The following is a 72,089-nucleotide window of genomic DNA, read 5'->3' on the forward strand; positions in this document are numbered from 1 at the left end:
TTGTCGCTCATTAGTGACGGTTAATATGCCGACCGTCGCTAATGTAACTGACCGCTATATAAAAATCATCGCCGGTTTTTTTAAAAAACCGTTGCTTAATATAGCGACGGTGTATATAAACACTGTCATAAAATTCACAAATAAATTACTACGCAAAAATTAAAATCACGTATTAAATTTTCTGTAAAAAAAAAAAATTAAAAACCTGATTTGCGTGAAGATATGCAGTTCCACGTAACGCTGGAAGATCGCAGCGACTAGCAAATCTACGAAATAAATACGAAAAATGTTAGTACAAAATAAAAAATCGAAACTTCGAAAAATTTATAGAGTTTCGCTACTACAGAGATGGGCGAAAATCGAAAAATGTTCTCGAACCGCGGTATATATATAGAATCATATTCGCGACGGAAAGGTAAATAACCGTTGCGAATAGCGACGGCTTTTTCAAAAACTGTCGCCGATCTGATCAGCGACAGTTTTTGAGAAAGCCGTCGCTAGAAGCGACGGTTTGTGAAAACCCTCGTTAAAAGCGACGGTCAAGCGTCGATTTATAACCGTCGCCGTATATAGCGACGGGCTTGTATTGTACCGTCGCACATGGCGACTGGTACAAACCCGTCGCCAAAGACGACGGTTAAAAATCTCGTCTCCCAAAATGGCGACGGTTTTGTCAATACCCAGCTATCGCATCGGATTTGGAAAACATGACTTGACAAAGGTTGCTTTCAGAGACAAACCTTAGAAATTTCAACCGAAAACCCATTAATTGGTCCCATACGAATTCTGATCCCTTATTTCTTTCAAATTACATATCTAAACATTCAATTTTGGTTCAGTTTCCTCTAATTCATCATCAAGTTACAATCCACACCCAAGAAAACCGAAAAAAATTCGCACTAGAGTGACGTATGCCACAAAAAGAAAAATAGAAAACGATGAACAAAACCTAAGAAATTGAGACTAACTTGAATAGAATTTAGAAGAGAGAACGCACCTGGTACGAGAAACGCGGACAGCCAGGGTTTATGTTAGAAATTAAGATCAACAAATGGGAAAATAGGGGTGTCATCTTTATCAATCAAATAACCAAAATATTCTTACGTCGCACTTGACCTGTAGAGCGCATAATAATATTTTATTTTTTTAATTCGTCATATCGAATCGGATTTAATGAAAAAAAAGCATAATAATAATATTTTATTTTTTTATGTGTTAGATCGGGTCGGATTTAATGGAAAAAAAATACAATTGGGGATTGAAATGGTTTTTATTATTTAGATTTTCATCTTATAACGTATTAATTTGTGTAAAAGTTGAGACAAAAATTAAAAATGATATGTCTATTGTTTATATCGGTGAAATGAGTCAACTCGAATAAAAAATAATATTTTTTATGAATCGAATAAAAAGTAATATCAATCGAATCAAACAAAATTGATGTCTCATGATAGTTTTTGTGAATTCGATTTCCAACTCAATCGAATACACAAAACAAAAAATTGACGTCTCATGGTAGCATATATATGATTAGCTAAATCAGTGCATGCTTGAAGTTGATGAATGCAGGCAATAAATTAAGATTAGAGTAGGTTTCTTGTGAGACCGTCTAACACAATTTTTGTCTTAACATTACTCTCTTTTCTTTTGTAACTAACCCACCTTCAATGTTTCTTACAAATTCAAATTTCTAAATCCATCTGACAATTTTAAAAGATAATGCTAAATTTTACCAATTTGCAGACAAATAAATAAAAAAAATTAAAATTTGAAATTATAACGATCCTACTAATAATTAATGGCAAACACTTGTACATTCCCTCGTTTCCCTTCAACTTCCACATGAGTGATCCGGGCCCACCTCCCTGTAAAAAAAAAAAAAAATTGGCTCGAAAAAATCCGAGCCGTTGGATCGACACCGAACCCTTCATCCCCTCATCCATCTTCCTCCCATTCAATTTAAATTCCATTTTCCATGTCCCATCAACACCAAGAAGAAGCATAAAAAAACCTTTATGAACCAAGATTCAGATAAAGAAAAATTAAATAAAGAAACCCCTAGATGTTTTTGCTTCTTTCATAATTGCCGGTTTCAAGAAAAGACTAAATTATGGAGCAACAGCAAGACTCGCAGCAGCAGACTTCAAGAAAACATTCTTCTTCTATGTCAAGGAAGCACCCGGTACGAGTACAAGGAGAAATTAACTGGCCGTGACCGCTGCCACCCTCATATGTAAGTCTTTAGTTCTTCTGAACTATTGTTTGTGTTTGGTGCAAGCATGGTCGTAGGAAGAAAAGTGATTAATTGATTGGTTTCTTGGTTTGTGTCCTCTTGAATTTTATGAATTACGCATCGCCAAGTGAAGCTTATATGGAGTATGGACAATTCGGTATTTGTGATTGTTGAAATGTGATGAAGTGCAATCTTGAGAATTGCTGTGAATTGAACTGTTACATTCGTACACCATTATATTTGGGATTTGATCATTCTCATTTTACATGCATGTTTCCTTGCATATGCTCACACACTGAATTCTTGGAGCATGTTATTCTTTGTAATAACATGTAATAACACTAAAAAAACGAATGGATTAGCGACGATTTTACTAAATCCGTCGCTGTATAGCGACGGTTTTTAATAAAACCGTCGCTAATCAAAATAAGCGACAGTTTACTAAAAACCGTCGCCTTTTTAGCAACTGTTTATTGTCAACCGTCGTTATTGCAGCGACGATTTTTAATAAACTGTCGCTAATATTTCGACGGTTTGACGACAAAACAGTCGCCATTTTGTGCGACGAGATTTTTAACCGTCGTCTTTGGCGACGGGTTTGTACCAGTCGCGTTTGTACCAGTCGCCATGTGCGACGGTACAATACAAGCCCGTCGCTATATACGACGACGGTTTTCCTTCAACCTTCGCTTATTTTGTTTAGCGACGGTTTTATATAACGACGATTTTACAGTTTTTGAAAAAGCCGTCGCTATTGGCGACGGTTAATTACCTTTCCGTCGGGAATAGCAACGGTTTTTTCAAAGACCGTCGCTATGATTCTATATATACCGAGGTTCGAGAACATTTTTCTTAAGCGATTTTCGCCTATCTCTGGTAGTAGTGAACTCTATAAATTTTTCGAAGTTTCGGTTTTTTATTTTGTACTAACATTTTTCGTATTTATTTCGTAGATTTGCTAGTCGGTGCGATCTTCCAGCGTTACGTGGAACTGCATATCTTCGCGCAAATCAGGTTTTTAAATGTTTTTTTTTACAGAAAATTTAATACGTGATTTTAATTTTTGCGTGGTAGTTTATTTGTGAATTTTATGGCAGTGTTTATATACACACCGTCGCTATATTAAGCAACGGTTTTTTAAAAAAACCGGCGATTAATATAGCGACGGTTTTTATATAGCGATGGTGTGCATATTACCGTCGCTTACATTAGCGACGGTCGGCATATTAACCGTCACTAATGAGCGACAGCTTCTTCAACAAAACCGTCGCTACGTGCGACGGAAGTTGAGAAACCGTCGCTTTCTCAAAGCGACGCTAACTCCAGTTACGAACCGCCAAACCGTCGTTAAAACCGTCGCTTTAACCTTTTCGCGACGGTTTGACCGTCGCTAATTTTTTTTTTTTTGTAGTGTGAGTTTTCTTGTTCCAGAGAAATGGAGGAAAGGTTAACGAACCTGCATGAAAATGAAAACAATCAAAGAGAATAAATCGACTCGATTTCATCCAGATACCAAAAATTTCATTGAATCTTTTCCAGTCGGCTTCATGTTACTCGAGAAGACATCATAAACTTACCTTGCTTCCAGGTACCGATGTGCCAATTGACTTGCTTAATTTGATAGGTGATAAATTTTGAAACCATGGGCATTTTTTGCTACAGAATGAAACTCTTATGGTCATTAAAGCTCCTCAAGACGTACTTATACCTGTCATCTTTCTCTGTGCAGCTAGAAACTTGTAGTTCGAACTAGTTTTAAGGTACAGGGATCAGGTATACTACCTAGTTCCTTGGATATTTGGCAATCTAATGTACGTTCTAAAGCGGGTATTTTTGGTAGCCGTACACTTTGTGTGAACGGTTCAAATTAGCCCATACGAGGAAAATCTAGAGACTACGAATCCAGATGGCGAGGCTCAACCCAGCATACCCGAAACATCTATGAGTAAATGAGAATGCATTGGCATCCCCACTGACGGAGGAGATTAGAGAAAGAACTGGTGAAGCAGATGCAAGTCCTCAACGGGACTGCCGGACTGAACTCTTCAACATTAGGACAATGATGTGAGTCACGAGCAAGAATGGTCGAATAATACTTTAGAAGATGCGGATTTTTATGTTCCCTCAATATTTACGAAAGTCCCACTTTATGATTTGCAGAATGCTGATGGTTACATGCCAGCTCCAGTTAGGGAGGGATACAAACATCGAAGCCATCCAAGACTTGTGGAGGAAACGTGTCCTAAATTTCCTTTCCTTCCAATTTATTCATAACATGCTATTGTAAATGTGTTATTTGGCTCCATGACTATGTACCTGCCACAGATGAACGTGACTTCGACTTCGTGAATGATATATGACTCAATACCTTGCTGGATTTCAGCACACCACCTGCCCAACCTCCACAGAGTGCAACTTTGATGTTTTCCAAATCCGATGCGATAGCTGGGTATTGCAGGGAATCAATGCATTATGACTATACCACCGCTAGTACCAGTACACTACAAGACCGGACCCTGCCACCAATTAGTAATGCAAAGCCATCTGTATTGAACAAGATAGCTGGTACTGACAGGTGTAACTTGGAAATGATAGACAGAGACAATGTTGAGAAGTAATTCTAACTTGACCAAGTCATTTATCAATTTTATTTGTTTCTAGATAATTGGCTAGTGCCATAATAATCTCCTTGTTAGTTGAGATTTCTTAGGGAGTAGTTTGTTTTGTAAGCCTATATACGGGCACTTCATTTCTTTTTGAATTTGCAATAATAAAACAAGTGTAAATAAAACGTCTTTACTTTTATTTTTATTCTCAATTCCTATCAAAGTGGTATCAGAGCCAAGTTGGATTGTAACCGGGCGTGCTTATGGCAAACAACAATGTTGTGAGCGTTCGATTCAGACGATAGAAAATGAAAATATCTCGTGTCTCTCTCAAGATTATCGAATACGAAATGATAAGAAAGAAGAAAAGAACTTAATCTTCTCATCACCGCTTCGGCGCTCGGGCGATAGAATTCTCGCGCCCGAGCGCGAGACATTCTGTCCTCAAGTTTCAAATACACCGCGCTCGGGCGGTCACAAATTACCGCTCGGGCGCGGAGTGTTCTGTCCGCCTAACATTTACATCGCGCTCGGGCGGTCACAAACTACCGCTCAGGCGCGAAGTGTTTTGCCCGAATACACATTTCATATACTCTGGCGCTCGGGCGGTCATTTTCTACCGCCTGGGCGCCACATGTTCTGTACAAATATTGACTTTTGTACTATATTGGCGTCCGGCTTCTCCACTCGAGCTCTTACAACGTCAATTCATATTCAATATTCATTTTCTCAATTCCATTGTCAGGATATACATCAAATACATAATCACATGACAATTTCATATATTATCGATAATCACATAGGATTTACGATAATACGATACACGGTCCTTACATTTCTCCCCCACTTAAAAGATTTCGTCCTCGAAATCTCAAACATCTCTATACATAACATGGGTACACATATATATGTCATCAGTTATAGTACATATCAAAACTAAAATCAGAAAATGGATCAGAATACATCGAATACAATGGAATAGATGTCATAGAATCAAATAAATGCGGATACGAATCTCGCATTTTGCTCTCCAATTCCCACGTTGATTCTTCAACACCATGTCGTGTCCATTGCACTCGAACTAGAGGAATCGATTTATTTCGCAATATCTTTTCCTTTCGATCCATAATGCGAACATGTTGTTCAACATAGGAAAAAGAAGGATCAAGTTCAACCTCATCAGGTGCAAGTACATGTGATGGATCCGATTCATATTTCCTCAGCATAGAAACATGAAACACATCGTGGATAGCAGATAGAGCTGGTGGCAATGCCAATCGATACGCAAGATCACCAACTCGATCCAAAATCTCGTATGGACCAACATAACGAGGAGATAATTTCCCTCGCATGCCAAATCGAACAGTGCCTCTAAAGGGAAATATTTTCAAAAACACTCTGTCACCTTTCTGGAATTCCAAGGGTCGTCTTCGTTTATTCGCATAACTCGTTTGACGATCCTGAGCAGCTTTCATCCGCTGCTGAATTAACTGAACCTTATCGTTCATTTCTTGTATCATTTCAGGTCCAGTCAATTGTCTTTCACCAATCTCATCCCAGAATAACGGTGATCTACATCGTCTCCCATATAGAGCTTCAAACGGTGCCATACCGATACTCGTCTGAAAGCTATTATTATAAGAAAATTCAACCAATGGTAAGGCATCTTGCCATCTCATTCTGAAGTCCATCACAACAGCACGCAACATATCCTCTAAAGTTTGAATCGTACGCTCAGTTTGGCCATCAGTTTGAGGATGATAAGCAGTACTCATAGCCAAACGCGTACCCATCGCTTCCTGAAAACTACCCCAGAATTTAGAAGCAAACCTGAGATCACGATTAGATACAATTGAGACTGGCACACCGTGCAGTCTTACTACATTCTCAATGTATAAACGAGTCATTCTCTTATAAGGATAAGTCCGTTCATACGGAATAAAATGCGCAGATTTCGAAAGCCGATCAATAATGACCCAAATAGCATCACACTCCTTGGGCGAACGAGGTAAATGAGTCACAAAATCCATAGCAATATGTTTCCAATTCCATTTCGGGATTTCGAGACTATTGAGCAATCCTCCAGGTTTCATTCTCTCGGCTTTCACTTGCTGGCAGACAAGACATTTAGAAATTGAGGTCTCAATGTCAAATACATCTTTCGACCTCCAGGGTGAATACTGTATTGCTACAATGTGCTTCTCGAAGAAGGGCAGACTTCAAATCAGAATCATCAGGAACTACCAGCCGACCATTAAGTCGTAAAAAACCATCAGTAGAAATCTGGAATCCAGACTGATGTCCTGCAGATACAAGTTCTTTCGACTTTTGGATCTGAGCATCACTTCGTTGGGCCTTTCGTATTTTCAATATCAAGTTCGGCTCAATTTTCAATGCTGAGACAGTGACAGAATTCTAATTCGAGTGAAAAGTCCAACCAGAAGTACATATATCCTCGTGTACTTTGGCGACACTGACAGAAGCTAAAACAGAATCATAAACTTTCCGACTAAGGGCATCCGCAGTAACATTCACCGATCCAGGGTGGTATTGGATCTCACAATCAAAATCCTTCAGGAGATCCATCCACCTGCGTTGCCTCATATTCAGATCAAATTGAGAAAAGAGATATTTCAGTCTCTTATGGTCCGAATAGATAACAAACTTTTCTCCGTACAAGTAATGGCGCCAAATCTTCAAAGCAAACACAATGGCAACCAATTCAAGATCATGAACAGGATAACGAGTTTCGTGAGATTTCAATTGACGAGACGCATAAGCAACCACTTTGCCATGTTGCATCAGAACACAGCCCAAACCTTTACCAGACGCATCTGTACACACCACAAATCCTCCGGTACATGAGGGAATAGTAAGCACAGGTGCTGTGGTCAATCTCGTCTTCAATTCAAGAAAACTAGCTTCACATTCATCTGACCAAGTGAATCGCTGATTCTTCTGTGTCAGTTGAGTAATAGGTTTAGCTATCTTCGAAAATCCTTCAATAAAACAACGATAATATCCAGCTAAACCCATGAAGCTCCGGATCTCAGGAACATTCGTAGGTCTCGGCCAATTCAATACCGCTTCGACCTTCGTAGGATCAACAGATATGCCATGTCTCGAAATGACGTGGCCCAAAAATACCACTTTGTCCATCCAAAATTCACATTTGGACAATTTGGCATATAAATGACTAGTACGAAGAGTTTGAAGTACCAGTCTCAGATGTTCAGTATGCTCCTTTTTCGATTTCGAATAGACAATAATGTCGTCGATAAATACAATAACGAATCGGTCCAGATAATCTCGAAAGACACGATTCATTAAATCCATAAAAACAGCAGGAGCATTCGTGAGACCGAAAGGCATAACCAAAAATTCATAATGGCCATACCTCGTACGAAAAGCAGTTTTAGGCACATCTTCCTCTCGAACACGTACTTGATGATATTCAGAACGAAAATCAATCTTCGAGTATACAGAAGTACCCTGAAGCTGATCAAATAAGTCATCAATACGAGTAAGTGGGTACTTATTTTTCACAGTAGCACGATTCAGTTGCCTATAATCAATACACATTCGCATAGTACCATCTTTCTTTCGAACAAATAAAACTGGAGCTCCCCAAGGTGATACACTCGGTCGAATATATCACTTATCGAGAAGATCCTGTAATTGTTCTTTCAATTCTTTCAATTCCAACGGTGCCATGCGATAGGGAGCTTTAGATATGGGAGCAGTTCCCGGCACAAGATCAATACTAAACTCAACTTCTCGATGAGGAGAAAAATCAGGAATCTCATCGGGAAATACATCCGGGAATTCTTTCGCAACAGGAATCTCCAATAAAGAAGGCTCCTTCTTAGAGACATCAATAGCGTAGATAAGATAACCCTCATATCCGCTAGACAACAATCGGGACATTTCCAAGGAAGATACCAATGGAATTTTGGCTTGAGAACCTTTGCCATAAAAATTTCACTTGGGTCCATCAATCGGTCTAAATCGAACTACTCCATGACAACAATCAACAGTAGCTCGATTTGTCATCAAGATATCCATGCCAACAATACAATCAAATTCGTGCATTGGGAGGACAATCAAATTCAGAAATACCACATTATCCTCATATATCAATACACAATTATGCACAACTTGCTCGGACAAAATAATCTTCCCTGCTGGCGTGGCTATCGACAAAGTATCATACAACGGGGTACACTCAATATCGTGAGATGCAACAAATGCAAGACATATGAATGAATGAGATGCTCCTGTATCAAATAAAACACGTGCAGGATAATCGTAGAGCGTGCAAATACCTGCAATCACGCCACCAGGAGCATCTCTCGCCTGATCCTCAGTCATGGCATACACTCTCACTTGAGGAGGAACTTGGGCACTCTGACCACCCGATCTTTGATATCATGGGATTCTCGACTGCTGGAAAGATGGAACAGGAACATCAGGTCTCATCATACCAGGGCCACCTCTAAATCCTGGCTGGGGTTGAGAAGAAGTCGTACCCCTGTTTGGACATACTCGAGAGAAATGGCCTTCCTGCCCACACTGATAACAAGTACCAAACATACCTCGACACTGCTCGATAGTATGTTTACCTCCACAATGGCTACAATAAGGAGCAATCACAGGACTCCCTCTCTGTGATCCACTCAAACTCGAAGAAGACGAAGAAACAGAACCAGTCTTCTTAAACTTCTTACCTCTCGGTCGCAAAGCAGGCTGCTGAGCTGACACTGGTGGAGGAGGAGTATACTGTGGACCTCCTCGCCTGTGTCCAGCCTCGGCTGCCTTGGCTCGTTCAACTGCCTCTGCGTAGCTGGTAGGCAATCCAGAAACAACATAAGTATATAAAGCAGGATGTAATCCATTTACAAATCTGTTATATTTTGCCCTCGCATTCCCAGCTACGTGAGGTGCATACTTCAACAAGGTAGAAAATTTCGAAGCATACTCTGCAACAGACATCGTTTCCTGCTGCAGATTATTGAATTCATTCTCCTGAGCAGTATAATAGGAAGGAGGGGAATACTGCTCCAAAAACTGGGTCTTGAAAACATCCCAAGTGACTTCAATCCCGGCCTCTTTCAATTCAATCTCAGCGACTTCCCACCAAGATTTAGCTCGGTCTTTCAACTGATATAGAGCGAGCTTCAGTCTCCGAGCCTTGGAATATTCAACGATATTAAACAAGTGCTCGATATCTTTTAACAGGCTTCAGCTCTTTCAGCACTCTCAGTGCCAAAGAACCTCGGTGGTTTCAGATCCTGGAATCGATCCATCACCACATCCATGGACAATCCTTCAAATTGCCCAACAATCCTCTCAGTACTGGTACTCGTAGTTTCATTTGTGGGATCCATCTACAAATCACATGATGAATATCACAATTCAATATCAATTTCATAATCTCATCATCTCATATCATCAATCTCATCAGATACTTACTCGAATCAAATCAAGTAGGAGCAAGTAATACAAATAAATCAAACACATACGCACAATTCATTTGTGCCTATTCAAGTGTACACAAGACTCAATCGAGCATTCCCAGCTATGCTCTGATATCACTCTGTGTGGGGCCCTTAGCTCCTAATCGTTATTACAATGCACTTTGATTAGGGTTAACTAATTACAGCGAAAAACGAGTTTAAAATTTCTTTACAATGAGCCCAAATCATTTTATTTGAATACTAAAAATAGTATTTCATCTCACATCATAAACATGCCCACACGTAATCAAAACCAATCACATACAAACATCTCATATCCTCGGGACATGCCCCGGTATATAGATACATATACATATATACTGGGAACAAGACATAAACATAAAACCTCAGCCCAAGCTGTGACTCCCTCCAGAAGTACCATCTCCGGTCTCCTGATATCCTGGAGTACCTGCCATTGTCCACACACAAAGACAACAACAGCCCCCCTTGGGGGTGAGCAAAGCTCCGTATGGAACAACCAATCATATATACCACAGATATCTAAACAATGATATATGGTATGCAATTCATGTATGATGTGGAGGTATCAGGTCAAATGCCCATCCACTGAGCACATGTCAGAATCAAACGAATCGCTATCAAATCAATGCTCGAGCTGGCACACCGGCCTCAATAAGGGATACTCGTATGATAGCGTCGACGAAGCGCCATCAAATCCCAAATCTCATATCCAATCATCGGGGCCACAAATGTCTATGCTTTACGGGTCATATAATACCAACATAACAATTGTGTTCACAAACCCCAGAATCCAATCAAATCATATCAAGGTATCCAAGGATCATAGCTCAACGTGCATGTCATGTATCGATGTATGCATCAAACGATGTGTGTTCACAAAATATTTATTTTATACATCGATATCTCAATCTCAATGTCATGTATGCCACATCAATCAACAAATAAGGCATATAGACATATAATCTCATTCCAATCAATCAAATCAATCCGACATATATCATAAATACAGATACCTGTCGTATGTTACCCGGTCGCAACATACCTCAATTCTTCGTTCCAATTGATGTAGCCTGAAGATATCAGTATAATAATCTATCTACATCAATAACATATTCATTCCAATCAATAACATACTCCAAAATCATTAATATGAGTTTCAAATATCATTTGAAACTTCAAAAATTCATATCAAATCATAATCATATCATAATTCAATCCCGACTTTGAATATGAGTTTCTTGTCGGTTATTCTACTACATATAAGAAATTCAACTTCAAATACATGCTATTCCAGCACTTTGATATTTAGAGCTGCTGGAACCAGAAGAAACTTACCTCAGTCAGAAGCCCTCGACGCGAAGATCACAAATATATAATTTGTTTCGCGTTTAGATTTCGAAGTCGATTCAGACGATAGAAAATGAAAATCTCTCGTGTCTCTCTCAAGATTATCGAATACGAAATGATGAGAAAGAAGAAAAGAACTTAATCTTATCATCACCGCTTCGGCGCTCGGGCGGTAGAATTCTCGCGCCCGAGCGCGAGACATTCTGTCCCCGAGTTTCAAATACACCGCGCTCGGGCGGTCACAAACTACCGCTCGGGCGCGAAGTGGTCTGCCCGAATACACATTTCATATACCCTGGCGCTCGGGCGGTCATTTTCTACCGCCCGGGCGCCACATGTTCTGTACAAATATTGACTTTTGTACTATATTGGCGTCCGACTTCTCCACTCGAGCTCTTACAACGTCAATTCATATTTAATATTCATTTTCTCAATTCCATTGTCAGGATATACATCAAATACATAATCACATGACAATTTCATACATATCGATAATCACATAGGATTTACGATAATATGATACACGGTCCTTATATATATTTAACTCACACCAGACCAGATATTGCTTATTCGGTTGGGGTAATTTCAAGATTTATGCATTCTCCCTCAAATCATCATCTTGGAGCAGCCAAAAGAGTATTGCATTACATTGTTGGAACAATTGATTTTGGTCTATGGTACAGTCAAGTTGATAAATTTAAATTAATTGGCTTTACTGACAGCGATTGGGCCGAGTGCTTGGATGATCGATAGAGTACAACAGGTTATACATTCAATCTTGGTTCAGGTGCCATCTCTTGGAGCTCAAAAAAGTAAGCAACAACAGCTTTGTCATCTTCAGAAGGTGAATACGTAGCTGCAACTTCAGCATCATGTCAGGCAGTATGGATGCGAAGAATTCTTGAAGAACTTGGTCATGAACAAAAAGAAGCAACTCAGATATTTTGTAATAATAAAGCAACAATTTTTATGACTAAAAATCCTGCATATCAGTATTCGTGTTCACTTCATCAGAGAACTTGTAGTTGAAGGGCAAATTGGTTTATCTTACTGCAATACAGAGGAGCAAGTTGCAGACATCTTGACAAAGTCTCTTCCTAGAGAAAAACATGTTTATCTAAGATCTCAGCTTGGTGTCTGCAAGTTTGAATTAAAGGAGGGTGTTGAGAAGTAATTCAAACTTGACCAAGTCATTTATCAATCTTATTTGTTTCTAGATGGTTGGCTAGTGCCATAATAATCTCTTTGTTGGTTGAGATTTCTTAGGGAGTAGTTTTTTTTTGTAAGCCTATATACGGGCAATTCATTTCCTTTTGAATTTCCAATAATAAAACAAGTGCAAATAAAACATCTTTGCTTTTATTCTTATTCTCAATTCCTGTCAGACAATCAATAGCTGGTATCAGTACGCGACAACTGCAACCTCCACCACCAATAAATAATGCAATGCCTTTTATATCCAACACAATAGCTGACATCTGTTGGGGTAGCATGGAAATGATATATAATAAAAATGTCACGCCTACTATCGGTACAGCACAAGCCCAACCTCAGCCACCAATTGACATCGCAATGCCTTCCGTACACCGTACCCAACACGATAGTCGATATTGGCTGGGATAGCTTGGAAATGATACATGATGATAATGTTACAGTTTGTATCAATGCATCACAAGCCCAAACACAACCGCTAATTAATACTGCCATGCCTTCTGTACCCAACGCACTACCCGACATGGGATGGGATTGCATGGAAATGACACATGAAGACAATGCCATGGCTAATATCAATGCATCACAAGCTCAAACTCCTCCCGTTAATACCGTGGTGCCTCTTGTTTCCAAACTGATAGCCAATAGTGACAGGGATAGCTTGAACATAATACATGAAGACAATACCATGACTAGTACCAATACAACACAACCCCAAACAACAGAGCCCAGTGTGACTGCAATGTCTAAATTATCCAAAACATCCAGGAGTAAAAGTGAATCTGTTACGAGAAGTATGGTAGAAGTGAATCCAAATTCTGAAACGGCAGAGGTAACTCCGGTAGCACGTCAAAGATGCCCCATCAGCAAGGTTTACAAAAGAAGGGCCAAGTGTTGGTCCCACGTGCGGAATTTGAGATAATAAAACCCGAAAATAAAGAATAAACTGGACACCGAGATATACGTGGAAAACCCCTAAAAATTATTAGGGTAAAAACCACGGGCAAGATAAAAAGAATTCCACTATAATATTTTGTGGTGTACAACTCACTCACTGTGTTTCCAAAGAGAACACACACTCTTAATACAGGAGAACAAAACAGCTCACAAATATTATAGAACTAAGCACTCAAATGCTTATAAGACGAGAGAAAACTCGAAAAATGGATGATTTCAGAATGAAGGAATGAAGCTCTATTTATAGAGCCCCTTGACCGTGTGAAGACGCGTATAAAACGCGTCTTCCGTCTTCTCACGTAATTCCCGTGAAATTTCCTTGAAGCTTCCTCCAACCACGTTTTCAATTCTTCAAATTATGCAAACCAAATTTGTCAACTTTGATTATTCCACCCGACATGCATTTATTGCATGTCTTCTACCGACATTTCTCCCACTTAGAGATTTGATTGAGAATCAAACACATATCCACACATCCTTTCAATCTTGCCATTCTCTGCTGTTTATGTTTCCGCTAGACCACTTGAGGATCTACACCACTCAAACTTATCAGTGTTCACTGGCTTGGTCAGAAAATCATCAATGTTATCATTCGTATGGATCTTCTGCATATCCACGCTTCTTTCTTCTACTATTTCTCGTACAAAATGAAATTGTACTCCAATGTGTTTAGTCCTGGAATTAAAGGCTGGATTCCTTGCGATGTGCAAGGCACTCTGACTGTCACAAAACAAATGAACATTCTCTTGTTTGTGTCCAATCTCCTCCAATAACCTTTTAATCCATATTGCATCATTGCAATCTTGAGTAGCTATCATGTATTCTGCCTCTGTTGTAGATAACGCCACAACTGTCTGCAGTTTTGAAACCCAGCTTACTGCTCTATCTGCAAGTGTAAACACATAACCAGTAGTAGATTTCCTCTTATCAGGATCTCCTGCATAATCTGAATCGACATATCCCCTGAGTGTAAAATCCGATCCTCCATAACATAATGCAGCATTCGAGGTACCCTTAATGTATCTAAGGATCCTCTTAACAGTGCTCCAATGCTCTCTTCCAGGATTCGCCATATACCGACTAACTGCTCCCACTGCTTGAGCAATGTCCGGTCTTGTACATATCATGGCGAATATCAAACTTCCCACTGCTGATGCATATGGTACTCGAGACATCTCCATCCTCTCTACTTCACTGCTAGGACACATCTCGGAGGATAACATGAAGTTAACAGGAAGAGGGGTCGATATTGGCTTACTATCTTGCATGTTGAAGCATTGCAAGACTTTCTTCAAATAATTTTTCTGGGAAAGCCAAATCTTTCTGTTACTTCTGTCTCGGTGAACTTGCATCCCTAGAATCTTGTTTGCTGGTCCCAAGTCCTTCATATCAAATTCCCTAGCCAATTGTGTCTTCAATCCTTGGACCTGATCTTTGTTGGGGCCTGCTAGCAACATGTCGTCCACATACAACAGTAAAATAATATAATCATCACCAGACCTCTTGAAATATGTACAAGGGTCTGCACTCAGTCTGTTGTATCCAAGGCTCATGATATAGGAATCAAATCTCTTGTACCAATACCTCGGCGCCTGTTTGAGACCGTACAGAGATTTGTTCAACCTGCAAACCAAGTTCTTTTTGCCTTTTTCCGCAAAACCTTCTGGCTGGAGCATATAGATTTCTTCTTCAAGATCTCCATGAAGAAACGCCGTTTTCACATCTAGTTGTTCTAGATGTAGGTCAAACACCGCACACAATGCCAACACCACTCTGACTGTTGTAAGCCGAACCACAGGAGAAAATATCTCATTGAAGTCAATGCTTTCTTTCTGAGCATACCCTTTTACCACCAATCTAGCACGATACCGCTCCACTTGGTTATTGCAATCTCGCTTGATCTTATAGACCCATCTGTTACCGATGGCTTTCCTCCCTCGTGGTAGTGTAACAAGATCCCAAGTTTTATTCCTGTCTAATGCCTACAATTCTTCTTGCATTGCTATCATCCACCAAGATACATCCGAGCTTTGAGTAGCCTCGTGGAAACTCGATGGCTCACAATCCTCTGATAATAGACAATATGCAATGTTGCTTTCAGTGACATAATCTGAAAGCCAACCTGGTGGTCTTCTGTCCCGAGTTGACTGCCTAACATTGGAAACTTCAGACTCAACATGTTCTTGTTCTTCGTGCTCTGGTACAGCTTCACAAGAAACTTGACCTTCGTCCGTCTTATTTTCCACCTGAAAAATAGTAGTTTCTGAATTCGGTGTGCCTTTGTCTCCCTTTACTTTATCTTCCTCAAAGATAACATCCCTGCTGATGACAAGCTTGTGAACAGTAGGATCCCACAAGCGAAACCCCTTTACTCCATCAGCATAACCCAAGAAGATACATTTTCTGAATTTTGAATCCAACTTCGATCTTTCTTGCTCATTGTACAGAACGTACACAGGACTTCCAAATGTATGTAAATGAGAATAATCTGTCGGCTTCCCGGTCCACATCTCCATCGGAGTCTTCAGATCAATCGCCACTGAAGGAGAACGATTGATAATATAACAAGCGATTTTGACTGCTTCTGCCCAAAATGACTTTTCTAGACCTGCAGTCCTCAACATAACTCTTGTTCCGTCCAACAAGGTCATGTTCATCCGCTTCGCCACTCCATTCTGTTGAGGTGTGTAAGCCGTCGTGAATTGCCTTTTGATGCCCTCATGTTGACAATATGCATCAAATTCGTCACTGATATATTCTCTTCCATTGTCAGTCCTTAGACACTTGATTTTATTTTCTGAATCAAGTTCAACCCGCGCTTTGAAATCTTTGAAGATCTGGAAAACATCTGATTTCTTCTTGATTGGATACACCCAACATCTCCTAGAGAAATCATCAATGAACGAGAAAAAGTATCCCGCTCCTCCTAGGGATACAACCGGTGCTTGCCAAACATCCGAATGAATCAGCTCCAATATGCTTTTGCTCCTGGCAGTAGAAGTGCCAAACTTTAATCTGTGTTGTTTACTGGTAACACAGTGCTCACAAAAGGGTAGTGACACTTTCGTAAGTCCCGGCCAGCTTCCGTTCTGAGAGAATTTTCAACCCTCGTTCTGATATATGCCCGAGCTTTCTATGCCATATCACTGTTAATTCTTCTCCTGAACCAATTGATGCAACAGCTAGTTCTGCCTCTTTGTGTGTTTCTCCCAAAAGTACATACAGATTTGCAGCAACCTTTTCCGCCTTCATAACCACAAGCGCGCCCTTCACAATTTTCATGATCCCGTTCTCGATACGAGTTTTGCACCCGATGTCATCTAATTGCCCCAAGGACAAAAGATTTTTCGTCAGTCCTTTCACATGTCGTACCTCCTGTATGGTGCGAATGACGCCATCAAACATTTTAATTTTGATAGTACCGACCCCAGCGATTTCCAAGGCATGATCATTTCCCATGAATACAGATCCTCCTGAGACTGGTTCATAATGATCAAACCATTCTCTCCGAGACGTCATGTGCCACGTCGCACCTGAATCCATAATCCATGTGTCACAAAATTTGTGCCTGCCTTCCGCAACAGTTGCCGGTTCGCTGAATAATATTTCACCACCACTTGAAGTACTGGCCACATTTCCTTGAGAGCTTTTATCGATACTCGTACACTCTTTCTTGAAGTGCCCTTTACCGCCACATTTAAAGCAGTAAATATTTTTCTTCTTACTTCTCGACTTTGATCTACCTCGCCTTTGGCTCCCACTGGAGTCACGGTCCATAAATCTTCCTCTTATCATCGGTAAAGTCTCTGCCTGCTTCGAAGTTACCAACCTATCTTCCTTATTCTTGCGCCGGCTTTTTTCTCCGAGAACCGCAGTTAAGACATCGTCGAATCTTAGAAAGCCCATAAGAATATTGTTGGTAATGTTGATGATAAGTTGATCGTATGAATCTGGTAGACTTTGAAGTAGAAGCTCCGCACGTTCATTTTCCCCTATTTTATGCCCCATGGAAGTAAGTTGGGCAAATAGAGTATTTAGTATATTGATATGGTCGGTCATCGATGAGGATTCCGCCATCCGAAGAGTATAAAGCCTTCTCTTTAGGAAAATCATGTTGTGTAGCGACTTGACCTCGTACATCTTTGTCAGAGTATCCCAGATAACTTTGGCTGTTTTTATCTCAGAGATACTTGACAAAACTTCGTCAGCTATAACCAAGTGTAAATTGACAACATCATTATCATTCATCTCGTTCCACTTTCCATCGTCTGTAATCTCCACCGGTCTATCTCCAATAGCCGCCAAGCAATTTTCCTTTCTTAAAAATGCTTGTATATTTATTTTCCACAGCATAAAATTGCTTCCATTGAACTTTGCTATCTCGTACCTTCCCGCCATTATGTCTACAACAATTTTAGTGGACCGAACAAAATAATCCCGCCTTAAATAAAAAATCTTAAAAAATCTTTTCTGATGTGGAAGATCAGTCTAGGCTGTAACCACAGAGCATACTCAGAATTTTAAGAAATTTTGAACCAAGGCTCTGATACCACTTGTTGGTCCCACGTGCGAAATTTGAGATAATAAAACCCGAAAATAAAGAATAGACTGGACACCGAGATATACGTGGAAAACCCCTAAAAATTATTAGGGTAAAAACCACGGGTAAGATGAAAAGAATTCCACTATAATATTTTGTGGTGTACAACTCACTCACTGTGTTTCCAAAGAGAACACACTCTCTTAATACAGGAGAACAAAACACATCACAAATATTATAGAATTAAGCACTCAAATGCTTATAAGACGAGAGAAAACTCGAAAAAAGGATGATTTCAGAATGAAGGAATGAAGCTCTATTTATAGAGCCCCTTGACCGTGTGAAAACGCGTATAACGTAATTCCCGTGAAATTTTCTTGAAGCTTCCTCCAACCACGTTTTCATTTCTTCAAATTATGCAAACCAAATTTGTCAACTTTGATTATTCCACCCGACATGCATTTATTGCATGTCTTCTACCGACACCAAGCTGTTAAGGCAAAAGCGAAAAAGGAAACAGTTGGTTACACAGCATGCGGGGAGAAGGAATAAGGAGCAGAGGAGCAATGCAAACATCCAGAGAGAATATGGTGCTTCGAGTGCAAGCTTGGCTATGGGGCAAGAATGGAAAGAATGAATATTCCTCTAGACGTTCTTTTATTTCATCTTCCTATTTTTCAAAAAGAAGAGAGTAGCATGGAAGCCAAAAGAGTGCCATTACAGTTGAAAGTGAGGATAAGATTAGGTGTTCAAGATTATTTTGCAGCACTTCAAAGAAGGTAAATGTTCCAGTGAATGAAGAAAAGCGATGGGGTTCTAACATACTTGGTTTCTGTTTGGAAACATAGCTGTACAACCGTCAATAATCAGTTAGTGTCTGTATGTTGTTTAATTCATGGCTACAGTGTCCTGAAGACTTTTTTAGTCTTTTTCGTAATTTTCAAGCAACACACCAGTACAAGATCGGCTTTCATCTTCAGAATTCAGCTTGTGATCTGTTTATGAAGTTGAAACAAATTTTATTCGTCGACAAGTATACGAAATGAATTCAGTAACATTGTAACAAGTGTATTTTCTGTATTCTAAGTTATGGACAAGGTACTGAAGTTAATACATAACACATCAGCACAAAATAATTGTCCAACCAAATCGCGACATCACGTGATCATTTCTCTGGATCAACTTTCTTTCCAATCCAACTAGCAACAATGGGTGTAAGAGCTACCGTGGGAGGAAATCTGATGGGGGAAGCAGCCTTATGGGCCGCATAGGCCAACGCAAAAGTCCCAACTTTCTCCCCCGTTTCGTTAGTTGAAATTCCAACCTGCAATATATAGCTACCAGACATGAATGCTGCATCCTACAAAACATGAAGTTTGTTCACAGGGAAGCTGTACCTTTTGTAGCAATGCTGACACATCAACTCCAGCGCTGATTAAAGTATAACAGAGGCCAAAGGATATCAAGGAAAGGGTAATTGAAGTGGCTAAATATGCTCCTCCATATTTTGCCAGGAGTTCTTTAGCTTGATTTCCCTTTGAAGTGTTCTCTTTGTTTTGTTCATTTCCATCTTCTTTTCCAGAGAATATCTGCATATTTCAGTAGAAATTTAACACATGATTAGGTATGTAAAACACATACATCTTTGCCACGACAGATGAATGTTCTCCACTGCTCAAAGAAGAAACTCGTAAGACAGATGACATCCAGAACCCACTTCCCGCCAAACAATCTTTTATCAATCGAGTTGAGCTCCTAGCAAGCATAATTAACAAACAAAACACTGATAAATCGACACATACAACAAGAAAAAATAAGTGGGCTACCTTCCAAAGACAAGCTTCAAGGCCGTACTTTTTCGTAATTTCTTCCGGAGAAGACGGAGCCTTGATTTCCTCGGTTTTCTCCTGCACTGCTCTTACACTGAACCTCGTCAAGCCAGACTTGGAGTAGCTCAATCTACTGGGCTTCCCACTTTTGGGTAAAATAGTGGAAGAGTGAGCATGGCTAGTAAACAACTGAGAAGGAACTTGAAGAAATGCGGTGGCCATGGATTGTCAGCCAACGAGAACTCTCTCTTATCTTCACATCGGCTTTTGTTCTTTTTTTAGCGTAGGAGAAGATGAACATGATAGAATTCTTTGATGGAAATAGTGACAAGTCGCACATTTTTTTCACTCTGTTTTAATCCTACCCTTCTATAACTAGCATCGCACGTGTTGCCACGTGATAATTAGGTTACATAAAATATGATATAAATTAAATAATAAAGAATTATATTTCTATTAAAATATAGACATGCAAATGTTTCACTAATAATTAGAAATTCGATTTTGTTTATCAATATATTTACAAGCCAGCTTGTTAGGTGTCCTATTGTTACACACTGTAATCTGATTAGCATACTGTTGGTTCATTAGTTGTTAGACTACATTGTTGACTAGTTAGTTGACTTTACTTACTTCTTGTACATGTATAAATAGATCCACCATATGCATAATAAACCCTCTCGAATAAAAATGTCTCTCACTTCTGAGCTAAGAACCATTTTCTGTTCATCTTCGTTCCTCTCGATCATCGATCAATTAGCTCAAGTTGCATGATCTATGTGCACTTTAACATGGTATCAGAGCTTTTTTTTTTTCAATTGATTGATTTTCGTGTAGTATGAAGTGTATCTGCGTAAATCAACTGGATCTATGTTCGTGTAAATATGGCGGCTCAGATCTCCAATTTTAGCTTTAATGATCATCTGTATTTGCATCCATCCGATGCCCCAGGAGTTTCTCTTGTTGTTGATCCACTAATTGGATCATAGAATTATGGCATTTGGAGTAGAGCAATGAAGATCACCCTACATGCTAAGAATAAACTCGGTTTTGTCGACGGTACGTATCGAAAACCTGCTGCCAATTCTCCATCTCTTTATCAATGGGAGCGTTGCAATGCAGTTGTTTTGTCATGGATTTTTTTTCCGTATCCAATGAGATTTTCTGCGGGCTTGTTTATGCGAAAGATGCCTTCAGTGTTTGGGCGGATTTAAAGGAACGTTTTGACAAAATTTGTGGTTCACGCATATATGCCATTCATCGTGATATTGTTCGATTATCACAAGGATCGAGCACCATTTCAGTTTACTTTTCGAAGCTTAAACAATTATGGGATGAATTAGCCTCACTGGTCACTTCCCCTTCGTGTGAATGCCCTACGTCTAGATCTTATGTTGAATACGAGCAACAACAACGGCTGATCCAATTTCTTATGGGGCTCAATGATAGTTATGGTCCAATTCGAAGTCAGATTCTTTTCATGAGTCCACTTCCTTATGTTAGTCAAGCATATTCTCTGGTCAAGAAGAATCACATAGGCAGGTGATGACATTCCAACCAATAGCCGATGCTCCAACAGCAGCCTTTTATTCTTCATCTTTCAAGCAATCTGGCATCAAATGCGAGCACTGCTCAATGCCAGGCCATTTGAAAGAAAATTGTTTTCGATTGATTGGTTACCCACCGGGATATAAACTACACAAAAAGTTTCCTCAAACCAAAGGTACTAAGGGAATTTTCAGGCCTCCGCGAGTGTCTGCCCACAACATAGTCAGTGATACATATGTTACAACTACAGATGCTTCGGGAATCACCTTTACACTTGCTCAATATGCACAGATATTTCAATTGCTTGAGAACTCTAATATTCCGCAAGAACATTCAGCAAATTTAGCAGGTACAGTTACAAGCTTGATGTCTATTTCTGCTGCTAATGATTGGATATTGGATAGTGGTGCAAATGCTCATATTTCAGGTACCTCTACCGGCCTTCAAAATCCTCAACCATGCCCTGCGTCCACTGGATCAGTTCGTCTCCCCAATGGTAATTCTACCCCCATACTTTCAACTGGTTCAATTCCATTATCATCCTCTTGTACATTGCCAAATGTTCTTCACGTCCCTGATTTCAAATTCAATCTTCTATCCATATCTCAATTCACCAAAGATAACCAGTGTTGTGTGGTGTTCTACCCAACCTTTTGTTTGTTTCAGGAACTCTTGACTGGGAAGATAATGGGGATTGGTAGAATGAAAGATGGCTTGTATTACCTTGTCAATCCTTCCTCATTAGTTGTGCAAAATAATCAACTCACTGATCCTTCTTTTACTCAAGTTTCTTCTTCAACCAAAAACTTACCAGCTTGTAATGTTTCTTCGTCTCTTAATAATAATACTGATCTTTGGCATAGAAGATTTGGTCACATGTCTGTTGCACGACTGAGATGCCTACCCTTTATTACACAAAATCACCTTACACAACACTGTGATATATGTCCAATGGCTAAACAAATCAGAAAGGTATTTCAATCTGTCGAGAGGCACAAATCTCCTCATATTTTTCATCTTGTTCACATGGACATATGGGGTCCTCATCGCAACCCCACTCATGAAGGTGCTCAATATTTTCTTACTTTAGTTGATGATTTTTCGAGATGCGTATGGGTATTCTTGATGCAATTTAAAACACACACTCTTCGTATCTTGAAACAATTTTTTGCCTTTGTGTCAACTCACTTCCATACCCAAATTCAGCATGTTCGTTCGGACAATGGTTCCGAATTTTTTAACAAAGACTGTAATGATTTCTTCAATACTCTTGGTGTCATTCATCAAAGTTCATGTCCCTATACACCACAACAAAATGGGATAGTTGAGCGCAAACACCGTCATATCCTTAATGTGGCTCGTGCTCTCAAATTTCAAGGATCCATACCTGATGTTTATTGGGGTGAATGCATTCTACATGCCGCATACTTGATCAATCGCACCCCAACTCCCCTCCTAGAAAATAAAACACCTTTTGAAGCACTTTTCAATAAAGTCCCTTCCTTTGATCACATTAAAGTGTTTGGTTGTCTTTGTTTTGCCAAAAACCTTCGACCAACTAACAAATTTGATGTTCGTGCTAAGCCATATGTTTTCATTGGTTACCCACCTCACCAAAAAGGCTTAAAGCTTCTTGATCCTATCACTAATAAATTCTTTGTATCACGGGACGTGGTGTTTCATGAACATTTATTTCCTTTTGCAAACATCTCTACATCTTCTACGTTATTTCCACCTTCTGCAACCATGAATTTTGAAGAAGATGTTCCATTTCTCCCACTGTCCATCCCATTATCTAGCTCACCACCCATTTCTTCTAATCTTCTAGAACCTCGGCGTTCAATCAGACAGTCTAAACCACCCAATTGGACTAGAGATTTTGTTTGCTCTACTGTCAACTCGCCGATGTGTTTACTAAGGCATTGGGATCTGATCAACATCGTTTTCTGATGTCCAAGCTTGGTTTGCTCAATATACTCCAAGCTTGAGGGGGGATGTTACACACTGTAATCTGATTAGCATACTGTTGGTTCATTAGTTGTTAGACTACATTGTTGACTAGTTAGTTGACTTTACTTACTTCTTGTACATGTATAAATAGACCCACCATGTGCATAATAAACCCTCTCGAATAAAAATTTCTCTCACTTTTGAGCTAAGAACCATTTTTTGTTCATCTTCGTTCCTCTCGATCATCGATCAATTAGCTCAAGTTGCATGATCTATGTGCACTTTAACACCTATATCGATTGGATTCAGATTTTCAAAGTTATATATATAAACTTAAAAAAATTTATCTTTTGAGCTAATTCTCATGATGAAGTTAGAAACGATGGTTGGTTCATTCGTGGTAAAAAAAAATTTTTGATACGGTTGAGATGAATTTGTATTTTGTATTTGATATAGAAATCACATTATTTTAAAAATTATATTTATTGCAAAAACTGGAGTGATGAGTTGAAAATAATCTAATGATTTATTTGTAACAACCGTACTCTATACGATTAGAATATATTCATATAATTAGTAATTATAATAAAATTTAATTTAATTTAATTTAATTTAATTTATATTTGTAAACAAGTAAATTATATTTTTAAAATGTTTGCTGTGTTTAAAAACAAATACCAAATATGTATCTAACATACATATAAATATATCACTTTCAATTGTGAATTTCCTTGTTCATTTAAATTATTAGGTTATCTTAAAGGGTTTTTTTGTAATTCATTGTCCATCTTAAATGAATTTGGACATTAATACACATTCCTCTTTCTTTCTTAAATTTTATGTCAAAAAAATTATTTTTTTACATTTTCTTGTTCATTTAAGTTAGCAAATTAAATTAATATGTCTTTTTAAAGGTTTTTTGTGATTCATTGTCCATCTTAGATAGATTTGTACATTAATTCACATTCTTCTTTATTTTTTAAATTTTATGTAAAAAATAGTAAATTTTTGTGATTCATTGTCCATTGTCTATGTGTACTCTATTTAAGTAAATTTTAGTTTTGATTTTGGTAAAATTCACTATTCTGTTAATTTTATTTTTATTATTTTTCCGTTTTGAATGATATTTGAATGAAAAATATTTTTGTTGATTTATCATTTAAGAGAACTGTATTATGTCGCGGATTGAAAAATGTCATATAAATAAGTAAATATATATGATTTAGACAAAAACTTGCGTGAGACGGTCTCACGGGTCGTATTTTGTGAGACAGATATCTATTTGGGTTATTCATGAAAAAATATTACATTTTATGCTACAAGTATTACTTTTTATTGTGAATATGGGTAAGGTTGACCCGTCTCACAAATAAAGATCCGTGAGACCGTCTCACAAGAGACCTACTCTATGATTTATTGTTATGATGTATTTTTATGTATTGTGTTTTGATATATTTAAATTGATAAATACTTGTAAACATGATGTTATTCAAACGACTTTAAATATTATCTAATTTTCGTTACTATATTTTTCATTATTACTCGCCGTTACATTCCTAATATATACATATATATAAAGATGTCCGGGAGCAGTGAGCCCTGCAACACCTGCCTGACTCTAAATTTCCACAGCTCATTTTGTACGATCTCTTTTAAAGATTCACACAATCAAAATCCAAGATTTTTCAAACAGTACTACAAAGAGCATCAGGTCGCGCCACCCCTCAAACCACTACTCCGCCGTAGCACCTCTCTCTGTTTGATACACAGTATGTCTTCGTCGGGAAAGAGATGGACGAGGTTCAAGAACTCTCTCAGAACAAACGGAGTTTGGGGGTGCGGACCAAAGGCTACAGACGTTATCGAGGCCAAACACGTATCTAACTCCTCCTCCGATCAGTTTCGCCGCCACGGCCCCTCTTCTTCCGCCAGCTCATGGGAGAGACATGGCGGACGGAGGTCCATCATCGGCGCCGAAGACGAGGACCACACATCCACCACATTCTCCCTCAACATCGACACCTCATCTCAATACTCTCCTGAAGGCTACACCGATTATCCCAAATTTACAAAAACCGTCAGTTCGTGCCGGAAAATCCACGACAGCCTCGCTGTAGTCAAGGATTCCGAGGACCCTTTAAGCGATTTCCGCAAATCCATGCTTCAGATGATCTTCGAGAGGGGAATATATTCGAGAAGCGATCTTCAGCAGCTTCTCGACTGCTTTTTGCGCCTGAATTCGCCTCAGCACCGTGAGATCATCATCCAAGCATTCATGGAGATATGGAACAAAGGTGGCGGAGGCGGAGGCGTGTCCGATGCGTAGAAGGTAATTAGCTATAGATAGTTGGGTGTGTGGGCACGGGAGATTGATGTGGACATGTGAAGGCCTTGATCTGATCTGCTGGTAGAAAAAAAAAAAAAAGTGGAGCAGAAAACGGAAGAAGGAAACAGGCATCTCATAAATTACATGAATGTTCAACTTGGTCTCGGCATTTATACTCTGCGACCTCTTCAATATTAATGAGCAAGTGGCTGCTTGTTTTTGTTCGCGCAATGAGATACATGATTTGAGCAGTCTCTCTAGTTGATCAAATGTAATAAAATAAAATATTTATTTTTTAAAATAAATGGGACAAAATTGATTCAGTGAAATGATTTGATAAGATTTAATAAATGGGACAAAATTGATTCAGTGAAATGATTTGATAGGATTTTTTGTGATACGATAGCAGACATCAAATGTTATACCTGTGAATTGGCCATATGCTTGATCACTCTTTGTTGTAGGCTTTAACTGTAAAAGTAAGTGTTCTCCACAGAATTACATACACTTGCTCGATCCTATATATTTTTTTTTTGGCTCTCGAATTATTTTTATTTAATTTACAAGTGACACTAGTGCACATGGTGTAAATGAACCAAACTGTTCGCGAGCTATTCGGAGCTCTACTTGGTAAAAAAAAAGCTCTTTGAGTTGTTAATCATATCAAACCAAATTCGACATTGATTTCGAGCTCGACAATTTAGTCAGACTAAGCTTAAGTCTTAGAATATTCGGCTCGTGAGCTCGCAAACATGTTCATTAATAGGCTCACAAACTCGAGCTCGGCTTGTTTAGGTAGTTCGTAAGCTTGAGTTGTTATGATTGTCGTTTTGATTATTTACAAATCAATTTATATTTTTATGTATAATTCAAAATTATTATATATATATATATATATATATTTAATTTTTAACAAATTCGAATAAAGCTCAAACTTGAGCTCAATTGTAGCGATGACAATGGGTCGGGGCGGGTTTTTCATCCCCATCCTCATCCCCGAATTTCATCCACACCCCCATACCCGCCCAAATCCTCGCTTTTTCGGGTTCGGGGAATCCCTAAATCCGAAATTTCGGGGATCAACTTCACATCCTTGTCCCATCCCCGTTTCAAAAATATTAATATGGCAAGACGATGAATGACGAATTCGGAGATTTTCTTAAACCAAAACTTATTATTATCTATTATTATTAGAGATAATATTAATATCAATATCAATATTAATAATAATAAGATTATTAATATTTTAAAAAATAATATTAATATTATATTATTAATATTAATAATATTATTATTTTTTATTGATATTATTTTCGGGACGGGTTCGGGGATTTCGGAGATGGGGATAGTAATCACATACCCGTCTCGAATTACATCGAGGATTTTTTTAAATCCCCAAACCCGAACATAAATCCGAAAAAATCGGGGATCCCTATCCCCGTTTCGGGCTTCCCCACGGGGCCCCAAACCTGTGGGGAAAGTTGCCTTCCCTACTCAATCAGTCAATTGTATGTTTTACGAGCTTAAAAACGAGCTTAGTTCAAGTCATGCTTGTTAAACATGATAAACGATTTATTAATGAATCAATCTCGAGCCCAGCTTGATTAACATTATAAACAACAAACCGATCTCGAGCTTTCATGAGTTTAATAATTTCAAAACAAGTCGAACTCGAATCTGATAATAAAAACTCGAATCAAGCTCGAGCTCCTCTATCAATTTTAAATAAACCAAACTCAAACATGACAATGTTTGGATTAGTTTAGATCGTTTACATATCTAGCAGTACACGAGTGCTTTTGGGTTAATTTAGCTTCCACTGCTTCATTCCTTTGTACTTCGGATTCATTTTCCTTGTAAACTGAACAAAATTCGGGATTCGATGATTGTGTTGTTACTTGTCGGCATTTAATTCCATATAATAATTGGTGAAAACACTAAAGAAAATCCCCACTAAAGAAAATCCCCAATCAAAAATTCACAAAAGAACAAATTTAATTATTTCTATTGATAATTTCAATTTAGTAAACTTCTAATCCATACAACAGACCGGCATGTTTCTCATGCCCCTGCTCCACGAAATATACATCCCTCATTTTCTGAAAAGCGTGCCACGTCAGCAAGCTATCCGAACCGGCTTGATGACATTTCCCCACAACCCGGTCCACGTCCAATGCCCGGGCCACTCGATCCAACCCGCCGTACAGGCTCTGGCAGAACCGCATCAGATACTTGACGTCATATATTTTGTTTCCAAAAAACACCCTCAGCACATCAAGAAACTCGCTCAGCCTGCCGGGCAGCTCCCGGCGCGTGAGTACCTTCACGAGGTACCCGAAGTCGTACGCGCTGTGGAAGGTTACCCAGCTGACGGCCTCGTTGCACACGACACCGGAACTCATCATCAACTCCGCGAATCGGGCTGAGTCGATGCCGGAGTCCCTGTTCTTCTCGAAGTCGATCCCGTGGGCCTTCAGCAGATCGATGGATTCCGGTGCATGGGGATCGCGTGACAGGTCGAAGTCGGAGAAGTTGAACTGCCAGATGTAACGCTCGCCGGAGCCCAGATCGGGTAAGTTCCCCGCCGCGTCGGAGAGGGTTAGACCGAGCTGGATGAGGTTCAAAGCGTCGACGTTGGACTTCAGAGTTAGATAGTGATCTGAAGGAGATAGCCTCGGACGAGGGTGGCGAGTGGGGTTGAACTGCTGGTGCTTGTAGATAACCCCCGGGAACTCTGTGTCCATCGACAAAAACGGGTAACTGTCGACGAGATCCGATATCAATTCAAACTCCGACTCGAGGTTGTCGGACCATACTTCTCGGATCTTTATAGGTTTATCACAATCAGGTTTAAGGTCGTCGGAAGTCATCACCTTGCAGATTCAGCCGAAGTTTAATTTGAAATAACAAATAATTGACCCAATTTAAGACCCCTGATTTTGGGTTTGATTGTATGTTCGGAGTGAGTAAAAGAAAGTATTGAGAGCATTCTTTTATATAGAAAAGAGGAGAAAGGAAGAGACAGAAGGCGGCCGCTGGTTCTTGGAAGGAAGGGAGAGGGGAAGAACAACGTAACAAAATATTATATTATGGTAATATTTGATATTTTTCCTGAAATCTTGTATTAAAAAAATATTAATATATATCTGTTTTTTTTATCTTTTTTATTTATTCTACCAATTTTACAACAAACAAAATAATTTTAGAAAAAAATCTAAAAAAACAAGAAAATATTTTTTGAGTAAAATCCTAAAGAAGGAAAGTGGATTAAAAAACATATGATGAGATGAATGGTGTATAGTCGTGGGGGGACCTAGACTTGGTAAGGGGTAGTGGCGAGTCTCGGGTTTGCATGAACTCGTCATGTATATATAATAATAATAATCATCATTATTATGTTTTATATTAGGCAAAAATTTGTGTGATAAAGTCTCATATGTTGTATTTTGTGAAACATGTTTCTTATTTGGGTCATCCATGAAAAAATATTAAAAGTATTATTTTTTATTGTAAATATCGGTAGGGTTGATCCGTCTCATAGATAAAGATTCGTGAGACCATCTGACAAGAGACTTATTCTACATATTTTATAACAATAAACGAGCCCAATTTGAATATGTGATTTTCCAGGTCCAGATCCACACGAATTTGCGAATTTCTAACCTCCATCTATCAGTGCATGACCATTTAGTCTTCTTTCTGGTGAGGATTGAGGAACTCTATTCGAATTTCCTGTAATTAATTCAAAACTTTTAAAGCTAAGGAGGGAAAGAGAAGTTTCTTTTTGTTCTTTCAGCTTTTCTGCTAGTTTTTGGAGATTTTTATGTAGCATGAAGTAGTTTAATTATTTAAACAATTCTATATCTCCAAATACTTTGATGTATGAACCTGTTGCTCCGTATGCTAACACGTCTTATGTTGGAGACATGAGTTTTGAATCTTCGATTCAACAGCTAAAATGTTTTTTTTTTTTGTTTTTGGTGATGAACATATTTTGTTTTTGTTTTTTGTATTGTTCGTTTGTTTTTTCTTTTTAAAATGTTTAATTTATTTTTATTTTTATCTACTTTATAACGGCTTGACGAATCTAATCATTGAATCCAACAGGCAAAAAAATGACGAGATGGATCGCTGGTCCAGCTTCCTCTTGGAGAAGCGGATCTCATGTTTGGACAAACTCATCTAGGGATTTTGGGACTGAGCGGGGCTAACAAAAGTGACGAGCTGGTCAAGTTTCCTCCTGGGACAACTAGTCCCGTTGCCATGGTTTGTTTCAACCTACCCCTGCAGGCAATCGGGCAATGAACGGCCCGGATCACTCCACATGAATGATCCGGGCCCAGCTCCCTGTAAAAAAAAAAAAAAAATTGGCTCGAAAAAATCCGAGCCGTTGGATCGACCCCTGCAGACAATGCCCGCAGGGGTAGGATCGACCGAACCCGTTGCCATCCCGTGGATACAGTTTTCTTTAGTCAGACACGGGTTTATAAATTTTAACAAAAAAAGAGGATTATCCTCGTGTTCAACGCGTCTGATAAGTTTGACTGGAGAAATGAAATAAGTTGTAGCCACAATAATTAATATTGATATCAATAGTGTTAAATTGTAGTCATTTTCGTACTCAGTCCAAATACAGGTCAAATCGATCTGAGTTGTTTCTTAGCTTTAGTATTTATTATTCATACTTCTTTCATATTCTCTAAACAGAGACTCTGTCAATATGTTCTTAAGATATGTTGATTTTATCTGTATTTATCATAATAAATGATATTTTTTATATAAATAATAATATATTATTTTTTTATATAAATAATAATATATTTTTACAAATGACTCAAATTAAAAATTTATGATCGTGAGATTTCAAGCACGGGTTTTTATGTTTTCTAAAATAAGTTACATGGAACATGAAAAAGTATCGAAAGAAGAAAAACAAATTGTCAAACCATATGATTACATAATATGGCAAAAACTTGTGTGAGACCGTCTCACACAAGTCGTGTTTTGTGAGACGGATATTTTATTTGGATTATCAATGAAAAAATATTGTTTTTTATGCTAAAAGTATTATTTTTTTATTGTGAATATCGATAGGATTGACTCGTCTCACAGATAAAGATTCGTCCTCGAAACAAACCTATTCACATAATAAATGATAAAGAATAGGAATTTCAAGTCACGTAGTTTTATCATCCAAAAACATCACTCAAGATGATAACGTGCATTTAACGGGAAGATCCTGGGAAAGTGGATAATTGATCATTCATGAGTGCGGATGATGCCAAGGACAAATCTAGACTAATTTAATAAATGTTTTATTAGAGGGGATTTGTTTCAAAGAGAAGTCAAGCGTCTTCAATTATTGAACATATTCCTTCCGTGTTGACTTTTGGTCAACTACTAGCCATCATAAGAAGCATACTTGAATAATACTTTGACTATCAAACCCTTCCGGCCTTCCCAAACACAGGTTTTAATCTTAAATTATTATCAAAATAACAAATCGTGATGTACGTGATATGTTTGTTACATAAAAAAGAATGAAATAGTTTTAAAAAAAAAATAAAATTGAAGTTTTTAAATTTTATTAATTGATATTGATACCCCGAGATGTTCCGGGTCAGGGATGGTACCCGGGACAACTCGGGCCAAGGAGCCTGTCCATGGAGAGTGCCCGGGTCAGAAGCATGGAATGTTCCTGGGTCAATAAAGCGACAAAATGAGTTGACATCCGAGTCATAAGATTGCCCGGGATGAGGAAAGTGAGACTTGAAGAATTCATGGAGTGGACAGTCAGTCAATAGGTCGGGCCATAGGAGCCCTCGGGACATTATCTCCCCGGAACGTTATATGCCCGGGCTCTCTTAAGAAGTCCCGAGAGGCATGTTACCCAGGCTGCTTCGATATCAGTGCCGCATTTAATACCGCCGATAAATATGATGTATGCAGCCGACCTATCTCTGACATCAGTGCAAGTGGTTGATAAATCAAGTAGGCTGGATGTGACTAGTATGCGATTTGACATGTCAGAACAATATGATATAATCAGCCATCCTACTATAATTAATGCTCAAACACAAAAAAACGAGGTCATCATTGCATCCTCTACTATAAATACCAGGTTCTTTACTTGCATTTATTCTCTATTCAGATATTAACTCACACATTGAATACTCTCATTTATTGCTCATTTACTCTCCACTCTCCACTCCAATCACACAGCCATCACTTGGCTACATTGGTTTTCTTGCTTGAGTTCTTGGCTGACTTAAGTATCGGAGTGGTCACGCCGGACACCCCTCTGGCGCCCATTCACGAGGTTCTTTTCTTGTTCGCAGATCTTTCAAATCACTCAAGGAGTCAAGAAGTTCAGCCTAGATATCCAACTCATATTTCCTTAACTTGATAGCAAATCCGGCAGAGTTCCAGACCCGACTCGTCCACTTCGCCCGGGTTGCATCATTGGCGCAGTCTGTGGGAAATTTGAGTTCTAAGACGTTGATATGGCTCCTACTAGAAGAGCAAATCAAGACACTTCCCGAGTCCAGGATGAGAACAATACTCGTCTTTCTGGTACAGGTGGCCCCGCACCTAATGGTCCCCAGCCCACCATTCATATGACTCCCGAGGAGTTGAATAAGATTATTGCTGATGCCATTAACACAGCCATGGCAAAGAAGACCCCTACTCATCATTCCAGTCATCCCGAGCAAATCAAGACACTTCCCGAGTCCAGGATGAGAACAACACTCGTCTTTCTGGTGCAGGTGGCCCCCCCACCTAATGGTCCCCAGCCCACCATTCATATGACTCCCGAGGAGTTGAATAAGATTATTGATGATGCCATTAAGACAGCCATGGCAAAGAAGACCCCTACTCATCATTCCAGTCATCCCGAGCAACAACGTGAGCAACCTCAGGAGGAAAAGAGAAGGGAGGAGGAGAGGGAGTCAAGTGCAGGTTCTAAATCTCCCATTGTGGCAGATGAGTTGGAGGAATTAAGGAAGAAGGTGAAGGCATTGGAAGGGCAAGTTGTTTCTAAGAGTGGTACTCAAGTTATAAAGTGTTGTCCATTCTCTGATGTCATTATCCGGGAACCATTGCCCGGGCACTTCAAATCAGCCAAAAATTATGATGGAAGTTCTGACCCTGAGGAGCATTTTGCTCGCTTTGAAAATATGGCCATGTTGCATTGCTATGAAGTCCAGATTAAATGTAAAGTATTTCTGACCACCCTGGTCGACTCTGCACAAAGGTGGTTCGAGGGGCTGGCACCACATAGCATTAATTGTTTTGAAGACTTTCAAAAAGTATTCTTGCATCAATTCAGTAGTAGCAAGAAATACAAAAAGACTGCTTTCAGCCTGTTTGAGGTGAAACAAGGACAAGATGAAACCTTGAGAACATACATCAAAAGATTCAATCGGGTGACCCTGGATGTCCCAACCTGTGCACCCGAGACAAAAACTACCGCATTCATGCAGGGACTGTGTGAAGGGGATTTCTTTCGATCCCTGACCAAAAAATTACCCGAGAACTTTGAAGATCTTCTATCCCGGGCAGAGAAGTATATCAATATGGAAGAAGCATAGAATCAGAAAAGAGAAGCTTTGAAGAGATCGAGAGGAGACCGGGTTGTGAAGCCCGAGGAGAGAGCTCACAAGAAAAGCGGTCCGGGACATTTCTCTCATATCCCTCCGAGGATTGCCCGGGATCGAGAAATCCAGGAGTGCAGTTCAGATCTAGCCCCGCTTCCCAGTCCAATGGCAAGGGCGTCAAGACTCGAGAAGAGAGGGTTCTGCACCCTTCACAAAGAATGTTCTCACAGTACCCATGAGTGTCGAACTCTAAGGAAGGAGTCTAGCAAGCGTCCCATGCCAGTCTCTCATCCCCCGGGGGATAAGTCTAGACAACCACCCTGGTTTTCTCGACGTCCCGAACAGAACACTCCTCATAAATCATCAGACATCCCGAGTGGAAGCGGAAGAGCAGAAGGGATTTCCCGGGAGGAAAGGAGCAGACAAGTTGAAAGGAAGGACCCTTCCCCGAGCCGAGGAGTAATAAAATGATTTCAGGAGGGTCCACAGATGGTGATTCCAACCGGGCTCGAAAAGCGATGAGTAGGAGGGAGTGCTTGGAGGTTGATGGGAGGACGAGAGATGAACCAGTTATAAGCTTCAGACCAGAAGACCTCAGAGGAGTTAGTCTACCCCACAACGACACTCTTGTCATCCAGGCCCGAGTGACTAATTATGATGTGTTGAGGGTATTTGGTGACAATGTCAGCTTTGTCAATGCCATCTTTAAAGAGGCACTGGTCCAGATGGATTTGCATGAGTATCAGTTAGAGGCGGTTGAGACTGCCCTGTTTGGCTTTGCTGGACATGCCGTATACCCTGAGGGAGAAATCAACCTGCCACTGACCCTGGGCACCGGAGAGTTGAGGAAAACTGTGATGACAGTTTTTACAGTGGTGGATGCCCCGTCCTCGTACAATATCATCTTGGGGAGGCCAGCTATGAATAAAATGAGAGCTGTGGCCTCCACTTATCATCAGAAAATCAAATTTCCAGTTCGAAGACAGGTCGAAGAAGTCAAGGGAGATCAACCCTCCTCTCGGAAGTGCTACGGGGAGACTGTACGGGTAGAACAGAAGAAAGCAAGAAGGGAAGAGAATGGGAAGGAAAGTCAAGAGGAGGTGGCCAGAGAGAGGGAAGTACACTTTGTCGCGGAAGAGGAGCAAGAAGTGGTGGAAATTGAGCCGAGAAAGCACGTCCGAGTGGCCCGAGACCTCAACGCGTCTACCCGGATAAATCTCTTACATTGTTTAAAAACTAACATTAGTGTTTTCGCCTGGTCTCAATAGGAATTAGTCGGGATCTCACCCCAAGTGGATGAGCACAAGTTAAAGTCATTGAAGAGCAAGTGGGAGAGCTGTTGAGGGCCGGCCAAGAAGCCTGGCCGGATTGATCAGCTGGTGGATTCCACCTCTGGATGCGAACTATTAAGCTTTCTGGATGCCTATCAGGGGTACCACCAAATCCCCTTGGCTCTTGAAGATCAAGATAAAGCCAGTTTTATCACATCTGGGGGCACCTTCTGCTATGTTGTTATGCCCTTTTGATTAAAGAATGCAGGGTCCACGTACCAACGTTTGATGAATCTTGTCTTCCAAAAGCAGATAGGTCGGAATATTGAGATGTACGTGGACGACATTCTAATCAAAACCCGAGAGGTCTCCTACTTTATTGATGATTTGGCCGAGACCTTCACCACCTTAAAACAATACGGAATAAAGCTCAACCCGGGCAAATGTGTGTTCGGGGTCAGAAGTGGAAAATTTTTGGGTTTCATGGTAACTGATAGGGGAATCAAAGTCAACCCCGAAAAAATCAAAGCAATAATGGATATGCCTTCTCCTCAATCTGTTCGAGATGTGCAAAAATTAACCGGGAGAATTGATGTCCTGTCACGTTTCATTTCCCGATCTGCTCATCGGAGTTATCCATTTTTCCAAGTTCTAAGAAAAGTGCAAAAATTTGACTGGGATGACAAATGTGAGCAGGCCTTTCAAGACTTGAAAAAGCATCTGGCAGAGTTGCCTATTCTGGCAAAGCCCCAGCCCGGGGAAAAATTATGGATCTATTTATTCGCCATTGAGTTTGCTGTTAGTTCTGTGCTTGTCAGGGAAGAAGGAGCCGACCAGAAGCCAATATACTATGTCAGCCATGCCCTTCGAGGAGCGGAATTAAAATACAGTGAGGTGAAAAAAATAGCATTGGCCCTAGTAATGACTGCTCGGAAGCTGAGCCCTTATTTTCTCTCACATCCCATTGTGGTCCTCACTAATTCTCCACTCGGGAGGATCATGACCCACGTCGAGGTCTCCGGAAGAATGGTTAAATGGACTGTGGAGCTCGGGGAGTATGACATTGAATACAAACCCCGAGCTGCTATAAAAGCCCAAGCATTAACAGATTTCTTAATAGAAATAACTCAACCGGTGGAAGAAGAGGTATGGAGAGTGTGTGTTGATGGTGCATCAAATTTATCGGGATGTGAAGTAGGGGTTGTCCTGATTGCCCCATCAGAAGAGAAAATCAAGCAGGCTCTGAGGATTGATTCCAGGGTCACCAATAATGAAGCAGAGTATGAGGCTGTTTTGGCAGGGTTGCAGGCTGCCTGGGAAGTTGGTGCTTCCCGGGTCATTATTTATTTTGACTCTCAGTTAGTCACACAGCAAATCAAGGGAGCGTATGAGGCCAAGAACGAAAAAATGCTCAAGTATTTGGGGCTCATCATGGCCCGGGCAACGTCTCTGACCGACTGGAGCATCGAACAAATTCCTAGAGAGGAAAATGCAGAAGCTGATACCTTAGCCAAGTTGGCTGCTTCAATGTCAGATATAAGCACCCGGGAAGCTCTCTGTTTTACCCGACTGGTGCTCTCTATTGATGAAGAAATACCCCCGATCCAGAAAAGCTCGTGGATGACCCCTATCATTGAGTATATAGTCCATGGCAAGCTCCCAGAAGATCGGGCCCGAGCTGCAAAAATCAAAAAACAAGCACCCAGATTCGTCTTTTTAAATGATATTTTATACAGGCGATCATATCAAGGCCCATTGCTCAAATGCTTATCTGAGAATGAGGTAGAGTATGTCCTCCGAGAAATACACGAAGGATGATGTTGTGAACATCTCGGGGGAACAGATCTGTCTCGGAAAGCTATCTTGGCCGGATTCTGGTGGCCCCAAATGAATCAGGATGCTGCCCGACTTGTTCAAAAATGCCAGGGTTGCCAACATCATTCTAATTTTCACCATCGCCCAGCTACTAAAATGCAACAAATCTCAGCATCATGCCATTTTGATCAATGGGGGTTGGATATCGTGGGTTCTTTCCCCATAGCCCAAGCACAGAAAAAATTCTTTCTTGTGGCTGTGGATTATTTCTCCAAGTGGGTGGAAGCCGAGCCATTAGCCAAAATTATTGAGGAGGAGGTCATGAAATTTCTTTGGAAAAATATTATTTGCAGATATGGCATCCCAAGAAAATTGATTTCAGATAATGGGAGGCAATTTCAGGGAAAGAAGATCACCTCGTGGTGTCAAGAAATGAAGATTGTTCAATCTTTCACCTCAGTAGCCTACCCCCAAGCTAATGGCCAGACTGAAGTGACTAATAGGATCATTGTGCAAGCATTGAAAGCCCGGCTCCATGGAAAAGATAAGATTGGGTGGAGGAACTGTCGAGTGTATTATGGGCATATCGAAATACACCATGATCGTCTACTCGGGAAACTCCCTACAGCCTAGTCTATGGTTCAGAAGCAGTCCTACCTGTGGAAATTGGACAATGTTCTACTCGGATAGAATCTTATCCGAGTAACAATGATCAATCCCGGGCCATTGAACTTGATTTTGTTGAAGAAAGGAGAGACCGAGCAGCCATTCGAATGGAAGCTTATCGCAGCCGGGTGATGAAATCTTACAACAAGCATGTTCGATCACGAGATTTTCAGATAGGGGACTTGGTCATGAAAAAGGTCAAACCAGTGGGGGATGTAGGGAAATTAGAAGCAAGGTGGGAAGGACCCTTCAAAATGATTCAAAGAGTCAGCTCGAGGGCATCTTATTATCTCGAAGATTCTCAAGGACACACTCTTAAGAGGCCATGGAATGCTTTTCATTTAAAGAAATATTATGTTTAAAAGCACTTGTATCCACTGTTTCCACATCAAATAAAGAAATTGTTCAAGGAAATATCTGCAAAGTCCAGGGACCCGTACCCTGGCCCGGGGACCCGTACCCCGGTTATCTCCTAAGTCCAGGGACCCGTACCCTGGCCCGGGGACACGTACCCCGGTTATCTCCTAAGTCAAGGGACCCGTACCCTAGCCCGGGGACCCGTACCCCGGTTATCTCCTAAGTCCAGGGACCTGTACCCTGGCCCTGGGACCCGTACCCCGGTTATCTCCTAAGTCCAGGGACCCGTACCCTCCAGGGACCCGTACCCTGATATCTCCTAAGTCCAGGGACCCGTACCCTTGTCCGGGGACCCGCACCTCGGTTATATACCAAATCCAGGGACCCGTACCCTGGCCCGGAACATTTATCCTAGTTATCTCCTACGTTAAAGGGCTTGCATCCTAATTACTTATCAAGATCAGTGGTTTAAGGGATCCGGCCTCCTGCTTAAAAGAGTGATGAAGTTGGGTTAAAATCTGCAAGGATAATAGAAGCAGAAGTTTTATAATACTTAGGAATATTTGAACTGTTGTCGAATGAAAAGAAATTTGACTTTCATTAATATTGGAAATAATTTACAGGATGCCCGGAAGCCCGGGAATAAAAATAAAAATACAACAGAAAAAACCTAATCTACGGGGGGTCTTGCCTCTCCTTATTCTCCTCTTCATCCGGGAGGGATGCAGCAGCCTTCTCTAAATCCGGGAAGTCCTCCCGGTCGGCTGGAACAAGACCCGCCTCCTCGAACTGCTCCAGACATTTGTTGAAGCCCTGTTCAAAGTAGGGGAAAGCTTTGTCAGCCACCATCCTCTTGAATTCAGGGGACTTCAGGAAATTTGTCATCTGTTCCTCCTGGGCAGTCTTTATGAGGCTTATAGCAGCCTGGAAATCTTCAGCCCGGACTTGGGAGGACTTTGCCTCCGCCCTAGCCGCCGTCACCTCCGCACGAGCCTCAGCAAGCTCTGCCCGGGCCAGGTTCATTTGTTGCTCCCGGACCGCTCTTTCTCGGGCCAGAACAAGCTCGTGGAGCTCATTCAGCCGACCTATCTCCTCCTGGAGTTTGGCATGTGTTTCCCGGGCAGTCTGGGTCTGGGCATTGGCCCCCTTTGCTGTTTGAGCCACTCGCTCGTAGGAATGTATGAGCATCTGCAAGCCCTGAAAACATAGCAAAGGTCAGAGAAGACGATATAAAAGGGATAACCGAATAATTCTATGAACTTACAGAAAAGGTCTGAGCCACTCCTTTGCAAAGCAGCATATTGGGATGAACTCCCTGGAGGTGCGCCACCTCATCAGGGCGCAAAAGGCCCCGGGATCATCTTCACAAGATCCGAGCTGACATCATCCCAAAAGATGTTGGGGAGGACCCAGGGCCTTCCCCCTGATGGGCCGGCAGAAGAACCAGTCAAAGGAGGAGCTCAGACAACCTCCTCAGGCTCATCCTCCACGATCACTGCTTCAGTGACCGGTTCCTTCGTAGCCTTCCTCTTTCGATGATTCAGAGGAACCGGGTCTTCTTTAGCAGCCGGGGAGATGGGTTCCCCCCCGGGGAGGGATGGTTTTCTCCCGGGCCTCGGCCTCCGCTCGGGCTTGGCGCTCCTCAAGTTCCCGGGCCTTAGCCACCGCCCGGGCTCAGCGTTCCTCATCTTCCTGAGCTTCTCGGGTCCCTTTTCTCCGCCCGGGCCTTCTTCTGCTTGGCCTTTCTTTTGGCAGTGGCTTCCTGAAGACTAGCCTTGATCATTTCCTCTTCAGCTGCATCACAAATCGACATGTCAGAAAAGTTAAAAATACCAAAGACAAGCAGAACAAGGAAAGTAATTTACCGGCCTGCGACCGGGCTTGGTCAAATTCATCTATTATCCGGTCCACCGGGTCTTCAGGCCGAGACCTGACCCCATAGTGCACCAGATTCTCTCCCCCAATCAGCACTGAGGAGAGGAAAGACTGTTTCTCCAGAACATCCTAGGCCTGGGTAAAGGGAGAAAGAAGTTTGAAGTCTCGGGGAAGCTCAGGTTGAGTGGGCAGATAAGATAGAAAGCCCAGGGCACATGTGGGAAGGGTTGGGAATTGTAAGAAGAAAAATTTTGTCTTCCACCCCTTCAAAGAAGAAGGGATGTCAGTCAAAAGCCGATAATGCATCCGGGCCATGAAAGAAAAGACCTTGTCATTGAATCGGCAAGCGTAGAAATAATGGAAAATAGAAGAGTTGATCAAAAGAGACTTCATACAGAATAAAATAAAGGTACCGGTCATAATCCTAAAAGCATTAGGATGGAGATGGTTAAGGGGAAGATCGAAGAATCGGGCTACCCCTTCAAAGAAGTGATGGACCAGGAAGCGAAGACCGCTCTTAAGTTGTTCTAAGAAGAATGTTTGGAAGCCGGGGGGAGGGGTGTCCGGGTGATCGTTCGGCCCGAGAATTATGATTTTGTAGTTGGATGGGATGGAGCCTAAAGATCTTATCTCCTCTAAACTACTCGGGCGAAGGGTAGAGGTCACAGGAGAGAACCACAAGGGTCCTGCTACTTTGTCCTTCCCCTTGCCAGGGATGCCAGAAGGCCGGGAAGAAATGGCTTTGGTGGGATTTTTTGGGATGAGTCGGGAAAAAGGAATGGGGATAGCTATGGGGATATGAACGGAATGATCGGAAGGGGTCGGGGAGTTATCCTCCGACCGTCCCCTGACATTTTTACCAGAAGTAGAAGAGGTGGAATTTGACATGATTAAGAAAAAGAGTAAAAAAAGTAAGGGAGAAGGAACTTACGGGGAGAGTAAAGCTGAAGGAAACTAGTGGCTGGTGAACGGAAAAATCGCCGGAGTAGAAGTTTGCGCGTCAGAAAAGCTTGAGAGAAAAATTCGGCAGAGCTTCGCTACAAGTTTGAATTTGCAAGTGATTTATGAAAAACTAGTTAGCTACTATATATAAGGGTAGGAGTCTATCTACACCGTTGATTCAAAGTGAATCGGACAGATCAGATTGATATTGGAAATTGGGCGGGATGATTGGGAGGTATATTCGAAAAGACAGGCGCGAGGTTCGAGGTGCCATGATGGTTTATCTTCTCGGAATTCGAAGAGTTTCTGACAACTTTAAGGCTAAGGCTTACGTCAGCTTGATGAATATGACATCATCCTAGTCACCTCGGAGAAACTAAAAGACAAATTGATCTTCCTGACCGGGCATACAGAACTAATCGGGACATCGAGTGGACTCTAGCTCGACTATTTAAGGAGGGAGTGATGATACCCCGAGATGTTCCGGGTTAGGGATGGTACCCGGGACAACCCGAGCCAGGGAGACTGTCCATGGAGAGTGCCCGGGTCAGAAGCATGGAATGTTCCTGGGTCAATAAAGCGACAAAATGAGTTGACATCCGAGTCATAAGATTGCCCGAGATGAGGAAAGTGAGACTTGAAGAATTCATGGAGTGGACAGTCAGTCAATAGGCCGGGCCATAGGAGCCCTCGGGACATTATCTCCCCGGGACGTTATATGCCCGGGCTCTCTTAAGGAGTCCCGAGAGGCATGTTACCCAGGCTGCTTCGATATCAGTGCCGCATTTAATACCGCCGATAAACATGATGTATGCAGCCGACCTATCTCTGACATCAGTGCAAGTGGTTGATAAAATCAAGTAGGCTGGATGTGACTAGTACGCGATTTGACATGTCAGAACAATAGGGTATAATCAGCCACCCTACTATAATTAATGCTCAAACACAAAAAACGAGGTCATCATTGCATCCTCTACTATAAATATCATGTTCTTTACTTGCATTTATTCTATATTCAGATATTAACTCACACATTGAATACTCTCATTTATTTCTCATTTACTCTCCACTCTCCACACCAATCACACAGCCATCACTTGGCTACATTGATTTTCTTGCTTGAGTTCTTGGCTGACTTAAGCATCGGAGTGGTCACGCCGGACACCCCTCCGGCGCCCATTCACGAGGTTCTTTTCTTGTTCGCAGATCTTTCAAATCACTCAAGGAGTCAAGAAGTTCAGCCTAGATATCCAACTCATATTTCCTTAACTTGATAGCAAATTCGGCAGAGTTCCAGACCCGACTCGTCCGCTTCGCCCGAGTTGCATCAGATATGATAGAATATAGAATAATATAAAAAAAATGTTATTATAATATAGTAAAATTATGTAGTTAGTTTGATACGATGGAAGTTGTTTTAAGCAAATTCAAAACTACACCATGGCTTCATATAATTAATATCTGGTACTCTTGTGTTATATATAACAATATATGTTATGCTTTAGATGTGATTTTTGTGAATATATTAATTTTTGGACTTATTATATATGACTAGAATTAAAATCATTTTTAATATTTAACGGGTTGACGGATACAATTTGGATTGGACTTGTCGAGTTTTAGAGTGGAATGAGTCCTTGTCTAATTTTTTTTTTTATCTTGAACTAGCATGTTATAATATTGATTTTTTTATTTTAAGTTTGGTGATTGACTGAATAACAAAAGTCATTACATTGTTTTGTATTTTTAGGTTTCCGACCGCTGATGAAGAAGTCAGATCGCTCAGAGTTATTTAATATTTTCAAGGTGTAGCTCCGAAGGTGTATTTTTGGTTTCTAGAGATAGAAAATTCATGTGTGAGAACACTCTCGATGCATGGTTTGATGTTGTAAAACTGCAATAAGTATTGTTCTACTTATTCTTTTAGTCCTTTTTCTTTCTACATGCTCCTTAAAGTACTTGCTGAAGAGCACAAATGCAATCTATGATCTTGACCTTACATTGGGGTTCTAATTTTCGACTCTTGTAAGACATATATCAATCATCACTCTTTACTTTTTCCATGGATGCTTGTTTTATATTCACCGTTTCTTCCATCTCTCTTTTAAAGATGTATTCACTTGGAGCAATTTGTGTGAAATTTAATATCTGAATGCAGGGACGGATCCAGAAATTAAAGTTGAGATGAGCTTGAACTTAATAAAATGATTTAATATATATATATATATATATATATATATATATATATATACATATATATATCAAATATAAGATATTAATATGAAATAGTTAGCAAAATGACCTTGGTATTTTTTTTAAAAAAACCTATTGTTCCTAGTGTATTCGAAATAGGAGAGCTAATTTTCAAAAAAAGAAGTTTAATCAATATCATTTTTCAAAATTTATATATTATTTAAATTAATATGTAACCCGTGTAATTTAAGGCAAGTTTCACTTAGATTCAAAATTTACATTTTAAAACTATTTTTAATATATTTTAAATGTACTTTCAAAATTAAATTATATTAAATAAAAGAATTGATAAAATAAATTTATCACTTTTATGAGTTATCTGCACCAAACTCCATTTGAAATATCGAAAATTACATTTATTCACTGTGAAAGTTAAATAGATATTCTAGATATTAACTTTTATGGGTTATTTGCACCGTGATCTTTTAAAAAAATTAGACTGTACTTAAATCTCTATATATATTTACCAAAAAAAATTAGAATTGGCTCGAATTTTTATAACTCTTTGTAAAAATAAAATGGGCTGGGCTACAGCCTAGGACGGGCCAAGCATAGGTCCATCCCTGTCCGAAAGGAATAAAATTTTTTAAGGCCATACGGATTTGTGTCGAGCACTTTTTACTTGCAAAAATTAATTTCCTCTATATAATATATGCATCTTGAATAGCTGGTAATTTGGTCTGGAGACCGTGTCTTCAAATCTTCACAGTTTTGATTTCGGTCATTTCGGATGACTAATGAGCATCATCAAAGAAATAAAGAAAGACACTGCCGAAAAGAAAGGAAAATGAAGTAAATGGAATGAGATACTATTCAGCCATTACTTGTATGAGGAAATTCTTGAATATGTATTATTCAAATTACTGATTTGATACTTGTCGATTAATGTAATTTGTATACAATTGCAGATACGCAAGAGCCTGTTCGGTCAGATTGCTGCCTGATGATGCAAAAAAGCATGTATTTATGAAACAATGTCTGCCTGATTTCTTTTGAGATTTTGCAAAAAAATTGTCTTTTGGTGGGTTTTTTTTTTTTTTTTTTCCCCTGGATTGTATCATTCGGTGCTTGTATCCTGCCATTCTATTCATTGAGTGCCTGCCTATCGTCAGTGAAGTCACGGCTATTCTTTGTTAATTTTGAGCGAGCCGAAAACGTCGCTTGGGTAATTTTATGGAGGTGTCTGGCAGCACTGAATGTTGGTATTAATGTTGAGTTTCACATTTGTGCAATTGGTGGATATGTTGGCTTGAGATAATGAATCAGATCCAGGTGTGTTGCTCTTTTAAAAGCTGTACTTCTAAATTTCGTGTGTAAGTGTTCTTCTTTTACATTTATTTACTTTGCATATACCATTCTTTAGGACTAAATTCGACGACTACATGCTCTATACAAAGTTAAAATTTATCTTCCGATTTTCTGAGTAAACAATGTATTGCTTAAATATACTGAATCCTTATTCTTAAAGTTTCGTTCTTACTTATTTACTCTGGTCCGAATCATGGCCATGTATCAGTTGTAAATTACAAAACTTAGCAATGCAAAAACTGAAAGAAATTGACCACAGAAAATATCTAAGATTTTGTCAATACAGCAGACTAAACGAAAATAAACAAACCCAAAGCTTCTAAAAAAACCACCCTACATTCACTCCTCTTCCTTCACCCCCTAAGGCATGCAGCACCTTGAAACAAAAATTAGAAACCAAAAACCAAAAGCAGAGAGAGAGAGAGAGATGAAAAATAAAGACTTTTTTCTAGGAAAACAAAGACTAATTTCAATTTTCATCGACACATTAGGAGGGCATATCAGGCATTTCACTTCTTCAATTTCCTGCTTCTATCCTCATGCAGAAAATCCAGCAAAACAGTGCTCTTGCACTTGGGACACTTGGGATCTTCCTCCATCAGCATCACATACATCAGGCAACGAGGGCATCCCACCAGCATCATCGAGTTCGCCTCGGGGCTAGTCGAGTGATGGTGATTCTCGCCGGTGCTGTTCTCCCATGACACACACGAGCTTCGTGAGGACACGTCTGTCGAAGATATCGACCCATTAGGCGACACATCTTGTCTTATAAGATGATCCCTTGGTGGTGACAAGTTCAGTTTTAGCTCCAGTTTAGGACTCTCAGCTCTGTAATTCATCTCGCTTATCTGAAAAAAACCCGACATTTTAAAAGGAAAACGATATTACAACTACGGATAGACCAAAAATCTCAAATGAGGATGTGAAACTTGTATTTTTTTAAAACATACACATAATATTTGAAATTTTTTTCGTTTGAGAGCAACAATCAACTATTAACCATCGAAATATAGTAAATGTAACTAGAAAATGCACTCAACCAATAAGTCAATATAGATTTTTACCTTCTAATAAAGCAACTTGATTTCAAGAAAGAGTTCCAACCCTTTGCAGCCGAGATATGCAAAATATCAGCAGAGAAGACTTAGATATAATGAATTTTGAAAAAGGGTGCTGTTTTCTTGATTTTGGTTCCATGGATTCAAGGCCAATATATATAGACCAAGAAGTAGGAGACAGGAAACGAGAGTCCCTTCATTTAATCCCAGAATTGATTACGGATACAACTGGAGCGAGTATAATTGTATAGTTGGATTGAATTGCAATAAAGAAGAGAAGGTGTGGTAGAAGAAAGGGTGATGAAAAATTTAATAAACATATGGAATGATCACAAGAAGTTTGCTGGCAGAATCATAATTTTTATCAGAAACTTCAATGATATTGTAGTAATTAACTTCCCCATATTCATTGCTGACATTGTTGGTTAAGACATTCATATATGCTAACTTGAAAGGGAGGAATTGAAATCCCAGTAATGGCCGTAACTGCCATCAGATTGGACATTAAAGCCAAGGCAACTAATGTGCAGTAATGAGGTAATAAAACTTTTGCTATTTTTAGGCTTAGATTACTTTGATATGTCAGAACTCGCATTTATTGTATGGATTTACAAAGTGATATACAACAATTTGTTCCGTTAATGAGCTGCTCGCACAACACGATACACGAGTCGAGTCGAAGTTCTCCTCAGAGCTCGACCTGATTTAAATTTCGTAAGCTCCACTCAAACTCGGCCAAGCATTTAATTTCTAAGTCGATTCGTAAAAATATCAAGTTACTCGAATTGTTTGTTACAAAATTTTAGGATTTAAAATTTGTATTTAAAAGAAAAATCACACGAGTAATTTGAATCGCTTACACCACTGATTCTTATCGGCATCAACTACAACTAATGTAAATAGTTGTAAGAAATTACATTTCAATGAAACATGAGTAAAAATAAAATTAAATTGTGAGTGTACAAAACATAATAATTATGGAGTAGTAATTTTAAAAATAAGTGAAGTTCAATAATGAGTTTCTTTCAAACTCTTGTTATTTTTCCTAGCCTGAAATTAAAATTCCACCCAACCCTAGACGAGTTGCTAATAAATAAACTTATTACGTTTATATATATATATATATATATATATATATATATATATATATATATATATATATTGTAACGTCCCGAAAATTTGAAGATTTAAGTAAACCACATGCATGCAAATTATTAAATTTCTTTGGTATTTTATTAAATTCTTTTAAAGCATAAAATGCATGTTTATTTTATAAATTATGTGTTTAATTATTTTTATGCATTTTATACATAATTCATACATGATAAAATTTATTTTATGAAATTTTAAAGGTTTAAGCATTATAGATTTTTAAGTTGCATTTCGCGCTCGAACGAGGAACGGATGCCGGAGAATTTTCAGGAAAATTATTTTAATTACATGATTTGTTTTTAAATATTAATTTAAGACGTTTTAAAGGTATTTTTTAAGAATTGAGATTTATTGGGTATTTTTACCCGCATGATTTTAATTTTAACGGTACGCAAATTTTATCGAATCGGGGGACTTTTTGAGGTTTCGGCTAATGTTTTCAAAAATTTTCCAACACGAAATATTTTCGAGAGTGCGTTTGGATTGATGGGCCTATATTTAAGCTCATTGGGCTTAAACATCTTTTAAAAATTTAATTAACAAAATTAGTGCCCACTAACCTTCTAATTAACTATATTATTTAATTTCAAGCACCTCTTTACCTACCCATAACCCCACAACAGCCGACACCCACCCCTTTTCCATTCAAAGTGTATAGGTTTCATCAAATCCCATCTGAAGCTTCGGTCACCTCCATTCTTGGCAAAGGAATTATCTTCTTGGGTCTCCCTCTTCTTGATTGGTTCACCAAATCATCTCCAGGCACGCTTTTGTATCATTTTTTATGCATCATACATGTTTTATATACTAATGAATGTGTTCTTGCATTAAAAGTTTCGATCTAGCCATGAGGATTGAAGATTTACGATTTTTATGTGCTTATTTCATTTACTCGGTTGTGCTCATGATTCTCTGAAATTTCGTGAAAGGGGGCTGTTGTATGGAGACAGTGTGGAGCTGTTGTCGAGAAGGATGGGGATTAGTAGCTGGAGTCGAAGCTTGATCGATCTAGGTGTGATTTCTTGAGGGCCGATCGGGGTTGGTGTGCTTTTGGAGGAGCGATGTGGTTAAGCGATGGGTTCGAGGTCCTTCGGCTGTGCAAGGGCTGTTCCCTGACTTGGTCCGGACCTGGGTGGATCTGAACCATGGTCTGGAATAGCTTGAACGCAGCTGGAACTAGCGGGGAGACCTATGGTTCGCGGGTTTGCTACTTGGCTCGATTGGGAGGGTTTTGGTGTATAGCTGGGTGTCGCGATCTCCAGCATGCATGGGGCTGGTTCCTTGGGTTGGTCCAGTCCAGTAGGGTCCTAGGGTGGTCTATAAGAGGTGGGCTAGGAGCTGGTTCACTTTGTTTTGGGATAGGGACGTAAAAATTGCATGGGTGCTAACTAGAGTTCAAGCCAAAATCTTTGAGAATTTTTTTCCAGCAACTTTCCAGCAGCTTTTGAGGGCTGTTGTCGTGGGTTTTGAGGGCTGGAAAGAGTGGTTTAGGGGCTGTAGGAGATGTTTTAAGTATGGTAAAAGTTTGGGAAAATTTTGGTTAAGTTTCGAGTTGATTCGGGTTAAAATCGGGACCCCGGTCCAAGTTTAAAAACAATTCGGTTAAGTTATGAAATGAGCTCGAGTTTACATCTAGGAATGATTTTAAATATGTTTTGGGACATTTTAAGGAGTTTGGTAAGTTTCGGATCAAAATAATGAGTTTTGGTTTTATCCGGGATTTAATCGCCGCACAAAACGTTAATTAAAGAATTAATTGAAACACATAGATTTAAGCTTACTAAAATTATGGAAAATTATATTTAAGCTCAAATAATTATTAGAAGTTTAAGTTTTTAATTTGGGAATTTTATGCTAAGGTTTGGTTTAATTCGGGATTAAAACGCATTAATAGGTTATATTTAAAGATTAATTTAAAAGTCATAGATTTAAGCCAAATAAAAATATGAGAAAGTTCTTGTAAGCTTAAATAATTATTTGGGACATGTTAGAGTCAATGGAATTAAGAAAATGTCAAAGAAGTGAAATTTTACGTCTATATGCAAAATAGTAATTTTTGGGTTTCCAGGGGCAAAATGATCATTTTGCATCTGGGGTTAGATGTTGGTCCTGACAGCGCCCTGAGCACAAAATTATTATATTTTAAATGTTTATGCATCATGTTTATGATTTTTACGTAATTATGATAAATACGTTGCATGCTTGGTTTAAAGGAAAAAGTATTTATATGCATGATTTTATTAAGTGATGAATATGATGACACGTTTTGAAGGAAGTGATTTAGTTGTAACTAACACGATGACACGATGATATGATTGGAGATATCGTGAGGGAAAAGGCCCCAGAGGGAGCCCGTTTACGGGAGAAGGCCCCAGAGGGAGCCCGACGATCGTATTTCCATTGACATGATATGATGACATGATAGGCTCGGGCTCAGTTGACGGGTGAGAGTGTCGCTGATGTCCCCCGCCGCCGGGTACCGCGGTTACACGTAGATGGATCCATCGACTGACATGATGACATGATGATACGAAAGTCACAGCTAAAAAACTGAATTCAATTAAAAAGAAAACGTATACGTATATGATGACATGAGATGACATGATTTTAATACGATATGATTTTATACGACACGTTTACGTATATGATGACATGAGATGACATGATTTTAATACGATATGATTTTATACGACACGTTTACGTATATGATGACATGAGATGACATGCTATGATTATTACCATGTTTTTAAAGGACACGTTTACATATATGATTTTTACTGCAGACACGAATGCTTTTAAGTTCATGAAATATATATTGAGTATGATATTTTTCACTGTTGTGTGCTACATATATGTACTTGTTATTAATGGTGCAGGTGTGTTGAGTCTTTAGACTCACTAGGCGTGTGTGATGCAGGTGAGCTTAATGATGAGGAGACTGGAGGTGCCGAACTCTGAGTAGGCAGACTTGGTAAGGTGACACGACCCGAGGACCACATGTTTTCCGCATTACGATTTATGAGATTGAGAGGAGATGAATATTTTCATACGTTGATGATTTTAAGAATTTTTATACGTTTATGTTTACGTATGATTTTAGACGAATTGAGTTATTTTAAACTGCGCTATTTTTATGGTCGAATATTTAAGATCATTTTTAAATGTTATTTCGAAAATGCGAGCTTTAATCTAAAAAAATAGAAAAAAAAACGAGGAGACGTTACATATATATATATATATATATATATATATATATATATATATGGAGCTGGGTTCCAAAAAATTTTTAAACTAAGCAATAATTTTAATTACGATATATATATATATATATATATGACCATGGGAGAGTCATCACAGGATGTGTGAATGACGGGAAGGTAACAGCCTGGTGCATGAACATTGGCTCGACGTATTTTTTTTATCAAAAAAATATGAAATAAAGAATTTTTTAAGAATGCTTGGTATAAATAACTCACTTCTTGAGTTGGTTTTCATTTACTAGCACGTAGTGGTACAAATTAATCACGGATTTGGAACAGCAATCACGAGAACATCAAGAAGACCTTCATGCATTTTAAATATGATAATCTCGCCAAAAGAATATATATAAATATTTCATTTATCAATAAAATATGAGTTAGTCTTTATAAAGTTTATTAATGACGTTATTACTAGTAATATAAGTTCCACAACCTAATTAAATTGAATCTTTTAAATTGTGGGGTAAATCTTTCAATGATTGTTCCATATGTTTGTTTCTTCATGTGACCACATCAACAACAACAATGCTGCTCAAATATCCGAGAATCATACATTTCATTTTATGAAAAATATCCCACCAACTCATGCAAGTTTTGACTATTAAACACTGTATTAAAAACAGAAACACCCTCAATAATGCAATTGAGTAAGCTCTCTTAAGGTACTTCAAGGGACTCTACGCACCGCAAATATAAGAAAATAAATTTACACCAGTTCTAACAATTATGTCTTTTGATTTCGTGATAAACGTATGATCTTAACATCATAAATCAAAGATTTCAAACTCTCTCAATCAAGTCCTCTTCAAATTCAGTTCACCTCCAAGAATTAATTATCAATGCGGTTTGGTCTCCCCTGTCACAAATTAATGGCACATTTCCATAATTTGGCACCTACGGAAGCCATATTAACTTTGAGACTCGGTTGATAGCAACTGCATGCATAATTTGAAGCAGTAAATGTTCATCTACTTTGAAATGCAACATTAATTGCATGCATTTCTTTTAGTCAAATTTAAGAAATAAAATAAAATAAAATCATTGATTGTTGCACCATAGCAGCATTGTCCCTCTTCGGCAATCAATTCCCTTTTATTCTCTTCCAACGAAATCATTGCCTCTTTCGAAACATAATCCATTAAAGGCAATATCAAAATGCAAAGGTGATCACAAAGAAATACATTTATTACACAACATCCATTTTTGTTATATGGAAATATGAACACTTTTGCATTCAATATATGGGGCATGGATTGGGTGGTGAACATCAAATATTGCTAAATCTGATCATTCTAGCAACCACCATAAGTGGTCCATGAAATACGAGCACAGACTAATATTATTTCGAATAAATCTTTTATGAGACGATCTCACAAATATTTATCTGTGAGACGGGTCAATCATATCGATATTCACAATAAAAATAATACTCTTACATAAAAATTAATATTTTTTATGGATGACCCCAATAAGATATCCGTCCCACAAAATACGACCCGTGAGACCGTCTCACGCAAATTTTTGCCAATTATTTCCTTCCATTACGGCTGTAAAAGACCACAATTTACTATTTAAACTTACTGTTTGAATTCACTTGAATTAATGGAAAGAACTATACGAAATCAGATTTATTGTATGTTTCGTTAGAAAAGTCACATTCTGTATATGCATTGCATTGTTAAAAACAACCAGAGCCTCTTGAAGATGCTACTACGGTACTACCCTTTTCTTCCAATTTGTCAAAGATCCCTTTGGAATAGTAAAATTCTTCCAATTTTAGTAGGAATTTTTTTTTCCTAATCATGTAAACTAAAACAAACTCAGAAAAAACACCAGAAACCCATCTCTCAAATTTCTAGTTTGCTTTTACGTCGGCGCGAATTTGCTGTTGTTCTTCATGACATAGTAGGTCGGCATGGATTTACTACTCCGGCATTGTTGCAGCTGTTCTTTAAGATCCTGAACAAGCTCATTCAGTTTATTGATGCTCTTCTCCTGCATCAAGACAATCTGCACAAGTTGATAAATTCATGAGGTAGTAGGAAAGATGTCAAAATTCTGGTATTCGAAGCCATAACATGAAAATGCTGGGAAGACTCGATGATAAAGTTCCAATCGACATATATATGATGGAACCATATATATCCTAGAAGACAAACAAAGAATCGAAATAAGAAACAAAGACCCTGTAACATCCTTGACGAAATAGTTATAAAGAATACCAGCACAAAAATAAATTATATACAGGGATATAATTCGGTTCGACATTTTGCCATGGCCATGATCAGCACATTTTATATTTTATAAATGATCAAGTAGAGGGTATGTTTACCGAATCTTCCAAGTCTGCCTCCACTTGTGAAATTTGATACTGCTGCTGAAACTCAGTCCGACCGACTAATTGTTTCCACCTTCTAAATTGTGATATTGTTACAATGAATATCAACAACAGTAAGAACAGCAGCATCGGCCTTGCCATCACTCCTCTTCTTCTACAAAAACATAACAAGCAAATTAAGTTGGCACAGAGCATTCAAATTTCGAGTGAAGTTCCCATCAAGCTAATTTCATGGCCTGCCATTTGGAATGCCAATTGACACACAGTAAAATTGAATATACATGTTTCCCCAGTTAAGCAGATTTCAAGAACACAAATACCGCCTTTCTAACATCATCCATTATCGATGCGGGACTAGTGGGAGGCAAGGGCCCAGAACCTAAGATTCTTTAGGCACCTCTCATACCCATTGATCACCCCGTCCGTGTGATTTCTTTATCCACTCTCTCCACTATCTCGCAACATCAATGTCATTTCCCAAATCTTGACACTCATCACGTACGCAAATAACTCACTACTTCAAAATTGAAAATGAAATATGCAAACTAACATCCAATCCTGTGTTCTTTTCATGTTCAGAAACTTTAAACAATAAAAGGGTTATTTCGGTTGAATGGAAAATTTAAGTCAAGATTAGCCAAAAACTGATAGTTGCAATACACAACCCTTCATTTATTCAATATCCCCATATTTAGCACGGATAAAGGAATTACAAAGAAATAAATACAAGAAAGACCTTACAAATCAGAGCTCGATTCTGTTCAACAGAAGCATTAAGTAACAGTCGCATTCAAGAATTTATCGTTTCTGGAATTGAAATGTTTGTATGATTGGATAGACTGCCGGTGTTTGTGATTCTGAGATAGATTCTACCACCGTTCTTTTGGAAGTGAAGAAACCAAAAAGAGAACAAGAACTGGAAGATTATCACTGAATTACGGGAAGCAGAATTAAAAAGTTGATCAAATTTCCGTTTTTTGTAGACTGTAGAAAACCGTTTTGTGTGTTGTTATACGCAACCGATGCCTTTCAGCTCCAAGAAAAAAGGTGTTAATCCCAAAAATAAGAAGTATTTAATATATTAATTAATAACAATTAACTTTATCATTTTGTTGTGGGTGAGTTCAGTTTTTACTATATCACATTACATTGAATTGGCTACAAGAAAACATGTAAATTGGCGACAGTTTTTTCAAAACCATCACTCATTTAGATTTGTTTTCAGAGATAATAAATCACAAAATAATCATGTCTATATTTTGAATGGACACAAAAGCATATTTTTAGGAAAACATGAATGTGAGCTATTTATGTTATGATTGGTGATTAATTAAGACATTGTTTATTCTAATTCAGCTTAATTTCGAATATTGTTATCACCTCTAAATAGCATGATCAGTGCAAAAAATAACAGTTGGATCGGTGAATATTAATTTTATCTATCCAGTAACCTGGTTCCAACTTCCAGAGCTTCAAAAGATTGGAACAGCGAATAATATCATTTAAGCATAGTGAAACCAGGATTTGATACTCTAAATCCTCCATCTACCAAAAGGGTATTTGGATTCGTCACTTACCAAGAAAAAGGAAAGCCCCAGCCACATCTTCTGCTGTAAATACAGCTTCAAGTTTGCGACAAACTTGATCCTGTGCTCCCTTGTCGACTCTCCAATGACCCATATGATCCATGCAATCTTACTTTCCAGCCTAGAGTTAATACATCATATAAGCAAATCTTCTGTAATTGGGAAACAGAATCACACATCACATCATCGAATTAAGCTTACCTTCTTGCAGAAGTTGGGACACCTGCGGCACTTGCAGAATATCAGTAGCTGAGTATATTGGATGCACTGTATACCCAAGTATAAAGCCCTCTAACAAAGGTAGCCACTAGCATTTGTATATGCTTTTTGGAAGAATACTATATAACCTAATCCTGCTGCTTTCGTATTTCAGAAAACTATGCAAGTGATCTTTGCTAATCCAAACAAAAGAAGGCGTAAACAGTGGTACAACGTACACAAATCCATTTCATTATCAACTCCAAAATACATCATACAAGTACATACAAGCCCCACAATCAGTAGCATATTGTAATCAGTATATAACATATACATAATACATTCAATTATACATGCCGATCTAATTTTGCACAACCCAAAACTAGACTCACCGATTTCAACTATTTATGAGTAGGAAGCTGACCATACCAGAAAGGATTTATACTTCTTGTTATCTCCACATGACAGATGGGAGATAACGATTCCAGTTGATATCTTTCCATTTTCGAAACTTGAAGACGCCAATTAACTTCTGAGTTTCCCAAGAATCTCCCTTTAAGAAGAACGTAACCAGTAAGATTAGGATAACCAGAAAGATAATCATGGATGAAACTTTATAATTTGAAGCCACGAAGTGATCAATTGAGTTCTCTGCTGCCTGCAGAGAACCCAAATTTGGCACACTGTCAATGGAAAGATTTTCTTTATCAGACTTGTGATCAGTATCAGATGGCTCTCTCTGGTAAGTTTTTGGTGTTTGTTTTCCCTGTCTAAGCCGCTGACTCCCAGTGCCCTGAAGATTAGTATCCTGACCTGGCTGCTTAGACGCCATATCAGGCTCACATTTGCCAGATGCTCGAATCTCGTTTAGTGAGGAATAATCTAGTTTAATGATGTCATCTTTCATTATATCGGCATAACAATCCTCTTCCGCCGCACAACTCTGTAAGCAAACATGTAAACATCGCAATCACATCTAAATTATCTTGTCCAAATTTAAATGAGAGACGAGATGTTTATAAAAAATTAATAAATAAGACAAACCTCTTTCGGGCTTGACGAGTCAAATTCATTACTGATTTTCTCATCAGATTCATGACCAGTGTCAACCTGTTCCACAGAATTAGAATTGTAACTGTTGCTGCACTCCTTCGAACAGCTCTCAGCCACATCGGCTCCTTCGAGGATGGGAGATTGTTCCTTATCAAGCATCTCAACTCCACAATCATTAGCCGATGGCAAATCACTTTGATTATTAAAATTCCTTATCAAACTGTCGCCCACGTGAAATTCACTATTCTTTCGAAGGCGGCAAACAACCATGTCATCCTAAGAAACCATCACACATGGACATTGCGAATATAAGAATATACAGAACCAATAGTACAACTATAAGAATATATAGAACCAATAGTACATTAAAATAGCCAGAGATTAAGGGGGAGAGGGTGAAAGTTGGATTTTTCAAACAACTGCTTACAAAATTTCGATTTTTCCCCAAAATTAGGCAAGTTAATTCGAATCTTTTAAGGTTTCAGCAGCAAACTGTGCACCTGAGATTTCTCAGTTGCACAATACTCGTGCATTATCCACTCTGTTCTTTGCCCTCTTGGTGCCCGGCCCATATGGAAAACCAGACTCCTCTTCGTCCCAATCAGAGTCGAACCCGATTTCACAATGCGTTCTTTACCTGTGGCCTTCCAGTATCCACTAGCAGTCGCCCTTTTGCTTTGAGATCCACTTGGATACTTCTTCCCACGAGGAGAGAAAAAGAACCATTCGTTGTCCGATTGAATCATAGATTGAGCTGATTTATTCCAATTAACAACTCAATACTCCAAGAAAATGACGAAGCACAGTTGGAACTCCACAAAAACATTAAGCTTAACTTTTCACAGAATAACTAATTTTAATTTTAGTGTAAATGACAAAAAAATAAAATAAAACAAACAAACAAACACCTGGTAAATCCCAAGGCTCGTGTCTGCAAATATCAAGCTCGGGAATGACTTCTAGACCATCTTCAAAACCTTGAAGCTTCTTCTTCAGGTAATACTGTATCAATTCATCGTCGGTCGGCGAAAACCTGAACCCTGGAAACATTGCAGAGGCTTCTGCTATCGAAATGTCCATAAAGTTCCTCGATAAAGGTGCTTTTCTTGAATTTTCTTCGCTCATCTTTTCACCTGTCGGAAGAAAACCCTTCTCCTGCAAGATTCTGAAATTTTTTTCCTTCAATATGGTTGACTAGTTCTGTGTAAAAAAGGGCAGAAAATGGCCGTCAAGACGATAACAGTTATCGTAACATCAGGAAATCTCTTTTTGGCTTCGCGACGGTGCACGTGTCCTTAATTATTTGAATGCTGCCTGTTTCCCATGCAGAAAGAAAGAGAGATATATATCGTTAGAACAATTCTTTGGTCCTTTGACTACATAAATTTCATTGAATCCTCCATATCTACACAAATTACAAATAAGTCCTATATTTTTTTCTTAATGATCAAATTTGATCTTATATTTATCGACTTAACAGGTTTAAATCTTGTACCTATATTCTTAATCTGAATATTTTAAGTTTTACCTGATTCAAACTTATTTATTCTAGATATTTTTTTGATTATTTAGATACGAAAATATGTAAGTATATATATAAACTTACATATTTTTTATATGAACGAATTGTTATATATATTTATTATGCCATCATTGTGAGAATCCGAATTTTCAGCAGTTAGCATTTTGCAGCAGCCAGCAATATTCAGCAGCAATGCAAGAACTTCAGCAGAAGCTAACAATATTCCAGCAGCTATTAATATTTCAGAAGCTCGTAGTTTTTCCAGCAGACAGAATTCTCGCAGATAGAATCCAGCAGCAGACAGAATTCCAACAGACAGTTACTAATTCAGCTTATGACTTGTAACTGAAGCATTTAACACGGAATTAAGGCTGTTAATGACAGATTATGGCCATTAATTGGGAGGCTAACAGTCAGATTTTTGCCTATAAATAACACCCTCAAATCTCTGAAATGGGTGTTACCCAAATCTTGAGATTATCAATAGATTGGAAACAGAACCAGTAGATGAGAATCAGTAGATCTGGATGCAGAAGACTTGGTCAGTAGACCAGGAATGCAGCAGACTGGTTCTAACACTGCTGGAAATCAGCAGAATTGATTGCAGTAGTTGCAGAATTGCAGTAGATAGTGCATTCCAGCAAGCGCATGCAGTAGACCTTGCAAACGGCATGGAAGTTGAGGTGTTTTTCGCGCAAACTTCAAACGGTCATAACTTTTGATCCATGAAGAATTTTTACTAATAAAAGTATGCGTTGAAAAGCTCTCGACGAGAAGAACCAAACCTAGCCGACGAACCCCAAAATCCTTCGTTTAGATAGTGATATCATCATTTTCGTAAAATTTTCCAGATTTTTGAAACTTTGAGAAATTTTCATTTCCAAACAGCTTGGTATTTTTGCACCAAATTGGGTACACTTCATGTTCTTGATGTGAAGAATTTTTAGTAAATTTTTCACGAGATTCTGAGACTGAAAAACTTTGAGCTATTTTCTTCCATTGAATGTATATGTTGTACTGATTCTGTTCATTCCAGTAATTGTCTATAGTTCGACTTGCACTCTTGAGATCATTTCTGAACCTTCACTCTCATGTTTTGGATGTAGGATATGACTGACCAGAGTAGCTACATTAAGAGCTTAGAGAGGAAGCTAGAGAAACTAAAAGAACATAACTACTGCCTAGAGTTGGACAAAGATGAATTAGATCATCGAGCAGAACACTTAAGAGGTGATGTTCAACGTTATGCTCATTATCTGCATGAGGCAGAAGATAAGAATAGAAAAGCTCAAGAAGAGTTCGAAACCTCCCAAGAGACTGTTGCAGAGTTCATCGAGTTACGTGATACATTAGTTGAGAATATCCAAATACTTAAGGATCAAAATCACCAACTGGTACACCAGCATAATCAGTATAGTGAACATACTGATGCTCAGATTCAAGAGCTGCAGGACACTGTTGAAGTTCTTAGCGATCAGAATGCAGTTCTGCATGGTCATATTGAACATCTGGAAACAATTATAGCCAACCATCAAGACGAACCTGAGGAGGATCCCGAAGAAGATGAAGAAGTCGAAGAGGATCCTATGGATTTGGGATTAGGAGAAGTGATACATTAGACATTCAGTAGTAGATTTTTGTAATAGCATTTGTTCTATTTGCATTTTGTTAGCATTTTCAAAGGTTATTTGTAATTGCACTTTCTTGAGAAGTCAATAAAAATTTATTTCTATCCCTTGGTTTCATATTTAATTTTGAGCAATTACTCAATCATTTTGCTTCCTTGGTTTAGTCTCTATTCTGCTATCAACCTTAGAACTTTCATAATTGTGGTGACCCGAACCTAATTCGTCTTCTTAATCATTATTAAGATTCAATATAACAATTAAGAAATGTGGGACATAAATTGTTTTTTAATGCAAGTGCGGAAACGTAATGTAATCGATCTGATATACATTTCAATATAAAAGTACAAGTCTTGTACAACATTTATTTATTTCAAACTAAAGTTCAGTCACTATATCAAGTTCTGAAAATCAATCTACTCTAAGTCCGGATCTCCACGCTAATTCTGAATCTCTCATACTCTTCCTGATCATGATCCTGCCCCACCTGTTGTCATGCACACATACAAACAAGACAACAGCCGGATAACTCCGATGAGAAATAAATCCCAGTATAAACAATGTATACATGCAATCATATAAACAGATATAAAAGCATGAAACATATATCAATAGCATGTATCAAATCAGAAAGACATGTATCGATATAAAGCTGTAAATAAAACTCTGGACTCCTCCTCTCAGACTCGACTCATCTCTAATCTAGGGATCCCGGTTGAATAAGAACGCAACGTTCTCCCACCTACTTTACCCAGCCATATGGTGGTACGTTCGTATTCCCAGACTTTGGCTATCTATATCGAATATCTGCAATAGAAGTCGATCTACTCCTAAGCACATCGATATATACCCAAAAGTCCAGTAACTTGGCGGTTCTGCCAAAGACTAGGCAATTCTCCCCAAACTCTAACTCATGCTTTGCTATAAATCAATAGACTAAGCATATCAATATCGAGAATTGATATATATATATATATATATATATATATATATATATATATATATATCCCTTGCATGGTTACAAAACATGGCATGATTCTTTAAACAGCACGTCTCGCGCATATGTGCGACCTTCCTCGGCGCATATGCGCGAGACACTATGTCTCGGCGCATATGCGCGAGACACTATGTCTCGGCGCGTCATCCTCACGACATCTCGCGCATATGTGCGCCCTCACTCGGCGCATATGCACGAGGTTCTTCACAACTCTCTGCCACCCTCGCGCACATGCGCGAATCCATGTCGCGCATATGCGCGAGGTTCTCTGCCTGCCTCGCGCATATGCGCCCGGCGGGGTCGCGCATATGCGCGAGGGCTCATCCTCGCGCATAATCCAATCTTTTTTTCGGCTTTCCAGGTCTGAACCGTTCCGTCTATAATCACATCAATTTATCAACAAATCATATCAGATTACACTAATCAAAATCTCGGGCATTACAATAATTGTAGGAAATTGACGGACGACCAGTTAGAAACAATCGCAACCCTTGATATGGAAACCGCAATACGTAATGATGAAGATGCACAACAACCCCCACAACAACCACCAGCAGTTGGCCTCAGTCAGGTGGACTTGATGGCTATAACCACGATTGTGGCAACCACACTGCAAGGGTTTGTCAACCCTAATGCTAATCAACACCACCACCTCCTGCTCAGAATGGGACTAAGTAGCACTATGAGGCTCTCCGAAGAGAAAGAGTCCCAAATTTCGACGGAAGCTCCGATCATGAGGTCGGACAGAATTGGATGAAGGAGGTGGAGAACCATCTTCGACTACTTGAGGTTCCACAAGGGATCAAGGTAGATGTGATTACACATTTTCTTGTGGATAAAGCAGCCAAATGATGGGAATGAGTCTCACCAGCTATGGTAAGGGCGGGACCTATCACTTGGAAAAGGTTCCGAGAGGCATTTCTGAAGCAGTACTTTCCGACAGCAATTCGAGTGCAGAAGCTGTCAGAATTTGAAAGCTTGGTTCAAGAACCAAACATGACAGTGGTGGAGTATTCATCTAAGTTCCACTCATTGGGAACCTACTCCCCAACCATCATGGGAGACGAGGCCCTGAAGATACATTGCTTCAAGAAAATGTTGAACAGCCGTATTCAATATGTCCTTGCTGTTATCGAACCCGATAGTTTTGATGAATTGATGGGAACCGCCATCAGAGCTGAGAATGACATCAAGAGGCGTGAAGGTGAGAACAAACTCAAACATCCTCAGTCAAGCCAGTACCAATCGGGCCAACAATTCAAGAATCCTAGGTTTCCAAGCAACCAATTTACTAGTACTCCATCCAAAGGAACCACTTCTTCTTAATCAAGCAAAGAGGGGGTCAAGTGCCAAACTTGTGGATTCGCTCACACTGGTGAATGTCGTAGGAATTCTGGAGCTTGTTTCCGTTGTGGAAAGATGGATCATCGCATTGCTCAATGCCCTCTTCCAGATCCAAGGAATGGTCCAGCAGGAGGAACAACTCCAAACAAGCCTAAGGAAAACAAGACAAATGCTCGAGTTTGTGCTCTTACTCAAGAAGAGGCTGACAACTCAAATGATGTCGTAGCAGGTACCATTATAATCAATTATATGCCTGCGTATGTGTTATTTGATTGTGGTGCTACACATTCATTCATGTCTAAGAGATTTGTCAAGAAGTTAGGGACTAAGCCTGATAACTTAGAAGAACCATATAGAGTAGCAACTCCTGCAAATCGGATTTTAGAAACTCGCAATCTATATCGGGATATTGATGTTCTCATAGATAATCAGAGTTTCAAGACAAACCTAATCCAACTAAACACGGTGGAATTCGATGTAATTCGTGGAATGGATTGGTTAGCCAAGAATCATGCTTTAGTAGACTTCCATGGAAAGACGGTAACCATTCAAGCTCCACACCAAGAGAAACTTTTATTTCATGGTAAGACAAAAGAACGAAAGACTCTTCTTTCTGCTTCTCAAACTTGGAAAGCCATGAAAAGTGGAGAAGAAATTTACCTAGCTATGTTAAGCAAAGTAAAGAAAGAAACCACACTAACAGTAGAAGAGATTCCGGTAGTACAAGAATTTCTGGATGTCTTTCCTGAAGAACTCTCTGGCGAACTTCCCGACCGCGAAGTGAAATTTGATATTAATTTAGTGCTCAATGCTACACCAATCTCAAAAGCACCGTACCGAATGGCTCCAGCAGAGTTGAAAGAACTCAAAGAGCAACTTCAAGAATTATTGGATAATAAGCAAGTCCGACCAAGCGTATCTCCATGGGGAGCTCCTGTCCTATTTGTAAAGAAGAAGGACGTAAGCATGAGAATGTGTATTGATTACAGAGAGCTGAATAAGATCACAATCAAAAACAAATATTCGCTTCCAAGGATAGATGACCTGTTTGATCAACTCAAGGGAGCTACAGTATTTTCCAAGCTTGACTTAAGGTCAGGCTACCATCAATTAAAGGTCAAGACAGACGATATTTCGAAGACAGCCTTTAGAACAAGGTATGGACACTATGAGTTCATGGTAATGCCGTTCGTGTTAACAAACGCTCCAGCAGTATTCATGGATCTCATGAACAGGGTGTTCAAACCGTTTCTTAACAAGTTTGTTGTGGTATTCATCGACGATATTCTGGTATATTCGTCAAGTGAGGAAGACCACAAAGAACATCTTCGTCTCACCCTCCAAAAGCTGAGAGAAAAGGAACTGTACGCCAAGTTCAAGAAATGCGAATTCTGGCTAGAGAGCGTCGCATTCTTGGGACACATAATATCAGCAGCATGAGTATCTGTAGACCCTAAGAAAGTTGAAGCAATCTCAGATTGGCCTAGACCAAAGACTGTGACAGAAATTCGAAGTTTCTTGGAATTAGCAGGCTATTACCGAAAATTTGTTAAAGGATTCTCTTCAATAAGCAATACCTCTCACCAAATTCACACAGAAGAACTCTAAATTTCAATGGAGTGAAGATTGTGAGAAAAGCTTCGAGACTTTGAAGAAGAAGCTTACATCCACGCCAGTGTTGGTATTACCTATAGAAGGCAAAGACTTCACCATCTACAGTGATGCGTCTCAAGGAGGTTTAGGATGTGTACTCATGCAAGAGGGAAGGGTGATTGCTTACGCGTCGAGGCAGTTGAAGCCGTATGAACAAAATTACCCAACACATGACCTCGAGCTTGCAGCAATGGTATTTGCACTGAAGATTTGGAGACACTATTTATATGGTGCTAGATGTGAGATATTCACCGATCATCAAAGCCTCAAGTATTTGTTCACTCAAAAAGAACTAAATATGAGACAAAGACGGTTGATTGAACTCATGAAGGATTACGACTTGACAATAAGCTATCACTCAGGCAAAGCCAACAAGGTGGCAGATGCTTTAAGTCGAAAGAATACAAGTAAAGTGATCATGACATCACTTTCAGCACAACCATGTCTTCGAGAGACAATCAAAATAAGTCAAGATAGAGATTCCGTTTTGGTAAAACTAAAAGAGCAAGTTAAATAAGGGAAAACACCAGATTTCGATACGGATAAAAATGGAATCTTGTGGATGAAGGGACGATTGTGCATACCAGACATCGACAACTTTCGACAAGAAGTAATGTCTGAAGCACATAAGTCGAAATTTTCAGTCCATCCTGGCAGTACCAAGATGTACAGAGATTTGAAGAAAAATTTCTGGTGGAGTGGAATGAAGAAGGACGTGGCAATGTTTGTTTCTAAGTGTCACGTGTGTCAACAAGTCAAAACAGAACACCAGAGACCTGGTGGACTTCTTCAACCATTAGAAATCCCGGAATGAAAATGAGAACATATTTCTATGGATTTTGTAGTTGGTTTACCCAAGTCGAGACAAGGTCATGATGGCATCTGGTTAATCGTAGATAGGCTCACGAAATCTGCGCAATTCTTACATGTCCGCATGAACTATAATCTGGACAAGCTAGCCTCATTGTACATGAATGAGATCGTACGAATACATGGAGTCCCAACTAGCATACTATCCGACAGAGATCCTAGGTTTACATCTCGATTTTGGAAGAGATTTTAACAAGCTATGGGGACAAAAGTTACTCTTAGTACGGCGTATCACCCTCAGACTGATGGTCAAACTGAGAGAACAATTCAAACTCTAGAAGATATGCTAGAGAGCATGTGCTCTAGACTTCAATGGTAATTGGAGCGAACATCTGTCCTTAATCGAGTTCGCATACAATAATAGTTATCACAGTAGTATTGAAATGGCACCATACGAAGCTATGTATGGACGAAAGTGTCGATCACCATTGTATTGGGATGAAGTAGGGGAAAAAGCCATCGTTGGACCCGAACTAATCCAAGAAACAGTGGATAAAGTTGCTTTGATCAAAGAGCGACTAAAAACTGTACAAGATCGACAGAAAAGCTGGGCTTATCTGAAAAGAAGACCCGTGGAATTTGTAGTGGGCAAAAAGGCTTATGTGAAAGTGTCACCCATGAAGGATGTAATCCGATTCAATAAGGTTGGGAAACTGATTCCCAAATATGTTAGACCCTTTAAAATTCTTGAAAAAGTGGGAACACTTGCTTATAGATTAGCACTTCCACCCGACATGTCAAGAATTCACAATGTATTCCATGTTTCGCAGCTGAGGAGATATATTTCCGATCCTAGTCATATTCTTGAAGCTGGACCACTGTTGGGTGAGGAAAATTTAAATGAAGAACTGAAATATGAAGACATTCCAATTCGAATTGTGGATAACAAAGACCAAGTACTAAGACGACGAACTATCCATATGTCAAAGTACAATGGTCCAATCACACTGCAAAAGAAGCTACTTGTAAGTTGAAAGAAAAGATGCGAGAACAATACTCATACCTCTTTGAAGATCATGTATAGTCAAGTTTCGAGGACGAAAATTCTCATAAGAAGGGAGGGATGTGAGAACCCGAATTTTCAGCAGTTAGCATTTTGCAGCAGCCAGCAATATTCAGCAGCAATGCAAGAACTTCAGCAGAAGCTAACAATATTCCAGCAGCTATTAATATTCCAGAAGCTCGTAGTTTTTCCAGCAGACAGAATTCTCGCAGATAGAATCCAGCAGCAGACAGAATTCCAGCAGACCTTTACTAATTCAGCTTATGACTTGTAACTGAAGCATTTAACACGGAATTAAGGCTGTTAATGACAGATTATGGCCATTAATTGGGAGGCTAACAGTCAGATTTTTGCCTATAAATAACACCCTCAAATCTCTGAAATGGGTGTTACCCAAATCTTGAGATTATCACTTGAATTTTCGAGTTAACAGAGAGTGTCTTTGTTCAAGCAGTAAAAACCAGTAGCGAGAGCAAGCATATTTCCAAACTTCAACCGAAATTTCTAGGAAATTACAGTAAGTGGGCTTATGTATAAATTATCTTGAAATCCGTTTGTTAAGTTCTGTTTTAAAGCATAATTTCTGAATGTTTGATTTCTGATATATGATTTTGAAGCACTGAAACTCTCTAGTGAACTAATGGTAGGAATATATATTCTTACTGAATTCTGATTCTAGCCTCACCCCTTAGAGGAGAGAACATATAGGGGACTGATATCAGTTTAGCCATTAAATTCACTAACGTGCTCCGTGCTTACTAATTCTGATTTCTGTTCTGAAACCGGTGATTTCTGAATTCTAATTTCTGTTCTGAAAATAAGGGTTTTCTGTATATCATTGTCTTACTGTTCCTGTTGAAACAGTTTCGAAAACTGGGAGTTATTTCCGCCCCTGCTTACTGAGTGACAACCATATCACTCACTCATCAAACTCATCTCAGATAAAAACGAGGAAGAAAAGTTAGAAGAAGAAGAGCAGATTCAATTCTGAGGCTGGTGAAGAAGACCGTTGTTTATCAGTTCTAGTTTATGTTTATTCCGTTGCATTTGTTAAAACGTTATTATATTTGGTTTTACATTTATGCTGTAAAAAATTTGTCATTGAGTTTATATCAGACACTGAAATATTCAGTATTTATGAATAAAAACACTGGTTTCTGAATTTTGTACTTCTGAGGCTTGTTATTTTCGAATGTAAATTTGAGAGCAACGCCGGTGTCAACCAACCTCCGTCCCGGAGCGTGACAGTCACGTGACACATGAGGTTGTTCATCGCAAGCTATCTTGCTTCTTCATTGAGTAGAACTTGGAGGGCGTTGTCTCTTTTTCTCAAGTTTTCATTTGCTAGGATTTTATCAACTTGTCATTATATTTTATTTATAAATATTATAAATCCTAGATTCTAAAAAATTTCTTTGAAATAAATTACATGAAAAGGTAAAACGATTTAAAGCATACGTATATAATTTATTTATTTAGTAAATTGTGAAGATAATAAAATAAATTCGTCCATTAATTTTACAGATAAAGATTTCACTTAAAGGTTGTGTACTTAATTTATTGAACTCGGTAAATTTCAAACTTTATTTATATGAATAGATTTCAGAATTTAATTATAGCTATTTGACTAAACTCACGGATTAGCGCATAAATTTAATGTGTATTTGGTCGAAGTCAACAGACTAAAAATATTTATTTTAAAAAAAATCTTTAAAAATTATTTTTTAGTTACAAAAGATATTTTTTAAAAAAAACTTTAAAAAATATTTTTAAAAAGATAGAAATTCTGGATTTTGCTTCTAATTTTATCTAAAAATAAAAACAGAAACACTTTTCAACATTTATCCAAACTTTAAATTTGATTTTTTTTAAAAAAAAATAAAAGTACTTGAAAAAAATGAACTTATTTAAAAATTTTAAGTTGAAGCTTATTTGGAGTAAGTTTCTTGTGAGCCGGTCTCACGAATCTTTATCTGTGAGCGGGTCAACTCTACCGATATTCACAATAAAAAATAATACTCTTAGCATAAAAAGTAATACTTTTCATGGATGACCCAATAAGAGATTTTTCTCACAAAATATGACCCGTGAAACCGTCTCATAAAGTTTTTGCCACTTATTTGTTAATGAGACTATGAAAACAAGACTAAAATTTTCGGTGAAAAATATATTACCAAAATTACAACCCCTCCATAGCATGGGGGTAGGAATGGGATTTTCAAAATATTTATTATTGAAGTTATGTGTACAGATTTTTAAAATTAACTTAATGTGCATTTATTTAAAATCAAATTAGAATTATTTTTTATCCAAAAAAATATAAATAAAATTTATATTATATGGATTCATTTTTTAAACAGGTTTTAATAATGATGAACTTTTATTTGATAAATAATTTTACCCACATAACTGAAAATTAATCCATATAACAAAATATTAATCAAATTAAATATTAGGAAGAACACATCGGACAATGTTATATTACATATTTTTAAATCAATTTTATCCTCCTAATGCAAAAAAGACATCGCATTTTTAAATTCAATCATCAAAAACTAATTTCAAAAGACTTATATATTTCAGTATAATCCATATTTTAGATTCAAAATTTAATCATACCTCCTAAATAATGTATTAAAATATTATAGTTTAATTCAATATTTTATATTTTGAAATTCTAAAATATCTGATCTCACATACAAAATTTCCTAGATTTTGAAAAATCAATTAAGCAAAAACCCACTAGGTACCTAACTTCTAGCAACCACCTTGGCAAAGTTACAAGTATCCTTTTGACTTCATTTAGACAAACGCAAAAACTTGCATGAGACGATCTCGCAGATCATATTTTGTGAGACTGGTCTCTTATTTGGGTCATCCATGAAAAAATATTATTATTTTATGTTAAGAGTATTACTTTTTATTGTGAATATCGGTAGGATTGACCCATATCACATATAAAGATTCGTGACCTACTCTTAGAGAAATTGACTGAGAAATCAAATATTGAAAACAATTTAGAGTTTTATGGGAAATATATATATATATTTTCCTAAAATAAATAAGATTAAAAAAAACTATGGAAAAAATATTTGGTCCTAATCCACCTTCTTTTTCTTTATCACACAAACAAACCAGATTGTCTAAAATATTCCACCACAAATCATCCCAACATACAATTGAATGATGCAACAGAGCTATAAAATAAGAAAGGTGTCCCTGACCAGTTGAAAGAGATTCCAAATAGCATCAAAATGTAAGTAATAAATCTATCTGAGCTCTGTGCAGAACATGAGAAAGCTCTGCCATTCATCACTACAAGCTACAAGCCTCGTCTCGATTTTCTGTTTATCACTAGTAAGAGGTGAAAACGCTATGCTACTGCCCCAGCCTTCTTGCGTTTCGAACTGGACTTGGGCTTTTTCTGGCTCCCAGGGCTCTCTGAAGACTGCTGGAAAAATCATTTTCCGGAAGAAAAAAAAAGAGGATGAAATATCAACGATAGAGTAATGGCAAAATGGGCATTGGAATGGATATAAAGCCTATTAACAGATATTAAATGTACTATGTAAGAAAATTTTACTGACCCCAGCATCTGTTTCAGAGTTCGACTCTCGCTTTGGTTCACCTTCTGAAGCTAGAAAGCGGAGCACTTCATTCTTTGAACGCAGCTTGCGTTTTCCCGATGGAGCAACATAATACTGTACAATTTAGATGTTTAGTATCTGAAGGGTAAGACAAAAAGGTTGTTCAAATGCAATTACGCTGCAACACCTATAGAGCCAATAATTGAATGGTAAACAATAAAGTAAGTATATTCACACCGAGTAAAAGCAGCACATTACATTTTGATTTGCATGTAACACGAACAAAACATGATAAAGGTGAACTCTGGCGGCATTGGTTCTCGAGTTTATTTGGGGTCTAACAATTGGTCTAACGTATGGGCGCAAATGCATCTAGCAAACTCGCAAGCTTTTCAAGTCAGCTCCAATTTTATTTCGTTGGTATTTGAAATTATCAAACTTGAGCTCAGCTCAAACATATCCAAATATATTTTCGAACCAAATTCAAACTTGCATAATTTTGTTTCACAGATTGCGAGTTCATTGTATTTATTTTTTATAAATACATGAGCAAACGAACTTGAGAAGTAAATGGAACGTTTGCTTAATATAGCTATAAGCTCGATGAATAAGTTTGAATCAAGCGAACTGAGCTCATATTCAAGCTCTAAATCAAGCCAAACTCAAGCCCAAATAATTTGTTTTTAAAGCTTCGAACAACCAAAAACAATCGAGATCGAGCTCGAACAAATTGATCGCGATATTTAATTCAGGTTGTTCGCACCCATTGTCAGAGATGCTGAATTCGACTAAGGGAATGAAAGAGTTTACTGATCTTTGTTAAATAAAGTCCTGTTATGCAGGGACATTTACTTGTTTTTGACTTGGTCTATGTTTCTGTTACCATTTAGCTTTATTCTTGTTGATTTGTTATTTCCGTTGAATTGTATGGCTATATAAACCAAGGCCATTATCAATAAAACTTGAGCCATTGAAACCCAGTTTGTTGTATATTTGTTTTCAAATCTTATAAACAGATTAAAGTTCTCAACAATCTGGTATCAGAGCTTGCAGTGGTCCTAATAAATTCTAGCAGCAGCATAGAAGATGACTACCGACAACTTCATTCAGCCAGCTATTCCTCGCTTTGATGGTCACTATGATCATCGGAGCATGTTAATGGAAAATTTTTTACGTTCCAAGGAATATTGGGAGTTGGTGGAGTCTGGCTATGTTGAACCAACAAAAGAAGCATCACAATCAAAAGCACATCGCAAAAGGAATGAGGAAATGAAGCTCAAAGATCTGAAAGTGAAGAATTATCTCTTCCAGGCCATTGACCGCACAGTTCTTGACACCATTCTCAAAAAGGATACTTCCAAAGACATATGGAATGCCGTGAAAAAAATATGAAGGAAATGCAAGGGTACAAGCAGCTAAAAAAGTGCTCCGATCGCTAAAAGGGACTATGAACTATGGAATTCATTATACGAAAGAAGGAGATGGTGAGTTATTGGCATTCACTGACAGTGACTATGCTGGAGATATGGAGGATAGGAAGAGTACATCAGGATATGTTTTCTTAATGAATTCAGGTGCTGTTTCGTGGTGTTCAAAGAAGCAGCCAATCGTGACCTTATCTACTACAGAAGCTGAGTTTGTAGCGGCTGCAGTCTTGCTTGCCAAGGAGTTTGGATGAAAAGAATTTTAAAGGAGCTGGGATGCTCTAATGAAGGTTGCATTACTGTGATGTGCGATAACAGTTCGACTATCAAGCTGTCTAAAAATCTTGTTATGCATGGTTGTAGTAAACATATAGATGTGAGATTTCATTTCTTGAGGAATCTTACCAAAGATGGTAAGATTGAATTAGTTTATTGTGGCAGTCAAGACCAAGTGGCAGACATAATGACTAAACCATTGAAGCTTGAAGTCTTTCAGAAGCTTCGAAAGATACTGGGAGTTTGCGAGATCTCAAGCATAATCTAAGTGCTAAATAGGATTTAGTTTAAGGGAGGAAATGAATGAGTTTACTGATCTTTGTTAAATAAAGTCCTGTTATGTAGGGACATTTACTTGTTTTTGACTTGGTCTATGTTTCATTGTTTCTGTTACCATTTAGCTTTATTCTTGTTGATTTGTTATTTCCGTTGAATTGTATGGCTACATAAGCCAAGGCCATTATCAATAAAACTTGAGCCATTGATACCAAGTTTGTTGTATATTTGTTCTCAAATCTTATAAACGGATTAAAGTTCTCAACGGGGAAAAGCAAGTCCGACTATCAATGAGAGTAATCTGAGATCCATGCATCAACCCAAAACAGTTGTAACTGAGCCAGAGGGGGAACCTCAAATCAACCAATCATACAAAACCAAAAACTCAAGGGAGGGGAAATCACGCTCGTCTATGTCGAAAGAACAACAATCTATTGGTGCTGGTGGGTTCAAAAACGAACATCAGATTTGATTTAGGAAGGATTATTAGAAAGGTGTGGAAAATAAATTGAACTTAGGAAGTTGCTTAATCTATGTCGAAAGAACAACGATCTATGGCCACGCCACATAAAGTATGTGTTGTGTTGTATTGTGTTTTCAATCTACCATGTGTTTATACTACGTCAATATTCTTGAAAAAATAGTTCAACTTCGAATCCAATAACATAACTTGCGCCTTATAGTTATGAAAATAACAAAAATCAAGATCGATAGCAATTTGGTCCACGTAGCAGATCATATTAATGCATGACTACATGAATACCATCACATTCCTTGCCATATTGATGCATACGTTTTAATTTGCTTCCAAGGATACAGATGTAATTCATGTCGGATCTCATTTTAATGTATGTATGTACATCGCACGTAGTTTTATGCGCACACTCATGCTGCGTGCATAAAGCCATATTTCTAGATGAATTTAATAACGGAAACAGCTTGTATACAAGTCAGAGCCCTTATCAGCATTGTATACTCATTCTAAAAAAAAGGAAGATTGTTGAACAGGATCTTTTAGCTTTTCGAGAAAACAACAAACATGGCAACTTTGGTGCACAATTGAACTTTAGAGAAGATTCAAAACACGAAACCATCCTACGCGAAGAATCTTATTATTTTCCATTGTTTTCAGATGTAGTATCGTGTTCACAACTTTTGGCACTTTTTTTCCTTTTCGTTTGAGCTAAGACCGCGTTGGGTCAGAATTAACGTAGATGTTAATTTACTCTCTTGATTAATGAATAAATCTTTTTTTGCATTACCCTTTACATCATTTTCATTCAGTACCATGTATGAAAATTTAGCTCAGTCTTTCGCGTGGTTAGGTGCTTGATCAGGAGACTGAGCAAATTAACTCTAGGTAAAACTGAAATTGTATAGAACTTCAATGGGTTTTTTGTTTCATAAAGACTAGAGATTTGTAAACCAAGATGGACTTGTAAGACATAGAGTATGCTATAATTACTAAAAGCCAACAATACATAGCGAGGCACGTCTTTGTGCCCTCGGACTTGATTCACACATTTAACTGCTAATAGTAATAATATGCTAAAATGAAACTAAATTTTACATTTTTATAATTTTTTATGAAGTAATCAATGGTTAATCCATTTAACATCCGTCCAAATTGATCAACACTTGCCTTTCCATTTTCTTTTAAAAACTTAAATTTTTTACTTCTACGTTCATTCATATTTGGATTCATTGACCGTAAACACAATTATAACATTTTAGTAATCTTTACAATGACATCAATTGGCCTCGCATCCATTATACCATTTGATGACCTAGTACACTAGTTAATCCTGCTCTTAAGTCCATCAAAAATTATTTGTGTGTATCTTAAAGAAGAAATTATGGCATTGTATTGATGATAAAGGGAGTATGAGAGGGAATTAATATCAGATATTCAAGAAAATAATAACACTAGGCTTTCATTGACGATCCTAACGGCTAACTATAAAATCCTACGAATGAAAATTCAATTCATGGATACTATTTTCACATCCCAATCTTACATTTAAGTTTTAACATCTCCGCATTTAAAAGTGCCATTTTGAATTGGTAAAGAATTTTGCTTGGGATAGCAGCTAGAAGTTCTCCTTCAACCATAAACTGATGGAAACCATAGTTAGAAGGTTTCGTTCAATATTTATCAAAGGTATTTCCCTTTAGCATACTAAATTAATATTTTAACTTCCCCATCTAATGCTATCTTTATTTTTTTCTAAATCTTTTTGTTGAGCTCTAATAAAGAAAATCTCCTGACACAGCTTGAAGATTCGTGTCAACTAAGGAGTGTTTGCAAAAGATAATGCTTTTGTATAAGTGATAAAATTTATAGATTATGAAGAATTGGAGAAAAATCATAAGTGGGTATTATTTGAAAACAAAAGTAAAGCTGAAAACCAGAATTGGGTCGGTAGTAATTGATAAATAAGTGATTATTATACTAACTTTTTATGAGAATCACTTCTGTTGAACCAGAATTAGCATCCCACCAGCTTTTGAATTTAAATTAAATTAAACATAAGCTAACGCAGAATCTGGATTTAAGAAACACGCAAAACTGATTTTTTAAATCAAAATCCAAGAATCGTTTTTTTATTGATTGTAAAAAACACCCCTTAGTGCTTTACTTGATAAACTCCATGCATCTATAAAAAAAACAATGTCTAAAAGGCATTTGTTGAGTGGGAAAATACAAGAGCTTGACACCAGATCTTGTATCAA

At 38.5% G+C, this 72,089-nt stretch overlaps 7 protein-coding genes across 11 annotated transcripts in view; 2 read left to right on the forward strand and 5 right to left on the reverse strand.

Annotated features, from left to right (window-relative positions):
* The window catches only part of LOC142548198 (uncharacterized), a 5,795-nt gene extending 4,673 nt beyond the window's left edge, over positions 1 to 1,122 (reverse strand). The window contains exon 1 of one of the 2 annotated variants that reach the window (XM_075656521.1): positions 998 to 1,122. The gene's annotated coding sequence lies outside the window, so the exon portion shown is untranslated. Of the gene's footprint in view, positions 1 to 205; positions 349 to 997 lie in introns of those variants that run through there. The other variant, XM_075656532.1, reaches the window with a different exon arrangement.
* Positions 1,123 to 19,397: 18,275 nt separating this feature from the next.
* On the reverse strand, positions 19,398 to 20,529 carry LOC142519524 (uncharacterized). The gene is made up of 3 exons (XM_075622569.1): positions 20,220 to 20,529; positions 19,791 to 19,982; positions 19,398 to 19,717 (listed from the first exon to the last, which is right to left on the reverse strand). Exons 1-3 carry the CDS (start codon positions 20,442 to 20,444, stop codon positions 19,559 to 19,561), a joined length of 576 nt encoding a protein of 191 aa, XP_075478684.1. The 5' UTR covers positions 20,445 to 20,529; the 3' UTR covers positions 19,398 to 19,558.
* A 795-nt stretch (positions 20,530 to 21,324) lies between these two features.
* On the forward strand, positions 21,325 to 21,768 carry LOC142512403 (uncharacterized). Its single transcript, XM_075619683.1, has one exon. It carries the CDS (start codon positions 21,325 to 21,327, stop codon positions 21,766 to 21,768), a length of 444 nt encoding a protein of 147 aa, XP_075475798.1.
* Positions 21,769 to 28,023: 6,255 nt separating this feature from the next.
* On the reverse strand, positions 28,024 to 29,057 carry LOC142548220 (putative CCR4-associated factor 1 homolog 11). The gene has a single exon (XM_075656541.1). The coding sequence runs from the start codon at positions 28,914 to 28,916 to the stop codon at positions 28,068 to 28,070; it is 849 nt and encodes a 282-aa protein (XP_075512656.1). The 5' UTR covers positions 28,917 to 29,057; the 3' UTR covers positions 28,024 to 28,067.
* Positions 29,058 to 35,449: 6,392 nt separating this feature from the next.
* Positions 35,450 to 36,733, forward strand: LOC142512434 (uncharacterized). The gene has a single exon (XM_075619684.1). The coding sequence runs from the start codon at positions 35,450 to 35,452 to the stop codon at positions 36,731 to 36,733; it is 1,284 nt and encodes a 427-aa protein (XP_075475799.1).
* Positions 36,734 to 51,243: 14,510 nt separating this feature from the next.
* LOC142548233 (NAC domain-containing protein 40-like) lies at positions 51,244 to 56,070 on the reverse strand. Its single transcript, XM_075656548.1, has 7 exons — positions 55,688 to 56,070; positions 55,280 to 55,533; positions 54,771 to 55,055; positions 53,730 to 54,669; positions 53,520 to 53,649; positions 51,937 to 52,096; positions 51,244 to 51,614 (listed from the first exon to the last, which is right to left on the reverse strand). The coding sequence occupies exons 1-4, from the start codon at positions 55,902 to 55,904 to the stop codon at positions 54,178 to 54,180; spliced, it is 1,248 nt and encodes a 415-aa protein (XP_075512663.1). The 5' UTR covers positions 55,905 to 56,070; the 3' UTR covers positions 51,244 to 51,614; positions 51,937 to 52,096; positions 53,520 to 53,649; positions 53,730 to 54,177.
* A 10,799-nt stretch (positions 56,071 to 66,869) lies between these two features.
* The window catches only part of LOC142548241 (methyl-CpG-binding domain-containing protein 6-like), a 10,818-nt gene continuing 5,598 nt past the window's right edge, over positions 66,870 to 72,089 (reverse strand). Inside the window, exons 2-3 of one of the 4 annotated variants that reach the window (XM_075656574.1) lie at positions 67,381 to 67,494; positions 66,870 to 67,244 (exon numbers count right to left, since the gene is read on the reverse strand). In XM_075656574.1, the coding sequence (XP_075512689.1) occupies positions 67,167 to 67,244; positions 67,381 to 67,494 (192 nt within the window). In that variant the 3' untranslated portion in view covers positions 66,870 to 67,166. The remainder of the gene's footprint in view (positions 67,245 to 67,380; positions 67,495 to 72,089) is intronic. The other 3 variants (XM_075656583.1, XM_075656567.1, XM_075656560.1) reach the window with 3 other exon arrangements.

Source organism: Primulina tabacum, chromosome 1 (genome assembly GCF_025594145.1).
Source record: "Primulina tabacum isolate GXHZ01 chromosome 1, ASM2559414v2, whole genome shotgun sequence".
Lineage (NCBI taxonomy): Eukaryota > Viridiplantae > Streptophyta > Magnoliopsida > Lamiales > Gesneriaceae > Primulina > Primulina tabacum.

Bases quoted from the DNA above. Each gene is read 5' to 3' on its own strand.
- LOC142548233 (XM_075656548.1), bottom strand. From the start codon at position 55,904: ATGAGCGAAGAAAATTCAAGAAAAGCACCTTTATCGAGGAACTTTATG. The intron at 55,056-55,279 runs GTGCACAGTTTG...ATGGTTTCTTAG, and splicing joins GTGCAACTGAGAAATCTCAG to GATGACATGGTTGTTTGCCG. The intron at 54,670-54,770 runs GTTTGTCTTATT...GTTTGCTTACAG, and splicing joins ACTCGTCAAGCCCGAAAGAG to AGTTGTGCGGCGGAAGAGGA.
- LOC142519524 (XM_075622569.1), bottom strand. From the start codon at position 20,444: ATGGCCACCGCATTTCTTCAAGTTCCTTCTCAGTTGTTTACTAGCCAT. The intron at 19,983-20,219 runs GTAGCCCACTTA...TGAAATATGCAG, and splicing joins TTGAAGCTTGTCTTTGGAAG to ATATTCTCTGGAAAAGAAGA. The intron at 19,718-19,790 runs GTACAGCTTCCC...TATATATTGCAG, and splicing joins TGTCAGCATTGCTACAAAAG to GTTGGAATTTCAACTAACGA.
- LOC142512434 (XM_075619684.1), top strand. From the start codon at position 35,450: ATGGATATGCCTTCTCCTCAATCTGTTCGAGATGTGCAAAAATTAACC.
- LOC142548220 (XM_075656541.1), bottom strand. From the start codon at position 28,916: ATGACTTCCGACGACCTTAAACCTGATTGTGATAAACCTATAAAGATC.
- LOC142512403 (XM_075619683.1), top strand. From the start codon at position 21,325: ATGGGAGCGTTGCAATGCAGTTGTTTTGTCATGGATTTTTTTTCCGTA.